At 47.2% G+C, this 71,943-nt stretch overlaps 1 protein-coding gene across 3 annotated transcripts; it reads right to left on the bottom strand.

Moving 5' to 3' along the window:
- Positions 1-42,643: 42,643 nt before the first annotated feature.
- On the bottom strand, positions 42,644-58,713 carry LOC138743922 (kazal-type serine protease inhibitor domain-containing protein 1-like). 3 transcript variants are annotated; one of them, XM_069899483.1, is made up of 5 exons: positions 58,563-58,713; positions 49,031-49,639; positions 44,789-44,949; positions 43,785-43,932; positions 42,644-42,797 (listed from the first exon to the last, which is right to left on the bottom strand). In XM_069899483.1, exons 2-5 carry the CDS (start codon positions 49,530-49,532, stop codon positions 42,715-42,717), a joined length of 894 nt encoding a protein of 297 aa, XP_069755584.1. In that variant the 5' UTR covers positions 49,533-49,639; positions 58,563-58,713; the 3' UTR covers positions 42,644-42,714. The 3 variants fall into 3 exon arrangements, with proteins under 3 accessions (XP_069755584.1, XP_069755585.1, XP_069755586.1); XM_069899484.1 differs by lacking the exon at positions 58,563-58,713 and adding an exon at positions 58,465-58,541; XM_069899485.1 differs by lacking the exon at positions 58,563-58,713 and adding an exon at positions 57,013-57,070.
- Positions 58,714-71,943: the final 13,230 nt, after the last annotated feature.

The following is a 71,943-nucleotide window of genomic DNA, read 5'->3' as shown; positions in this document are numbered from 1 at the left end:
GGAGCTTGACCCGTGGCTTCACAGTGCTGGGACGGGGCTGTGTCCTCATCATTCCTCAACACATCAGCAGAGGTTGGGGCAAGAAATGAGTGGTGTCATCTCCCCACTCCTCCCCCCTCTTCCACCCCCCTTTCCTCTTCACTCCTCCTCTCCCCTCCTCTTACCCCCTCACCTCATCTCTCCTCTCCTCTTCTCTCATCCCCTCCTCTCCTCTCCTCCCCTCCCCTCCCCTCCCCTCCCTTTCCCTACTCTTCCTTCCTCTCTCCTCCCCCTCGCTAACTCTCATGCTTTTTAAACTGACTAATTAAATTTCATCTAAATTGAAGAACTTTATTTCATCAGTGACGTTAATTATACCTAATTGTGAATCTAATGAGGGGTTTATTAACTTTCTTATGGACTGTTGACTCCATTAGCTGGTTATGTCAGAAACACGCTGATGGCACTTATTTCATTAATCATAATGAATTAAGCAGCCATGGCAGAGAAAACAGGTCCAGGTCCCAGATACAATTCCAAACACAGACCCAGACCCCAGATTCAGATCCAAACCCAGGCTGAGGGCCCGGATTCAGATCCAAATACAGGCCCAGGTCCCTGATACAGAACCAAATCCAGGCCCAAGGCCCAAATACAGATCCAAATGCAGGCCCAGACTCCAGGTCATTTAAGCAGGTGGTGCAATAATTGAACAAAAATGCAGGGTGCAGAGTTACTGTATGTCAGAATGAAGGATGTAGTTGTCCAGGGTGTTGAGAAAGGTCCTATTAGGCAATGCAGGGGCACCCTCCTTTCCCAGACATCCATTTGAGTCTAATCACGGCAGGAATAAAATAGCCTATTGATCCATTTTCTACATTGTTTCGCCCACCACCAGCAGCAAGGGTCCAGTGAGAACCTGGGAAAGGACCTCCTCCCTCTCCCCTCCAGTGGGGAACAATCATCACCCACCTCCACAACAGATGGTAAGAGACATCCCCTCCTCTCTTTGGCTGAGAAGGGCTATTCCCTATCTGTCGGGAGAGGACATACCCTTTCCTCAACAGCTGGGGAAGAGCAGTGAAAGCAGCGCTGCCGGAACAAAGACTGCAGCCAGAAGACCCAGGTGAGAACAGGTACATAGAACATTTCAGCACAGTACAGGCATTTCGGCCCACGATGTAGTGCCGACCGATATATACCTACTCGACAATCTAAACCTTCCTATTTCACATGCATAATCCTCTATTTTTCTTGCATCCATGTGGTTGTCTAAGAGTCTTTTAAATATCCCCATTGTAACAGCCTCCATCATCATCCCTGGCAATGCATTGCAGGCATCTACATCTCTGTGTAAAAAACGTACCCCTGACATCTCCACTAAACTTTCCTTCCCTCACCTTGTGAAGATGTCCTTTGGAATTTGCTACTGTTGCCCTAGGGAAAAGGAGTTGACTGTCAACCTTATCTATGCCTCTCATAATCTTGCAGACCTCTATTAAGTCACTTCTCATCCTTCTTCGCTCCAGTCAGAGAGGCCCTAGCTCTGTTAGCCTTGTCTCACAAGACACGTTCTCCAATTCAGGCATCATCTTGTTAAATCTTGTCTGCACCCTCTCCATAGCTTCCATATCCTGAGGGGACCAGAACTGAACACAATATTCCAAGTGTGGTCTAACCGAATTTTATAGAGCTGCACATCATCTCACGAATTGAACTCAATCCCCCGACTAATGAAGGCCAGCATACCAGTGGCCTTCTTAACTGTCCTATTAACCTGCACAGTTACCTTGAGAGATCTATGGATTTGGACTCCAGGGTCTCTCTGTTTTTCCACACTGTTAAGGCTCCTGCCATTAACTATGTATTCTACCTTCAAGGTCAACCTTCCAAAATGCATCACTTCACATTTATCTGGATTGGACTCCATCTGCTGCTTTTCCATCACCTCTGCATTCTGTCCATATCTTGTTGTAACCAACGACAACCTTTAACAGTATCCACAACATCTTCAACCTTTGTGTTACCTGCCAACTTGCAGACCAATCCTTCCACTTCTTTGTCCAGGTCATTAATCAAAATCACAAAGAGCAGGGTTCCCAGAACAGATCCCTGCAGAACTCCACCAGTCACTCCCTTCCTTACCAGCAGCTCAGAATGGACCACTCCACTTTTAACAGCTAGTAAACGACATGACTACACATTAAACACCTGGCAAAGGAAATCACTTCACCTTTTCACAGCTGGACAAGGATATCATCCCCATCCAAAACATCCGGAAAAGATCATTGCCTCTCTCTCACTGGCCAAGGTCATTGCCACCACTAAGAACAGACAGCCAAGGTCATTGCTCCATTCCCTTGTCAGTGAATGGTGACTGATTACGTGTTGACAACATATGCACCAGCATGTTCGAGGATTGGCCACAAGACCACACAGACTCCTGCCCTCAACATCATTTGATGGACAGAGAGCCAGACTTTAATATCACTGCAGGAAACAAACTATCTCTGGCAAGGCAACATACCTGAAGTCCCACAAAGCAAATCACAGTGACACTGGAAATGTCAATTGGATGGCAGTGGAAAAGGGACCGAGTGGGACAAATTCCCTTTGTGCAAGGGCTGCCCGGCCTGTCCGGCCTGCAGGCTCACGTTCCATGTCTGACCCAATGGAGTGGCTGCAGCAAGGACACCAAGTATGTCTAACTCTAGGGGGGGAGTGGTGGTGTGTGTACTCTATGGGGGGAGTAGTGATGTGTGTGTGTGTGTGAGAGAGAGAGAGAGACTGAGCAATCACACATCCACATCACGTGGTGCTAAATTCATTGCACAGTCTGAGATAAGGAGATATTTGGGCTCCCGATTCCAAACCTTGCTGAGTGCTTCACCTCACCATTGGCTCTCTGAGCCTATCACTCCCCAAACTCCTGGCACAGTTGCTGTGGGCTCCTTGCGACAGGCCTTGTGCCCGAGGCAGGCAGATGAACTTATGGTTGAAGAGTAGGCCTGATGGAAATGAAAGTGCCCAGTGTGCGATCCCTCTCTCTGTTCAGTCAGTGTCTGTCTGCCTGACAGCTCAATGATTTATTACCAACCCCTGCTACGTTATAACCTGATCAGTCAAATTAATCTGTGACTGTAGGCCCATCTGATGTCGAGCATCACAAATTCAATTTAGAGGCACCAGGTTTTTATGTGGAGTTGTGGTTCAGGCTAGGAGACACACGCAGCTGACAAGACCCTCATCTACACAGGATCCGGGGGGAATAGTCGATCAGGTAATTTCGCTGCATAAAATGCTTAACGGACACTAAGTAAGACGTATTAATGTACTAAGGATTTAATGAAGTTCTGGTAAAAAGTGCTTACTTTATTAGTTTACCACAGATTAATGGAGATGATCATTAAATTGATGAAGATGGATGATGGTCTTCAAGCTGCTCATTTCTGAACTTCCTACTCCTCCCAATGTTAAGTATTATGTACTTAATTAGAAGTCTCGATAATATCCAATATAGGGTGAATGAATTGGGAAAATGAAATGACTTCAAGCAAAATGGTGGTGATGAAATTTTGCTCAATCTTTGACAGACTCTCGTTAATACAGGGAGCAGGACTGAGAGGTGGGGCAGAGGAAGGTCTCTTGTGCCAGCCCAGAGATTGGACTGGGTGGATGGCAGCCTGGGGGAGGGGAGAGGTGGAGTGGCTGTTGAGGAGGCTGGAGGAGGGCAGGAACAAGGTGGAGGGCTGGTGGAGAGTATAGGGTGGAGGTGGAGTGCTTATTGAGGAGGGTGAAGGGGAGGGGAGGTGGAGTGGCTGGTGAGGAGGCTAAGTAAGGGGGTGGTGGACAGGAGACTGGGGGAGGTGCAATCCCTGTGGAGGAGGATGGATGTGATGTGGGGGAGACAATGATGGGAGATGTTGTGGAGGTGTGTGTGAAGCTTTCACAAACTCATGGTTTAGCCTTCAGAAGGAAGGAGGGAAGAGGTTTGCATTTCCATCTTCTTGGAATTCCCACGCAAACACCACTGGAGTTCTTCCATCTCCTCTCCACCCTTAGCTGACTCACCCGCACAAATGGCCCTGTGGAGTGTATGAGGTGTGCCCCCTCTCACTCTCCCCACCCACAAATCTCATCACCCAAAGCTCTATGTATAAATCTCATCCATGAGAGAGGGTACAGAAAGAGAGAGATGGGTTAAATAGATGGGTAATGGATCTAGAGATAGAAGATAATATGGTACACAGAGAAACTGAATAAATTCATGAAACAGGATAATATGATCGAACCACTGAGGAACATCAGATGCAAGAATTTTAGAGATTTAGAGGATCTTCCAGCCCCTGAGCCCGTGCTGCCCCAAATACAACAATTTGACCGATTAACCTACAATCCCAGACATTTTGAAGGGTGGGAGGAAACTGGAGGACCCAGAGGAAACCCTCGCCGGCATGGGGAGAACGTGCAAACGACGCTAACTGTGTTCGCATAGTTGTAGAGGGATCTGGGTCTTGGGATTTTCTAAAGAGCAGTGTGCAAGCACAGCAGTTTAGTGGGAAAGGTTGCAGGATGTCATTGTCTTTTGCAAGGACTGAAGGCAAAATTAGTTTTTTAGGTGTCATAAACAACGACGTTGATCAACAGCAGAACAATGTTGAACAGTTTCTCTGATAGTGGAGCAACGACAACTGGAATTTAATCCTGATCAGTGTGAGGTTATGCATTTGGGGAAGGACTTTAAAGGTTGAATAAGACTATATGATATAGGAGCAAAAATAGGCCATTTGGCCCATCAACTCTGTTCTGCTATTCCATTATGAGGTGATCCATCTCCCACTCAGCTCCACCCCATAACCTTTAATAACCTCGCTACAGAGGAACACGAGTGTGCATGCCCAAGGATCGCTGGATGGCTGCAAAACAGAGAGGTAAGGTGGTGAAGATGGGATAGATATCTTCATGAATTGTCGAAGAAAGGTTCTGGTACAATAGGTATGACCAAAAGATCTGTCTGCACTATTTATACATCGCATTTTTGTACAAATTGCAATTGTGAAAAGAACCATAGAACATTACAGCACAGAAAACAGGCCCTTCAGCCCTTCTAGTCTGTGCCGAACTATTATTCTGCCTCGTCCCACTGACCTGCACCCAGTCCACATCCCTCCATACCCTTCCCATTCATGTATCTGTCCTAAATGTTCAGCTGCATTCACCACTTCATCTGGCGGCTCGTTCCACAACCCCAACACTCTCTGTGTGAAGAAATTCCCCCTAATGTTCCCTCTAAACGTTTCCCCTTTCATTCTTAACCCATGTCCTCTGATTTGTATCTCACCTACCCTCAGTGGAAAGGGCCTACTTGAGTTTATTCTGTCTGGACCCCTCATATTTATTTGTCCTTTTATAATCTTTTTTTTCTCATGGCAATTTAATGTACAATATTGTAGCTAGTGCAATAGTGGATACAACGTAAAATTTAAGTGCATCTGTCCACGGTACTTATGTGTATGTCAATAAACATAACTCATAGTTGTATTAATCCTTGGTTAGGCCACAGAGAGTATGGTGGAAGGCGAGGGCGAAAAGGAGGTCACCAGGATATTGCCTGGGATGGAACATGTCAGCAACGACAGGAGAGTGTTGAGGTGGGGCTTGCACACCCAGGAGTTGTGAGATGGAAGGGTGACCTTATTGAAGTACTCAAAATTCTAAGGAGCACTGAAGGAGTAGAGAGTGGTAAACATCTCTGCATAGCAGAGATGTCTTTGTCCACTGAGCGCAGGGTTAAGGTAAGGGGCGGGAGGCAAATACTCTCTAACTTTGTTGAGGCAGAGGCTGGATGGAATCTAGGACAAGAGTCTGCAAACGCTGGAATCTGGTGCAATGCACAGTCTGCTGGAGGAACTCAGCGAGTTGAGCAGCATCCGTGAGGGAAAAGGAATTTAGATATACAGGACGATAAAAGACCCTTCTAGCCAATGAGTCTATGCTTCCCGAATAACGTCCCACCACAGTACATTTTCAAGGGTGGGAGGAAACCAGAGCACCCAGAGGTAACCCATACAGACCCAGGGAGAACGTACAAACTCCTTATAGACAGCGCTGGAATAGAACCTGGGTTGCTGGTGGTATAATAGTGTTGCACTAACTGCTACACTAATTGTGCCGCCCCTACACGAACCATGCTGTGGTTAGTGTTTCAGAATGATTTGTCCCTATTATCTCTAACATCAACCAAAATTCTAATTTTCTGCAGGTACTCTGTAAAAAAAAACTATAAAAATGACAGTAATATAATTAATTGAATTAAAAAGTGGCAATAAATACAAAAAGGCAGATAATAAATATTCTAGTGCAAAAAAGTGATTTGCAATAGTGCCGACAGTCCATTGTGGTGTTGGGGCAGTCCCTGATTCGTGTAACAGGGGGAGGTTCAGGAGCCTGATATTTGTTGGAGGGAAACTGTTCTTGAACCTGAAGGTGCTGGTCTGCCTGAAGGAGACAGTGAGAAGAGATCGATGTGGAGAGAGGGAGGGAGACTCCAGACTCCCTCCAGGGAGGGAGATAACCAGGGTGATAGGGGTTCTTTGTGATGTTGGCTGCCTTCTTGAAGCAGTGCTTCACATGCAGAGACGTCCACAAGGGATGGGAAGTCAGAGCCCCTGATGTATCTCGGCTTGTTACTTTCTGGAGCCTTCTGGGTTCCTGGGCAGTTGAATTCCCAATCCCAGGTAAGATGCAACCAGTCAGTGTACTTTCCACACCTGCAAATGTTTGTTAGAGTTTTGGATGACATGCCAAATCTCCTCAGACTTCTTAGAAAGTAGTGTGCCTTCCTCACAGTTGCCTCAATGTGCTGCTCCCAGGAAAGGGCATGTGAAATATGGACTCTCAGAAACTTGAATGAGAGCTAACTCCCTCCATCTCGGTCCCATCAATGGGGACAGGTGTGTGGTCTATGGCCTCTCCTTCCTAAAAACAAGAAGCTCCCTGGTCTTGGTCATTCAAGAGGATGGAATTCATTGGATTGAAACAGTTCATAAACTGGAGTAACTCTTGGAAATCAGAAAATGTGTGGTTGAATAGGCCAGTTTAAATCCGCTGGAGTTCAGAGGCGACATGATTAAAACACATTGAATCCTGATGCGTCTTCAGAGGACACTGAGAGTTACCCATGGACACTAAGGGCCACTGGGAGAAGTTCATACCAGTGCCAATAATACAATCAAAGCAGGAAAAAGAATCTTAGGGTTGCATGCGATTTTATTAAAAATTTAGACATACAGCTCGGTAACAGGCCACTTTGGCCCACAAGCCCGTGCTGCCCATTTACACCCAATTAGCCTACTGCCCTCGGTATGTTTCAAACATAAAAATCAAAGCCTCTGGGGAAACCCCACATAGACACGGGAAGAATCTACAAACTCCTGACATACAGTGTAGAATTGGAACCCCAGTCCTGATCTCTGGTGCTGTAACAGCTTTGCACTATCCACTACACTAACTGTACCCCATCATTTATATACCCTGACAATAAATTTGAACTTTGAACTGCCTTGTTGAAGAGGTACAGATCGGGCCTTGCCAATGTTGCTGAACTTTTGAACACTTTTATATTTAACATCTCTTTCTGCATGGTAATTACTGTACTACTGGAACTTTTTTTATCTACAGTGTTCTTGTGCGGCTGCAGCAAGTAAGAATTTTGGTGCACATGTACATTGTAAAATGTGTATGATAATAAACTCCTTAGTATTACCACCGACTGTGAGAAGGTTCAAGTGACACAAATTTGAGGCAGATGCTCTCTGTCACGCCAGACTCCTGAGATGCTACTGACAATCCTAATCTCCAAACTCTTCACATCCTTTACTATCCAACGTGTAACAATCTCACTCTTCCCCACCTTTAAATATCTTACTTTCTATAATTACTGTCTCCATACCATTAAAATCATGCCTGGTCTAATCCTACTCTTCCCTCATTCCCTACACTTCACCCCGTCTAATCTCTGTTACTCCCTGCAACCTTCGATACCCCACCTGGTCTGATCTCACTTTGCCCTCACTCCCTGCACCCTTCGATACAACACCTTTTCTGATCTCGTTCTTCTATCACTTCCTGAACACTTAGTTCTAATCCAAGAACATGATAGGAGGAGGCCATTTGGCCCCTCGAGCTGGCTTTGTTCATCAAAATCATGGCTGATCTCTTACCTCATCCACATTTTCCAACACTATCCCCATATCTTTTGATTCCCTGAATGTCTTGAAATCAATTCACCTCTGTTTTAAATGAACTCAGTAACTGAAGCTCCAGAGTAGATAATTCCAAACATTCCCATCATCTGAGTGGAGATACTGTAGTTGATAGCTTTGTGTTCCCAGAGGTAAACATCTCCAGTGACCTGTCTAGGTCTGCCCTCGTCAATGCAATGGCCAATAAACTGCACGAGTACCTTTACTTCCTCAGATGCCTGAGTAAATGTGGCTGTCACCTGGATCCCTTAACAACTTCTGTGGATGTATGAATGAAAGCATTCTGCCATGGTGCGTCACTGCATGGGATGGGAACTGCTCCGCCCAAGACCCTAGGAAACTGCAAAGGGTTGTGAATGTGGCTTAGGCCATCACACACACCCTTCTCCTCCATCGACTCCGTCACATACACCCCCCCCCCCCCCCCCATCAGCTCCGTGTAAACACCTGCTGCCTTGGAAAAGCCCCCCCTCCTGTCAGGAAGAAGATTTGTGAGTGTGAGATCACACACCCCCAGATTCAAGAACAGTTTCTTTCCTGCCATTATAAGATTCTTGAATGAATTTCACATTTGTAAAATGATGTTGCCTTTGCTCTGTGCCAACTGTAACTCTATACTTCTGTACTATGTCCTACTTGCTGAACTATGTTTGAGATGTCTAACTGGACTGACTGCAAAACAAATTCTCTCACTGCAAGTTGGTACGTGTGAATATAACTTAAACTTAGAAATAGTTACCTGTCCAGTCAAGCGTTTCCTCTTCCAACACTGGCATCAATGATAATGTGGAAAATTGATAGCTATCTCTGGTTCACCAAAGCAGAGCAACCCCAATCCAGCTCCTATTGTCCAGTCAGCCAACACTCAGTCATGAACGGGCGGGGAGGCTGGAGCTGACAGTGCCAGTGTGACACTTGCTCACAATACCTCATTCATTGACGGCCATTTTGGGTTTCCCCAGGACTGTGGTTTGAGTCATACATCACAGAGTTCCAGGTTAGGACCACTGCCCTTAATGTCAGGCAGTGTTCTGCAAGTGTGGCATGAGCAAGCATCAAAAACACTCGCTGCTTCATCCCAAGAAAACACTTTGGTCAAGGAGACCACCAGACAGTGCTTCTCCTCTCTGCCTACAAACAGAAGTGAGGCGGGATCCAGTAATAATCCATGGTCTGAGGTAAGAGATGAGGGTATAGATGGAGTAAATGTAAGTAGGCTTTTTCCACTGAGGTTTGGTGAGACAAGAACTAGAGGACATGGGTTAAGGGTGAAGGGGGGGGAAATGTTTAAAGGGAACATTAGCAGCAACTTCTTCACACAGAGGGTGGTGGGAGTGTGGAACAAGCTGCCAGCTGAAATGGTGAATGTGGGATCAATTTTAACCTTTAAGAAAAATTTGGACAGGTACATGGATTGGAGGGGTATGGAGGGATATGGTCTGGGTGCAGATTGGTGGGACTAGGCAGAACAATAGTTTGGCATAGACTAGAAGGGCCAAAGAGCCTGTTTCTGTGCTGTAATGTTCTATGGTTCTGTGGTTCTATAACATCTTAAGTAACTGCTTTGATTCAGTAGACTGGTCCATAGTGAAGGTTTCTGCAACCTTACCTAAACAAAGCCACTGGTGCCACCCCTAACTTCATCAACAAGTGTGTAGAAGGCTGTGTGCCAAGGAGAACAATCCTTGTGTTGCCCATCTGGAACTTGTAGCTGAAGTTGTAATCCTCTCATTATCATGGGCCAGGTCTAATGTGTTCATGGCAGACGACCCAGCCAATAGGAAAGGGTTTGGTGTTACCTCTGCAAGCCCATTAAAGGTGCCAAAAGGCAATACTGAATGACATCAATCCATTCTATTTTTACTGCGATCAGAATTAGCTTTATTGTCAGGAACATTTGTCACAAAACGTTATGCATTACAGTTGCAAAACTGGTATAAATTACATTTAATAAATACACGATTTGACATAAATAATTAGTGCAAAAAGAAGAGACAATAATGAGGTAGTGTCTGTGATTTATTGTCCAATCAGAAATCTGATGGTGGAGGGGGAGAAGCTGTTTTTGTGCCATTGGGTGTTTGTCTTCAGGCACCTGTACCTCCTCCATGATGGTAGCAGAGAGAAGAGGGCATGGCCTGGGTGGTGAGGGTCCTTGAGGAAAGAGGCCGCTTTCTTGTGACACTGCCTCTTGTAGAGGTCTTCGATGGAATGAAAATGGTGTCTGTGATGACGCAGACCGAGTTAACAACCCTCTAGAGTTTATTCTTGTCCTGAGAGTTGGTGCCTCTATATCAGGCGATAATGGAACCCAGTCAGAATGCTCTCCACGGTACACCAGAAGAAGTTTACAAGAGTCTTCAGTGACATACTGAATCTCCTCAGACACCTCACAAAGTACAGCTGCTGGCTGTACTCTGAATCAGAATCAGAATTTATTGTCATGAATGTGTGTCACGAAATTCATTGCTTTGCGGCAGCATTGCAGATACAAAATTGCTGTGAATTTGACCTGATGCTATATCCCTGGTCCTATACAATTCTGGAACATTGGGATAACAATGACATGGAGGAGGTGGTGTCCCCAACCCTCACTGACTGGGATCTGCTGGGAAGGAAGTTGTGGATCCAACTGCAGAGGGCATTGATGGTTCTGGAGTTTTGGGATGGGTTTATTGAAGACAATGGTGTCAAAGGTAGAGCTACAGTCAATGAATTGAAGTATGACACACGTGTCCTTGAAAGTACATGTCTGGGAATTTGATATTTGGGGTTTGGAGATGAGCGTTTGTCTACTTTCTAAGGAATCTGAAGAGATTTGGCACGTCATTAAACATTCTATCAAACTTCTACGCACCGTGGGAAGTACACTGACTGGTTGCATCACAGCCTGGATTGGAAACACTAGTGCCCAGGAACACAGAAGGCTGTAGAAAGTGGCAAACCTAGCCAAGTTCATCACAGGCAATGACCTGCAGACATCCGCTGCAGACATCTACATGAGGTGCTGTCTCAAGAAGGCAGCCGACATCATAAAGAATACCCAATCACCCTGGTCACAACCTCTTCTAACTGCTCTCTTTCAGGCAGAAGGTACAGAACAGGCAGAAGGTACAGGTTGAAGAACAGTTTTTATCCAACAGCTCTTGAACCTTCTGTACCTCCCTAAGCCTGACCATAAACTTCTCCGGGACCAACAAGTGATCTGTCTGTACAATTGACCCAAAACATTACTGCACCACTGGCCAAATGCATGTATCTATCTGTCTATCCATCCATCCATCCCCTTTTATGTTTTTGCATTTTTTTAGGCTGTGTGTTAATTTTATTTAAGTTTCAACGTGTCTGCACTATCAACTCTCCTTATATCTGCATATTGTACTTATGTATAGACAATAAATCAACAGAGGGTTATGAGGTAGGGAGGGTTTAGGTTTTTTTTGGTAGGTATATATGTTCGGCACCACATCGTGGGACGAAGGGCCTGGAACTATTCTCTGGCGGAACTGAGTCCAGGCCTGAGCCAAACTGCGCACAGTAAGTTCCTGCAGACGATGGCCAAGGGTTTGTCCCCCCCTCAGTTCATCATCCTCCACCCCTTCCCCGGTTCTCCAACTCCCCCTGACCTCAGTTCAACCCCTCCCACCCTATCCTCATTACACTGCCAGCTCCCCTCTGAACTCTCAGTCCTGATGAAGGGTACCAGCCCAACACGTCGACCGCTCTCCTCTCCCCACGGACGCTGCTCGAACCGCTGCTTCCCCAGCCGGGAGCGTGTAGCTCCAGATCCCAGCCACTCTGGTGTCTGCAACGAGCGAGAGAGTCAGGCGACTGGGCACAGGAGGAGTGAAACTGCACGCCCCACCTCTTCCCCCTTTGGGAAGCTCCAGTGGAATCTGCTCACCCCACCTTTCCAGGGAATCCCTGCGGGGAACCTCCAATCCACACCCCCTTCCCGGCTCCTACCCCATGCTGGAATTGCGGAGATGTCACTGGGTCTGGGCGGCCGGGGTGGACTGGATCTGGAGGCAGGCAGCTGACAGGAATCCATCAGAGGGTGATTCGGGCCGCTGAAAGCAATAACCCCGTTGACAGCGCTGGATCTGCGCGCTGCTCACCCACCGCCCGCCTCTGCGCTTGGAGGTTAATTACTTCTTTCCTTCTCACCCCAGCAAGATGGATCTGGCTGTCAGGGTTACTGACAAATGAAGACAGAGAGCAGGGGGCTGTGTGCACGGCTCCCGGCCAGTCGCCCGCTCCCTCTCTCTCAGCTCCCCGGCCCCGCCACCTCGGGCGGGGGAACCCAGAGGTAGAGAGGACAGCTCCCTCTCCCCGCGGCCAAGGTCATACTAGACATCAAAGGCAGACGGGCGTACTGGAATGCTGAGTACAGCTCTGGTCTGGAAGGATGTCCATTCCTTGATGAAGGGCTCAAGCCCGAAACGTTGGTTATCTTTTCTACATAAAGTACATTGTTTGACCTGCTGAATTTCTCCAGCATTGGGTTTTTACTGCAACCACGTGTCTGCAGACTTTCGTGTTTTACTTGAGATAAGGTGTATTAGAGCCAGTGCAGAGGGGGTTCACCAGGTTGATTCCAGAGATGAGGGGTTAGACTCTGAGGAGAGATTGAGCCATCTAGGTCTGCACACATTAGAATCTTACAGAAATGTATAAAAGGCACAGATAAGATAGAGGTAGGTAACTTGTTTCCATCGGTCGGTGGGACTAGAACTAAGAGACATTGCCTCAAGATTCAGGGGAGTAGATATAAGACAGAAATAAGGAGGAACTGCTTTTCCAAGAGGGTGAGTAATCTGTGGAATTCGCTGCCCACTGAAGCAGTGGAGACGACCTCAGTAAATACAGTTAAAACAAGGTTAGATGGATTCATGCATAGTCGGGGCATTAAGGGATATGGGGAAAGGGCAGGTCGGTGGAGATGAGCCAATCATCAGATCAGCCATGATCTCATTAAATGGTGGGAACACTATAGCATAGTACACACCCTTCAGCCCTCGATGTTGTGCCAACCTATATATTTCTACCAAAAAAAATACTAAACCCTTCTTGCCTCATAACCCTCTATATTTTTCTTTCATTCATGTGCTTGTCTAAGAGTCTCTTCAATACCTCTAATGTTTCAGCTTCCACTACCACCCCTGGCAAGGCATTCCAGGCACCCAATATGTAAAAAACTTACCCCCAATGTCTCCACTAAACTTTCCTCCCTTCACTTTATATTCAGTGACGGTGCTCCGCAGCTGAACGAGGGGCTGAGAGAAACCCAGTGATTCACCAAACTCATAGAGAAGAAATTCCTCCTCATTTCCACTGGAAATGGGGCAGGTTCCTTAGGTACTGGGGGCCATCCTGTAGAATGATCCTGTCAGCACCCAACCTGTCACCCTCTTGGATGTCTCAATAATATTGTCTCCTCTTCCTCTGGGTAGCATGTTCAATAAGACTACCCCTTCACCCCATTGAGCCTTTCGCAGTGAAAGGATTTAATTCCTGAGATAAAAGGTCCAGATCTTGACAGAGAAGATCTAGGTCTGATCTCGGATGTCCCATGTAGAGTAATATCAAATTCCCCACCCTGTTACTGCCATACCCATGTGTGAACATTTTGCTTTTCATGATTGAAGACATCACACTCTCTCACGCACAACACATTGCACTCACTCCCCCTAAACAGGAGAACCCCAGTTTCAGAATTCTCTATCATGAACATGTCACGAAATTCATTGTTTTATGGTAGAATATTCCTATAAAATTACATCTAAAAATAAATACATTAGTGCAAAAGTAAGAGAAAATGAGGTCGTGTCTGTGGTTCATTGTCCTTCAGAAATCTGATGGCGGAGGGGAAGAAACTGTCCTTGTATCACTGGATGTTCATCTTCAGGCTCCTGTACCTCCTTCCTGATTGTAGCAGTGTGAAGAGGGCATGGTCTGGGTCCTTGTAAATGTCCTCGATAGAATGGAGACTGGTTGACTTCACAACTCTCTGTAGCCTGTTCCTGTCCTGTGCATCGGCACCTCCATACCAGTCAGAATGCTCTCCACGGTACACCTGTAGAAATTTGCAAGAGACTTTAGTGACCTACCAAATCTCCTCAAACTCCTCACAAGGTATAGCCACTGGTGAGCCTTCTTCATCATTGCTTCGACGTGGAGACTCTGGGACAGATCTTAGAGACGATGACACCCAGGAAAATATGAAGCTCTTGACCCTCTCCACTGCTGACCCTTTGATGAGGACTGAGTCAAGTTCTCCTGTTTTCCCCCCTCCTGAAGTACGCAACCAACTCCTTGGTTTTGCTAATGTTGAGTGCAAGGTTGTTGTTGTGACACCACTCAACTAGCTGATCTATCTCTCTCCTGTACACTTCCTCATGGCCATCTATGATTCTGGCGATGATCGGCAAATTTATAGATGGCATTACTCAGACTCCACTTTCCCTGCCATTCTCTTGCCCCCGCACTGAACCAGCCTGTGCAGACTCACCCAGCCTGAGAGCAAATTGTCACAGACTGAGATCCTTGCAAACTCCTTCAGCAATGTTAGGCAATCATTCGGCACAATCCCTTCTCTGGAGATTCGTTCCCTTGTCTTGTCAGTTTGTTTGTCCTGTAATCTCCATGTAGTCGGCAGACACTTCTTTTGCCTCACCGTTCCTCCTCCATCCTTTAGTTACCAAAGTTCCCAGCTCTCATGACCATTCACCTGAAACATTAACTCAGGTTAATTCCCAGTACTTTCTCTTTTCTTTGGATACGTGACTTATGTAAATTGCAAAATAGCCAATGGTCCCAGCAGAGATTCCCATCACACTTCGTGTTACTGGCTCTTCAAACTGTGAGAGAGCTAGAGACAGACAGACAGATAGACAGATGGGCTGGAGGGAAGAGGAAGTGTGCATGTTTCTGGGGGATAATGCATGTGTGTGAAAGTTGCATGAAAGTGAGTGTGTGTGTGAGAGAGAGGACAGAATTTATGCATGTGAGAGAGTGTGCATATGTGAGAAGGAGAGATTGTGTATGTGCAAATGTGTGTGTGAATGAGAGAGAGAGATAAAGGGAGAGAGGACAGCATGTGCATACATGAGACAGAAAGATAGGAGAATGAGCTCAGTCCAAGGAATGTGTAGAAACGTGATGCAGATGTGAAGGACATGCCCAGCAGGTCAGGCAGTGTGTGTACAGAAGGAACATCTGAGCCGACATTGTAGATGGATGGCTGATGGCAAGTTGATCAGTTCTGATACAAACAGATCATTTGGGTTTTTTTGTTGTTGAATATTTTATTTAAATCAATGCATATATGATAATTAAACAGATCATTTGTGTTGCTTTGGTGAATGGTCAGAGAGAATTCTCGCCAGCTCATTCAAAACAGTAACTGTGGGGACTTGAACCTCTCCTCCATGTCACATGGAACAGGGTTCATTCTGCTCCAGTTTTAGGTAATACTCTTCCTGTTTTCCCTCTCACTCTCTCATCCTCCCTCCAACCCTCCCTCCCTTTCTTTTCTCTCACTTTCTCTTTCTATTTCTCTCTCTATCTCTCACTCTTCCTTCTCTCTCTGTTCACTCTCTCTCTTACTCTCTCTTTCTCTCCCACTCCCACAATCTACCTCTGGTCCTCCCATTTTTGTCTCCTTCCCCATCACCCCTCTAGCTTCTCATCACCCTTCATCTCCCCTCTCCCACCAGGTTCCATTCACATACTTCCCACATCATCAACCCTCCCCATCTGGTTCCACGTGCTCTTCACCTCTTCCCAACACTTCTAATTATCAATCCCAATTCATCTTGGTAAAGTTGATCATAATTCGTGAGAAGATGAACCAAGCAGATTTGAGACCATGATGGACAAGTGTAACGTGTTAAGGATAGCTCAGGACAGGTACTAGCTGGTTTCTAATAGCAGAATAACTATCAATATTATTGATGAAAAATGAAAATATATAAATTCTTTAAAAAATCAACTCAGTAATTACTCCATGCTATTTTGGTCATTAGATTAATGATTTTGTTTATCCTAGTTGTCAAGGTTTCATAAAACATGAGAACTTCAAAAGTCAGACTAACAGAAAAGCATTCTTGAATTTCTGTGTGTAAAGCCATGCTAAAATTATACAGTTAAATTTTGCTCAGGGTTCTTATGTCACTGGTGTATAAACTAATGGAGAAGACTCTTAAGGATAGGATTTATGAGCATTTGGAGAAGTCCATTCTACTCAAGGATAGTCAGTGTGGCTTTGTGAGTAATTGAGTTTTTTGAGGAGGTAACAAAAGAAATTGATGAGGGTAGGGTGGTAGATGTGGTTTACATGGATTTTAGCAAGGCTTTTGAGAAGGTTCCCAATGAGAGACTCATCCAGAAAGTCAAGTCATGATATCAATGAAAAATTAGCTGTATGGATAAAAACATTGGCTTGTAGGAAGAAAGCAGAGAGAAGTAGTGGAAGAAAAGTATTCTGCCTGGAGGTCAGTGACTAGTGGAGTGCCACGGGATCTGTTCTGGGACCCTTGCTCTTTGTGATTTTTATAAATTACCTGGATGAAGAGCTGGATGGATTTCCAAATGACACTAAGGTTGGAGGAGTTGTAGATGGAGCTGAAGGTTGTCAAAGGTTACAAGATGATAAAGACAGGATTTAGAGTTGGGCAGAATAGTGGCAGATAGATTTCAATCTGGATAAGTGTGAGATGATGCATTTTGGAAAGACAAACCAGAAGGCTAAGTATAGGGTTAATGGTCGGTTATTTAAGAGTGTGCATGAACAGATGGACCTGGGGTCCAAATCCATACATCCCTCAAGGTTGCTGATCAGGTTGATAGGATAGTTAAGAAGGTCTATGGGATGCTGGGATTCATTAATAGGGGGATTGAGTTCAGGAGTAGAGAGGTCATGTTACAAATCTTTGTTAAGACCACATTGTATTGTGTTCATTTCTGGTCACCTCATTATAGGAAGGATGTGTAAGGTATGGAGAGGGTGCAGAGGAGATTTACCAGGATGTTGCTTGGATGAGAAAATATGTCTTATGAGGCAAGGTTAGCAGAGCTGGGACTTTTAACTTTGGAGCATAGAAGGATGAGAGGAGACTTGATGAGGTCTATAAGATTATGAGAGGCATAGATAGGGTGGGCAGCCAGCACCTGTTTCCTAGGGCAGAATCAGCAAACACCAGAGAACATGCGTACAAAGTTAAGGGAAGGAAGTTTAGGAGAGACATCAGGGGTAAGTTTTTTTTACAGAGAGTCGTGGGAGCCTGGAATGCCTTGCCAGGGATAGTGTGTGTGAAACTAAAACATTGGGGACATTTAAGAGACTCTCAGACAGACACATGGATGAAACAAAAATAGAGGGTTATGGGTAGGGAGGGTTTAGTACATTTTTTAGGAAGGAATATATGGGTTGGCACAACATTGAGGATCAAAGGGTCTGTACTGTGCTGTATTGTTCTATGTTCTAGGTTTTTAATGTATTGCAAGTTCTTGCAGTTGTTGTTGTATAATATGGAAGTACTCTCCTTCCAGGCAGTTCTTAAAGAGGCATGTAATCAATTAGAGTTGATGCCATCTCACAGAGGTACATTAATAGAGCTACTACCTCACAACCCCAGCAATCTGGCTTTGCCCTGAATCTGGCACTTTGCACATTCTCCCTGTGACCACGTGAGTTTCCTCTGGATGCTTCCATTTCCTCTCGAATCTCAAAGATGTGGGCAGGTCGATTATTGTGTAAGTGAATTGTAGAATCTGGGGGGGGGGGAAATGATAGAAATGTGGGAAAATGAAGAAAAAGGAATAGCATAGATTTGTAAAAATGGTTACGGGAAAGTCAGAGCAAACTTGATGGGCCAAAAGGGCATTTTCAATCTGCATTGTTCTTGTGGGAAGAAAACAGACACTGGAAGTTATATAGACTTAAATGGGTGTGAGGTAAAAGGTTTTAATACTGTGTTGCCCTTGGCAGAGGGATGCATTCTACCAAGTGCCCTTTAGTTCAAAATGATTTGTTTGCCAAAATATTTTCTTTTATATTTAAGATAATCTAAGATTGATGTATTACTTATTCTTGCAATTTACAATAAATTTAGCAGTTTCATGTTTTGTGTTTTTTAATTTTTCTACAAAATATCTGTTTTGAAAATTGAAGGTGGCAATTTTTTGAGGGAGGGGTGCAAGCAGTTGGCCTTGCCTAGAGCGCAAAATAGTTTGGTAGCAGCCCTGAAAGTACGTTGTGTGATCTGCTGAGTTTCTCCAGCATTGTGTTTTTACCGATCAACAGGGTAACTAGTAATTTGTTCCTGAAAGCTGGGATGGTGATGCCCTTGGGTTAGTGAGATCTAAAGAAATGCTGCAGCTCAAGATGTGAGAATTCAAATTCAGTTAAACAGTAAATGATGTTAAAAATCTCAGTTAATGTTATTACATTATCACACAGCTGTGGGATTCTTTTTTTGGAGAAACACCCAACTCTGACCCCATCTGGCTCTATATGTGACAGAAGCTGCAGAAGGTGGTGAATGCAGCTCAGAACATCACACAAACATCCCTCCCCTCCACGGACTTCACCTATATCTCCCGCTGCCTGACAAAGGCATTGAAGAACCCATCACACCCCGGAACACTCTCTTCTCCCTCTTCTCATTGGGGAGAGGGCTCAAAAGTGGGAAAACAACAAGCTGAAAGACAGTTTCTTCCCCACAGCCTTCAGGCTCCTGAATGAACCCTCTTATGCTGCCCTTGCTTGGTGCAAATTGATCTTCCTTTTTATTTTAACCCCACCCTCTGTAAATTATGCTCTTTGCATAGCTGTACAAAATCAGTGAACCGGTGTGGACTCGAAAGGCCAACATGGCCTGTTTCCGCTCTGTAAATGGTTATATGGTTATATGGTTATATGGTATGAATGTTAGAAATAACATGTTAGACTGCTCACAGAAGAGCCCTTCTCACTGCACTGGGTATTTTGTAAAATAAATGTAACTATATGTAACTCCAGTTCTACTTGAGTGTTTGACTCCTTCCCTCTGAAGTATTCCCCCCCCCCCCTAGTTCCACCAAGCTTGTTCTGGAGGTTCAGAACCTTAATGGCATTGTAGGCATTAGTCAATACCATCAATGCCCAGACCTTGAGCATGTTAGAAGCTAGTACCCAGCTCCCTTTTCACTCTGACTTTCCACCAAAATCTTTGTGCTCTTTCTCCCCCTTTCTCTCTCTCTCTCTCTCTCTCTCTCTCTCTCTCTCTCTCCCCCCTCTCTCCCCCCCCCCCCCCCCACAAGACCAGGGATCTTGCTGCTCTGCATTTCAGGAACAAATCCCATTGGTAGCTCCTTCAGCTAGCACAGACTTGATGGGCTGAAGGCATTGTATGATGAGTCCTGTGAAGGAGAGTAGGGGCAGTCTGGTGTGGGTGCATCTTGTGGGAGTATTCATGGGGTTGTGTTTGAGGTGATTGGTAGTTTCTGGAAAAGATCTAATCCAGCCCTGCCTGCTCTATTTCCATCAGCTCTGACCCATTTCCTGCTGCCAGTCTCAGCCCTTATCTCTCTCTGCCCCTCTTCCTTTTCCTCTCTCTCTCTTTCTCACTCACCCATCCCCCCCACCCCCCCCCTTTACCACCATCCTTCTCTCAGGCCTCTCCTCTCCTGTGCCTTTCTCTCCCTTCCTTTGCTCCTATCTCTTTAAAGGCCACATTGAATCTCATTCTCCCAGCTAAATGCCTTCCCTGTACTTGTGTCTCTCTGCTGGCTCTAGCACTTTGACAGTGCCTCACTTCCTCAGGGGATGGCCTTACAATAATTGTCATAAATCAGCTTTCTCTAGTTACCTGGCTTCCAAAGGGATACAATATTCGAGGATGAGATTGCTTGTTGTCCACCTGAACGATGAGGGAAATAAATCCTTTCTTTTTCTTCCCTTTATTGACCCCTCTCTCTCTACCCCATTTCTCACCCTCTCTCTTTGCTCTCCTCTTCTTGGTCCCCTTTCTCCCTGCCTTCCTCCTCTCTGTCCCCTCTCTCTCTGCCATCTCTCACCACTCTCTCCCTCTCCCTGCCCTCTTTCCCTCTGTTCCATCTCCCTCTCCCCTCTCTGCCACGTATCTCACCTCTTTCCTTCCCTCTGCCGTCTTTTTGTCTCTGCTCCCTCTCTCTCCCCTCATTCTCCCTCTCCCTGATCTTGCTCCCTCTCTCTCACTCTCTCTGTACCTGTCTCTCCCACTTCTCTTTCTCTCCTTTCCTTCTCTTCCTCCTTTCCCTTTCTCGCTGCCCTTTCTCCCTCCCTCTCCCTGTACTTTTGTCTCTCCCTTCCTCATTCCCCCTCTCTGCCCCTCTGTGCTCTCATTCTGCCCTCTTTTCCACCTTTCTGCCTCTCCCTGCTCTCTCTCTCACATTACCCCATCTCTTATTCTCTCTGTCCCCCTCTCACTTCCTCCTTCTCTCTGCCCTCTTTCACCTTCTCTCGTTGTTCCCACCTCTCTCAATGCATATACATTTTAGACCATAATTCTCAAAATTGTTGGGTTCTCTCTGTCTCACCTCCTTTCTGCTGCTTCACCTTTTGTTACTTTTCATTTTTCTGTTCCCATCTCTAAATCTCTCTGATCTCAATGTGTCCCTCAGTGAAGATAGAGGAAGAACCAGACACAAATATTGAAGGTGAAGGGATAGACAGAGGGAGTGGAGGGAGAGGGTGAGGGAGGAGAGTGTGAGGGAGGCTGTTGCCTTATCATTCAACAACACATCAGCAGAGGTTGGGGCAGGAGATGAGTGTTCAAGGAATAGGAATGTCAGGGATTGTCCCATCTTCAGTCACTTTGAAGAGGAAGATGTGTGTGTGTGTGAGTGTGTGTGTGCGTGCATGTGTGTATGTGTGTGTGTGTATGTGCACGCAGTTGCGTGCGTGTCTGTGTGTGTGTGTGCGTGCGTGTCTGTGTGTGTGTGTGTGCGTGTCTGTGTGTGTGTGCGTGTCTGTGTCTCTGTGTGTGTGTGCGTGTCTGTGTCTCTGTGTGTGTGTGCGTGCGCGTGTGTGTGTGTGTGTATGTGCACGCGCGTGCGTGCGTGTCTGTGTGTGTGCGCTTGTGTGTGTGTGTGTGTGTGTGTGTGTGTGTGTGTGTGTGTGTGTGTGTGTGTGTGTCTGTGTGTCTGTGTGTGTGTCTGTGTGTGTGTCTGTGTTTTTGTGGAGGGGGGTGCAGTTGGGCAGGGGAGGATCCTGAACTCAGCTGCTCCTTGGGCCATCCATTAATCAGTCAGGTCTGCAGCAGGAACCGGAGCGATTAGGTATCTGGTTTATATTGCGGACATTTCCGGAGCGACAGCACCATCAGTTCCTCTACTCCCCAAACCAGAGGGTCAGAAACCTTGGGGAAGTCCAAGCACATTGCACTGAGTACCCATCACAGGCTCATGAGGACAGTGGCTGGAGGATCCTTTCTCTCCCTCTCGCTGACTCTCGCTCTCTCTCTCTCTCTCTCTCTCTCTCTCTCTCTCTCCCCCTCTCTGTCTGTCTGTCTCTTTCTCAACCAGTAACAAGTACTCCAAGATACCACATCAGGGCTCCCCAATCTCAGAGGTGTTGGGCAGAGATGAAGGTGTATGAATTTCTCCTCTGAGTTATTGTCCCTGCTGTGAGACTTCACTCCTGGGGGAGGACCACACTGTGGGAGGGACAGAACTGAGAAAAAATGTACAAATCCCACAGAGGCTGAAAGAAAGTTTCATCAGTTGTTCAGGGGCTGAGGGATTAAATAAGACCATGACCATCAAAATGTAGGAGCAAAATTTGGCCATTCAGTCTAGTGAGTCTGATCACCAATTTGAATCATGGCTGATGTATTTGTCCTCTTGTAGCCACTTAAAAGTAGCCACACCACTTGATTGGGTGGTAAATAGAGTGTGTGGAATCTTGGGTGTGGCACTGGGTATAAGACCAAGGAGGGCATGTGGCAGATGTAGAAAACTTTGGAGGGTCCTGTCTGTTTGCCCCATTACAAGAAGGATTTCAAACTGGTATAGAAGAGGGTGTGACCTGGATTAGAGGGTATGAGTTATGGGGAGAGGTTGGACAAGCCTGGGTTGTTTTCTCTGGACCATTGAAGGCTATGGAAGACCTGATAGAAGTGGACAAAATTATGAGAAGCATTGATATGGTGGGCATTCAGAATCTTTTGCCCAGTGTAAATCGTGCCTCATCACAGGAAGGATGTGGAAGTTATGGAGAGGGTGCAGAGGAGATTTATGGGATTAATGAACATGTGCTATCAGGCAATTGTTTTTGTTGATGCTGGTGTTTTCATAGTCATTGTTTTTTTCAAATTTTCTGGTGTTTTAGCTAAAATATTGTGGTCATTAGTATTTGTGAACCTGTATCAATAACTTTTTGAGAATGAAGTAGTAATTAAAGGAAAAGAAGGAGAAAAATCAATAAAAGGCTTCCATTCAGTTACTAATAATGTTGTAACTAATAATGTAATTCAATGTAGAAAGATTTTACAAAACAATTTTATTGTTAGTATTCTATATAATCTAAGAAATATTACATTTATAATAGAATTACGATTTACAAGTAACATTAGTACAAAAGACATTACTAAGGATTCTGTATGGTCTGGTATGGGAGGAGGCCCATGGGTGGGGGGGGGGTGTGGAATTACACTATGAGTTACCGCACTGGGTGACACCAACACTAGTGACTCCACTGATAGGGTAGACAGCCAGCACCTTTTTCCCAGGGCAGGAGAAGTAAACACCAAAAGACATGTGCACAAAGTGAAGGGAGGAATGTTTAGGGGAGATGTCAGGGGTAGATTTTCCAGAGAGTAGTGGGTTCCTGGAATGCATTGCCAGGGGTGCTAGTGGAGGCTCATACAATAAGGGCATTTACAGGCTCTTAGACAGGCACATGGATACAAGAGAAATTGAGGGTTATGAATGGAGTTAGGGAAGGGTTAGTTTGTTGAGTAGGTTTATAGAGATCGGCACAACATTATGGCCCAAAAAGCTTGTACTGTGCTGGAATGTTCTATGTTGTACTGTATACTGCACTAGAGGACATGCATTTCAGGGATGAGGAGAATTTTTTTGCAGGAGATGTATGGGGGTTGTCCAGTGTCTGGGCTGTGCTGGCCCTGATCATAGGTTGACACTTATAAGACCAGGACTAAAAAGCAGAATGAGGCCATTCTATCAAGGCTGATTTAATAACTTTTTCAACCCCATATAGCAGCTTTCTCCCCATAATCATTGATTCCCTTCCTGATCAAGAACATATCAAACCTTCATCTTAAATATCCCCAATGACATCCTCCACAGCCGTCAGTGGCATTGAATTCCACAGATTCACCACGCCTCTGGGAAAAGGGGGGTGTGTGTGTGTGCGCACGCGTGCGTGTCTGTGTGTGTCTATGTGTGTAGTGTCTGTGTGTGTCTGTGTGTGTCTATGTGTGTAGTGTCTGTGTGTGTCTGTGTGTGTGCGTGCAACCCCAACTTCTATACCAGTCTGAAATCCTTCTTGTAATGGGGAAAACACACAGTACCCTCCTCATCTCTGTTCTAAAGGGATGTTTCTGCATCCTGACACTGTGCCCTCTGGTCCCAGATTCCCCCCCCACCCCCATCCATCCATCCTCACATCAGGAAAAAATAGGAAGAGAGTGACAAAGTGATCGGAGAATGAATGACTGGGTGGTAGAGCTGTTCCAAGGTACCAAGGCAGAATGTGAAAGGTGGAGAAGGGAAATGTGAAAAGAGGGAATTTCAGAAATTGAATGGTGACAGGAGAGAACCGGTGAGATGATGGATTGTCCTGCTCAACTCAGCAACAGTAGATCAGAGACACAGACAGGGTGATGTGAATGAGCTCAGGATCACAGTGTGGTCACTACAGACATGTCCTTTAGACATACCCAGTCTGTGCCAGGTCCTCATGGGATAATTCCATCAATCCCTGCTCTTTCCCCTAGACCCTCAAAGTATTCTCCCCCATCACCCACTATCTCTATGGACATTCTCCCCCATCATCCACTCTCTCCACAGACACACTTCCCCATCACCCACTATCCCTATGGACACTCTCCCCCATCACCCACTCTCTCCACAGACACACTCCCCCATCACCCACTCTCCCCATGGACACACCCCATAACCAAATCTCTGCACAGACACTCACCCCACCATCACCCCCTCTCCTCAGCCCCTGAATCCCCTCCCACAGCCCATAGACACTTCCTTTGAAGAGAATACTGCTGGTGAGCGTCACTGCAGGAGAGGGAACCTGTTGTAATGATTAATCATGAGAGAGGGTGTCAGAAGTGAAGAGTTTTTCTGGGACTCAGCCTCAACACCATCGTGACTGAGGCAGTTCGAAGCAGGCTGTTGTCTGATAGGTGAATTGTGTCCTGCGGATTTCAGATCAGTGGCGTCTGTGGCTTGTCGAGCGGCCGAGCTGGGCTGACACTCAGCAATGCTCTCCGCTACAGTGAGTGGGCAGCAGGAAGCCAAGCCGTCGGCACCAGAACTTATCAGCAACCTGGCTGCCATCAGCACACTCACGCTGGCAGATACTGTGCAGACCTGACTGTACCGTGCACCTTTAACCCTTCCTGTACCATCGTTACCCTGCCCACTCTGTGCGCCATTAACCCTTCCCGTACCCCGTTACCTTGGTCACTCCATGTACCTTAACCCTTCCTGTACTACTGTTACCCTGCCTGCTCTTTTCACCATCAACCCTTCATGTATCACTGTTACCCTGCACCCTTAACCCTTCCTGTTCCACTGTTACCCCGCCTACACCGTGCATCATTAACCTTCCCTGTACCAGTTACTCTGCCTGCTCTGTGCATCATTAACCCTTCCTAGACCACCAATACCCTGTCTGCTCTTTTCACTATTAACCCCTCCTGCATCACTGTGAACCTACCTGCTCCCTGAACCATTAACCCTCCCTGTACCACTGTTACTCTGTGCATCATTAACCCTCTCTCTACCAATGTTACCCTGCCCACTCCATATACCATTACCCCTTCCTGTACCACTGCACCCCATTAATAGGGGACATAGTACTATATGGCATGGTTGGCGTGGCAGTTAGAGTAATGCCTATATAGCACCAGCAACTGGGACTAGACCAAGGTTCAAATCCTGCACTTCTGTAAGGAGCTTGTATGTTCTCTCCGTGTCTGCGTGGGTTTTCTCCAAGGGCTCCGGTTTCCTCCCACCATTCAAAAATGTACTGGCGGTGTAGGTTAATGAGGTATAAATTGGGTGTCATGGACTTCTGGGCTGAAATGGCCTGTTACCATGCTGTATGTCTATTTTTTTAATTAATTTTTTAAAATAAAAAATTTAAATTTAAATGTATACAACATGGAAACCGGTCCTTCACCTATCCATGCTCACCAAGGTCCAACCTGAGCTGGTGTCACTTTCCATCTCCTTCTGAACCTTTCCTACTCATGAACATATGCAAATGCCTTGCAAACATTGTGATTGTCCGCACCTCTGCCACTTCCTCGGCTGTCATTGTTCTTAATTCACAAGGTTGATTTGTGATCTGCTATAGTCTTGATCCCTTGCCTTACAGTCGCCAGTGTCACACAGCTGTCTATGGATCTTTTGTGCGTACCCCTGCTTTTCCTTCCAGATTGCATGGGAGAGTTCAGCCATGGCTGATCTTAGTGCCATCTTATCCCCTGTCCTGAAGGCAGCATCACAAGCTCTGAGAAGGGCCTGGCATCCACCCACGGTGTCTGGTTAGCCCTGGTTGTGAAGCATTTGATCTCAATGACATCCTCAATGCACTTGCTGATGTAGCCACTCACTGAGTTTGTGTACTCCTCTATGTTTAAATGACAGTTATAGATGGCCACCTTCCTAAAACAGCGTTGCTTTGCCCCCCACATCACCCACCTCCCCCACCCCCCCGGCCACGTCCTGATCTCTCTGCGAACTGACCTAGCTTGCTTTGCCAGTGTGCCATGCTTAGCAGGACAGATATGTGATCCGAGTAACCAATGTTATTGCGAGGTGCAGCCTTTTACGTACCAGGGACATTGGTGTACACTTGATTCAGATTGTCCTCTCCTCTGGTGGTGAAGTTCACATGCTGTTGAAACCGTGGTAAGACCATCTTCAGGTTGACATGATTGAAGAGATGCCAGCAACAACCATAGCATCATCAGGGTGGGAAGTCAGGGCTTTGAAGATGGCACCATAAAGTTCCTTCATGGCTTCACCCTCATTAGCCAAATGCGGAATGTTCCCTATGTGTGTCCTGTGTTTAATCACCCTGCCCTGTGTGTGTTCTGTGTGTAATCTTCCTGTCTCGTGTGTGTCCTGTGTGTAATCTCTTTGTCCCGTGTGTGTCCTGTGTGTAATCTCCCTGTCCTGTGTGTGTTCTGTGTATAATCTTCCTGTCTCGTGTGTGTCCTGTGTGTAATCTCTTTGTCCCGTGTGTGTCCTGCATGTAATCTCCCTGTCCTGTGTGTGTCTATAAAACCATAAAACCATAGAACTTTACAGCACAGAAACAGGCCTCTTCGACCCTTCTAGTCTGTGATGAACCATTTTTTTTGCCTAGTCCCACTGACCTGCACCTAGTCTATAGCCCTCCATACCCCTCCCATCAATGAACCTATCCAAATTCCTCTTTAATGTTAAAATTGAGCCCTCATGTTCCCCAAAACTTTTCCCCTTTCACTCTTAACCCATGTCTTCTGGTTTGTATCTCACCTCAGTGGAAAAAACCTACTAATATTTACTCTGTCTGTCCCCCTCATAATTTTAAAAACCTCTACCAAATCTTCCCTCATTCTTCTGCGCTCCAGGGAAAAAAGTCCTAATCTGTTTAACCTTTCACTGTAACTCAGTTCCTGAAGTCCACGTTGTAGAGCTTGTCGAAAGATCCAAAGACTTGTTGATCCAAATCAAGGCTTTTATTAGCAAAAGACGGGAGCTCTTCACAGGTGGCCAACCAGTTCAGAATGATCCGACCTGGCTAGGGACACAACCCTTTAAGGCCCAGACAGTAGGCGTGGCTTAGCTCTCAGCCAATCGCTGTAAGCACAGTCATTACACTCTAGATACTGTAACTATATACATTGGTGATAGGTCTGTACTGTCACACACGTAGCATCTTAGTAAATCTTCTCTGCATTCTTTCTACCTTATTGATATCTTTCCTGTAGTTAGGTGACCAGAACTGCACACAATACTCCAAATTTGGTCTCACCAATGACTTATACAACTTTAACGTAACATCCCATCTCCTGTACCAATACTTTGATTTATGAAGGCCAATATGCCAAAAGCTCTCTTTACAACCCTGTCTACCTGTGACGCCACTTTCAGGGAATTATGCATCAGTATTCCCAGATCCCTCTGTTCTACCACACTCCTCAGTGCCCTACCATTTACTATGTTCTTTCTTAGTTTGTCCTTCACACTTATTTGCATTAAATTCTATCTGCCATTTTTCACCCCATTTTACCAGCTGGTCCAGATCCCTCTGCAAGCTTTGAAAACATTTGTGAGAACCTTCTTGTCCTGTGTGTAATATCCATCCCATGTGTATCATGTGTGTAATGTCCCTGCCCTGTGTGTGACCTGTGTGTAATTTCCCCTGTCCTGTGTGTAATCTCCCTGTCCTAAGTATGTCCTGTGTGTAATCTCCTGGTCTCATGCATTTCTCATGTGTTTATACATACTGCCCACTCAGTTTCCAAAATTCAAAACTATATTCCAAAGATCGCATAAAAAGTCTATCCCTCATTCCTTATATTCTCTGAATGAGTTTTGGATCAGGATTTCCCACTTCATGCAACACTGGATCAACAAAATGGGGAAAAAAATCTGAAATATTTCTAAGAGCAGAAAAATCCTTCCAACTGCATCTTCAAGTAGCAGACAACTTTGCTGGAAGTTTGGTGCTGCCGTGGATCAGTTCTGGCCAAGGCACATTGACCTTTTCTAGCTGTAACTCCCAAAAGGGCACATCGAAAATCTCCAATACTTTTAAAAATCAGTGGTGGAAGGGACAAGGATGGGAGAGAAGAGAGGGAAGAAGAAAATAATATACTTTTTTTGTGCCATTGTTATGAGCTGTTTTATATTTCCCAAAATATAATAATTTATCTGTGAAGCTGTTGAAATCCTAGATTGGACATGAGGGCAATATCACAATCAGCTCCAACACGCTGTAAATGGTAGGTTTGTTCAGTAATACTCCAGCATGTTCAGCAAATACAATAAAAGAGAAGTTTGGGAGTTAATAAGAAAATCTAAGAATAAACCCCGAGCTTAAAGTAATAAAGCCGAACAATTGGCAAAGCATTATGTATCAGAAAATTGTGTTGTTCATATAACAATGAATAATTTATAGGGAACATTACATTATTTAGTAAACCTCGGACCCATAACTCAAAGTGTGACATAAGTTATTAAAACTGTATATTATTTATTTAAAATGAATAATTTTTCAAATGTGGAACATTTTTATTAAACTATTTACATTTTTTTTGAATAATGAATTGTGTGTCACATTAAGATGGTGTTTATTAAGATCTGAGTTTCTCTCCCAAGTAAAACAGGCAGAATATTTCACATTGCAATCAGCCCAGTCACGGGTGTCTCCAGAATGAGACCCTCAAACTCCTTTTCAGGGAAATGGTTCTTGTAACCTCTCCATCCGCTGGATGTCACCCACTCCCTTTTCTCTCCACGCCCACTTCATTAAAATGTTGCCCTTTGTCTCTGTTGCAAGGTGTTGATTGGTTACAAGAGCTGACCCTGTGTGAGCTGGTTCTTCCCTCAGTGAGCCAGCTTGCTCTGACCAGATCTGCTCTCTTCCTCGCAGTTTGGAGCACATTCAGGGCAATGTAGGTGATGATGATGGGAGTTTTATATATCTATATATTATATAAATACAGTGTACGGATGTACCAAAACTCTTACTTGCTGCAGCTACACAGGAACACATGATTCAAGATTATTTTATTGTCATGCAATAAAATGGGTGTAATATTACACAAAATTGTCTTTCGTCTGCTGTAAGGCAGACAAAGACTCGCCATCAGTAGAAATTCCCCAACGCACCTTGCAGAGAAAGAGAAGCAAAAGAGAGGTGTCCCCCGCTCCCCCTCCCCCCCCCAGTCACTGAGTGTCCATGGAGTCACCTCCCTTCTCTCTCTGCAGCAGTAGACTTCAGTTCCAACCATTGGCAACCCGAGCTCCAGATCCAAACTGCCGAGATGATCAGAAAGCCTTCAGCGCCCGAGGCCCCACAAAAGACCCTCCCCCCACCCCCCCCCACCTCGCCCTTGGATCCCGATTCCAATACCTGGTACTCTTTAGCCGCCTGGTGTGAGTCCTTTGACTGCAAGTCGCTAGGAGCCTACAGCCTGTGTGGGTTCCTTGCCTTGAGTCACCTTCAGCCTGCTGCCTGTGTGTTCTTTGGCCTCAGAGCCCTTCACTGGTCCACTGCCGTGATCATCATAGAATTATAGAACAAATGCAGCACAGAAACAGGCAATCTTGGCCCCTCTAGTCTATGCTGAACCTTTTTTTTACCTAGTCCCACTGACCTGCACTCAGGGGGGTGGTCTCCCTGCTTTCTGGTGCCTTGCGTCAGTCTTCTGCTTCCCCGGAGTCCATAATCTCTTGAGGCCTCTGCCAAACACAGGTGCTGCCATCTTGGGCCCACACCCTGCTGTTACAGGATTTAAAAATAAACCACTGTCAGCTATTTTAACAGCTGTTTAAAGCCTGTAGGCAGTCGATGGTAGTTGGACTGGCCGCAGATCCCTGGGCAAGGACACTGTTTCTCCTCTCCTCACTCTCCGCAGATTCACTGTTATTGTCTTATATACAAATATGGTGTACAGATGCATCAAAATTCTTCCTTGCAGCAGCCACACAGGAATGCAAGATTCACCAACTAGGAAAGAATAGGTCTCTGATGCGCTGTTGATTCTCCCGACTGAAGAGGATGGTGACTAGTGTGCGTGCATATGCAGCTGGTTGCTCTCTGCCTCAGGACCTTGCAGAGATACCTGTTCACTGAGCACCTCCACAATGGCATGCACTGGCGACAGTTGATCTTTTCCAAGGGCACGTAACTCCAAGCGATGAATATCAACCATGCCTCTTTCCAAGAGCTGCCTGCTTCCTATCGTGAGTTAATGTGCATCTGGGACACGGTTTCCCCGCATCCTGTCAGTGGGTATCCCGGGGTATGGAGTATGGAGAGGTCCCGGCTCTGTTGGAATTGCTCATTGTACCCAGAGCCCGAAATCTTTCTTGGGAGCTGGTCCCACACAACACGAGGTACCTTGTGGAGATGCCCACTGAGCTATTTCACAATGTGCCGAGATGTTTATTATTACATTTTCTTGCCCTCAACTTCTGTCTGGACACTCCCTAGCGGTCCGTTTTTCTACCCAGAGCTGAGGAAGGTCCCCAGTGGAGGAGGTCGCTTTATGAAGGAATCTTTCTCTGTTACATTGGAGACCTGGGGTGGAAAGTGCTGCACCGAGCTATACCGTGGAAGAGCTTTTTAAGTAAATTTACTGACATTTCTGCAGCCAGGAGGAGATGGTCCACCTTGTATTTACCGAGTGTGAGAGGTTGAAACATCTGTTTGAATATCTGAAGGGGCTGCTCCTCAGGTTTTAGCTACCTTTCAATCCTATGCTCCTGATCTTTGGTCATCTGGTGATGAGGGATGAGACACTCGGGGTGTGGGGAATCTCCTGGTCAGTTTGCTTCTGGGCTTTTTGGCCATTCATGGGTCCAGGCAATGGGGAGTCGAGGGTTCAGCCCAGGCTGACAGCCTGCCCATCTTCAGGGGTTACGATCATGCCCACGGGTCCCTGGAGAAGGAGCACGCGGTGTTCTCGGGTACGATGGGGGAGTTCCATGACCGGTGGGCTCCACAGGGGCTCAAATGTGTTCTGGATGGTGATGACCATGTTTTAATTTGAACAGTGTGCAATTCAAATACTGCATTAATGTGGTTTCCTCTAAACATTGAATAAACCACCTTTGTAAAAGGAAATAAAAATTAAGAAAGAATAAAATTAAATAACTGTAGCAGCCGTGTCGCGGGCCGAGTGGGTGCACAGTGCCATCGCCGGCACAGCTCTTTGGCAGACACATGGAGCTGTAGGCCGGACCGCTGGGTACTCACCTGGTTAATGGACTGTATGCGCACCGTGCTGTGTGCCGAGTAACAGCATGTTGGTTGGTTTGTTGTGCATCGTGCTAGAAGGTGCGGGGCCCCCACTGTGTTTAATTTAAACCTGCCAGCCCCGCGAATCGGCGGTAATCACATAGTGATTGTGTCGAGCCCAGGACAGAAGGGATATAAAAGAAGCATGTAAAACCCAAATGAACAGTCTTGTGTTGACTAACCCGCTGTATGAGTGTTGCTTTAGTAGCTCTACCGAAATAGTCACTACATAACAGCAAAATGCTATGAGACAAAAAGAGACAATAAATAATAGGAGAGAGAAAGAAATATTCATAGTTGCAGTTAGTCCAAAACAAAATAATAACACACAAAGCCGTAGAAACTCAGCGGGTCAAACAGTGTCCTTTAAACAGCAAAGATAAAGATACAGAACCAACGTTTTGGGCTTGAACCCTTCCTCAAGGGATGAGTAAAATGTAGGCAGAGAATTCCACAAATTCACTACTCTTTGGGAGAAGCAGTTCCTGGATCAAGGATTCCCCCACATATCAAACAAAGGAAGGTGTAGCCAGAACCGATGCCAGTTCCCTCTGCTACGCCTTTAATCTGGAGAAAGTGTGATATCACAGTGTATCACTGAAATGTCAGAGTGCAGTTCACATGTCAGAGTGTAACACTGCAATATCAGGGTAAGACTGTAACATAAGTGAGTCATGTCAGAGTGCAGCTCGCTGTGACAACAATCTCCAACATGCCGTAGTATCAATGTGAAACGGAGAGACAGGAACGGATCAGACAGTCACAGACCAGATGGCCCAGGGTAAACAGAGCTTTGCTCTTAATCAAATATTTATCTGCAGCATCAGATCGTGGTTTCCGAGAGATGCCTTTTGATATTTTGAAACTGCAGACCACACCAATAACAATAAATTAGAATTGGTTCAATGCCTGTGTCACCCCACCACGTTACTGAGAAGGGTGGGTGTGAGAGGATACAGGTTCACAGAATTTACAGCCCACAGTCATGGGTGGCTTTAGCCGTGTTGCACTGTGGGAGGGCAGCACTGTAGAAGGGGCAGTACTGAGGGAGGGGACGGGATGGATGGAGGGGCGGGACAGAGGGATGGGTGGTAATGAGGGAGGGATGGGACAGAGGGAGGGGACGGGACAGAGGGAGGGGGCTGGACGTAGGGAGGGGACAGTACTGAGGGATGGGTGGGATGTAGGGAAGGGGTGCGATGGATGGAGGGGGTAGTACTGAAGGAGGGGCAAATCTGAGGGAGGGGCAGTACTGAGCAACAGGTGGGACAGCGGGAGGGGGTGGGATGGAGGGAGGAGGCAGTAATGAGGGAGGGGCGGTAGAGTCTACCGATTGAAGGGAGTGAGGAGTCAGTGTGTGTGTGTGTGTGTGTGTGTGTGTGTGTGTGTGTGTGCGTACATGGTTAGCGGATCTCTGCCTTGGGGCCCTGCAGAGATTCCTGTACAGTGAGCACCCTCCCAGGTGGCATGTGCTGGCCATGCACTGTCTTCAAGAGGGCCAATGCCTTCATGAGGTCACATGGCTACTACCGCTGGGAGTCAGGGGTTGCCCAGCTCTTACAATGGCCTACTGAAAGTCTGGAACATGGTTGCCTCCAGCCAGGACCCCCCTCCACCTGCAGAGTTACATGTTGGACCCAGGCCCTGGGTTCTCACCCGGGAACCTGCCCCGCACAATCTGAGCCGTCTCTCATCCACATCCACTGTGCCGTTCCGAGGGGCGGGGAGGAAGTTCCTGTACAGGTTACTGCTCCACACCTTCCACTTCCTTGCCCTCGTATACATCCCGGACACGCCCTGATGCTCAGTGTGCCATCTCCAGTGGCAGTCACTTTATGTAGGGATCTGGCCGTTGTACATCAGGGACCTGGGTATTACACCAAGTGGTGCTCTGCAACAAGCTTCTGAGTCGGTACATGGATCTCTCAAGTGTGTGCCACTCTGTGGGGTGGAGGAGACTGTACCACATGTACACAGTGTGTGTGAGGTTGAAGCCCCTCCCTCTTTGCCTTTCTGAAGAGGGTGGGTGCATTCTGGTTACATTCAGTCCTATCCTCTTCATCTTTGGCCATCAAGTGAAGAAGGGGGGTGGGGGGCTGGAAGGGAGGGGAAGTCCTGGTCACCTTACTCCTAGGCCTGGCCAAACTCTCCATCTGTGGTTCCCGGAAGCGAGTGGTTCAGGGCTCCTCCTGCAATGACGCGCTGGACATCTTCCAGGGATGCATTTGTGCCCAGGTGACCTTAGAAAGGGACCATGTGCTGTCCTTGAGTTCCATGGAAGGGTTTCGGGACCGCTGGGCACTGTGGGGTGTGCACTTCCTCCTCAATGAGGGTGGTAACATTTTAATATAATTGTATAGTTGTTCTGTGCTTTGTGTCTAATAATTGTTTGATGACTCCAGTATATTTGTGCAATGATGTACATAAAGAATATTTTTGGGGAAAAAAAAGGATAGGACAGAGTGAGGGGAAGTACAGAGGGAGGGGGATGAGGGGGGTACTGAGGGTAGGGGTGGTACTGATTGAGGGGGAACTGAGGGAGGGGGTGGTTCTGAGGGAAGGTGGTACTGAAGGAGAGGGTGGTATTGAGGGGGGTTAGTACTATGGAAGGGGCTGTATTGAGAGCAGTCAGTACTGTGTGAGGCGCAGTATTGTGATATGAATTTGGAGCAGGAGTTGGCCACAGCTCAGAGCATCCTTTGTTTTTCAATAAGGTCACAGCTGATCCTGTTGTCAGCTTGCTCAGCCTTGTACCAGTCACTTTTCAATAATCTACTTCCTTCTGACATGATCACCCACGCCAAACGGCAAGGCAACTGAACTTCTTACTGCCTTAACAAAATAATCAAAAACACCACTTCCAACTCCCTGTGAGGATAATTCCACTGACTCTAAACCAGTGGTTCTCAACCACTTTTCTTTCCACTTACATGCCACTTTAAGAATTCCCTATGCCACGGGTGGTCTGTGATTAGTAAGGGATTGCTTAAGGTGGTATGTGAGTGGGAAGAAAAAGGTTGAGAATCACTGCAAACACTCAGAGAAAAAAAACCTGCCAGCTGAAGTGGTGAATGTGGGCTCAATTTTAACATTTAAAAAGAATTTGGACAGGTACGTGGATGGGAGGGGTATGGAGGACTATGCAGGCTAGAAAAATGGTTCGGCAAAGACTAGAAGGGCCAAACGGCCTTTTTCTGTACTGCAATGTTCTATAATTGTAAAACAGTCACACTCTTTTGGTATGGCGACTAGATCTGCACACCACTCCAGGTGTGGGACTCCCGGTGCCTGACTGGACTGCCACACGTTATCATTGACTGTGTATGCAGCCCAGCATCTGCAATCACTCGTGTCTCCAACAAATACTTTTTGTTCACCTTGAAACTCACTGTCTGTTCCTGCATGTGAATCTGTTGTGGATCAAGCACTGGGACTCCAGATCCCTTGACACCAGCCATTCTCAACCTTTTTTTGGCTATGCCCCCTACTAGGACTCTGCTCAACGTTTATGGGCCCCCTCCCCAGAGAAGCAGTCAAGTTTTGGTTTCTTTCAAACTTCTCTCCTACCAACTACATTAAAAAAATTAAAAATATTGATCTTGATAAAGGGCTCATCCGAAATGTTGGCTATGTATCTTTATCTTTTCTATATAAAGTACACTGTTTATCCTGCTGAGCTTCTCCAGCGTTGTGTTTTTACAAAAAGTATTTATGTAAATAAAAATCTCTGGTAAAACCCTCTGTTCAGTTCTGGGCACCTCATTATAGGAAGGATGTGGAAGCTATGGAGAGGGTGCAGAGGAGATTCACCAGGATGGATTGGAGAGTAAGTTTTATGAGGCTAGGTTAGCAGAGCTGGGATTTTTCTCTTTGGAACGTAGAGGGGTGAAAGGAGATTTGATAGAGGTCTACAAGGTTATGAGAGGCATTGATCAGGTGAGCAGCCAGCACCTGTTTCTCAGGGCAAGATCAGCAAACACCAAAGTTAAGGAGGAAGGTTTAGGGGAGACATCAGGGGTACATATTTTTTACAAAAAGAGTTGTGGGAGTCTGGAATGCCTTGCTGGAGATGGTGGTGAAAGCTGAAAAGTAGGGGGCATTTAAGAAACTCTTAGACACACGGATGAAAGAAAAATAGAGGGTTATGGGGTAGGGAGGGTTTAGTACTCTTTTTTAGGAACAAATACATGGGTCAGCACAACACCAAGGGCCAAAGGGCCTGTGCTGTGCTGTATTGTTCTATGCTGCATGGGATGAAAAGAAGACAAGGCTTCACTTATATGTACTATGGTCCCTGGTGGGCCAGGGGGGAGTATATACGGTCCCCCCATTGAGAATGGCTCTACACTCTTGGAACCAGAGTTACACAACACTAAATGAGACTGTTCGCCCCAACAGCCATGCTGAGTCTGTGCTCTGCCGACATTTGCATAAACTGCTTCTTTTTAAAAATTTCCAGTGCACAATTTCCACATCTCCTCCATTTTCTGGATCTTTGCCACTCCTGTATCACTCTGCAGCCTCTTTAAACACATTCCCTGAGTGGATGTTCTGAGGGCATCACAGCGTGGGACAGGAGCTGCTCTGCTCAAGCTCGGAAGAAGCTGCAAAGGTGGTGAATGTAGCTCAGAACATCATGCAAACCTCCCTTCCCTCTACGGACTCCATCTACATTTCCCACTGCCTGGGAAAGGCAGCTGAAGTGGGGGAGGGTGTGCTAAGGAGGAGATTTTAGAAGAAGAGCTGTCTTAAATTTAACTGGGTCTAGTTGTGTGAGTATGGTAGGGTGAAGATTCATCCATGCTTTAATTGTACGGGGGAAGAATGAATGACTGTCTTGGAAGATGGCACTACAAATTGGGTCACGTGCTCTCATCTGCTCCTATCAGGCTAAGGTTCGGCGTAGGGTTCGTCGTCTATATCAAGATGGCAGTTCAGCATTTTGGAAAGATCTTTTCTTTAATGAATCCAAGAGCTTTGTAACATTCGTTTTTCTTCCATATGTATTTATGACAAATCGGGCTGCCTGTCCCTGAACTCCTTCGATGGGAGTAGTGTTTTTGTTTGTGTATGCGTCCCATGCAGCTACTGTGTATTCCAAATGTGGTCTGACGAGGGTAAGGTATAACTTCTCCTTGACAGGTGTTGAATAATGGTGGAAGTTGCATCTCAGAAAATGTAGGACTCCTGTTGCCTTCATCATTGTATGATACGTCTGATATTTCCAACGCAGATCGTTCTGGAATTTGATGCCAAGGTGTTTGGTTTCATCAAGGGTGACACCCAGGATTTTGTAGGATGTTTTGCCTGGTTTTATCTTCCTGGTGACTCAGATGGTTTCACATTTGGAAGGATTGAACTGCATGCCTAATTTTTCTGACCATTCTACCAAGAAGAGCTGTCTTAAATTTAACTGGGTCTAGTTGTGTGAGTAGAGTAGGGTAAAGATTCTTCCATGCTTTAATTGTACGGGGGAAGAATGAATGACTGTCTTGGAAGATGGCACTACAAATTGGGTTGTGCACTCTCATCTGCTTCTATCAGGCTAAGGTTCGGCATAGGATTTGTCGTCTATATCAAGATGGCAGTTTAACATTTTGGAGAGATCTTCACTTTAATGAATCCAAGAGCTTTGTAACATTTGCTCCTCTTCCATATTGAGACTGCTATGATGCCTCATCAGGGAGCTGTCTATTATGTGCTCCAGGAGTTTGCAGCAGGTGCTTGTTAATGAAACACAACATTAATTTGCCAGGTTGGTGGTTGAGCCCTTCCTGAAGAGAGGAGTGATGTTTACCTTTCTCCAATCCAAGGGAAGGTTACCTGAGTCGAGCAACTGCTGGAAGATAAACTGCAGAACAGCAAAATTGAGGGCTTGATTCTGAATCTGGTCTGGCCTAATAGCTTTCACTGTATTGACCTTACATCCTGCTGGGGAATTCCAAATGAAAAGACCCATTTCTCATTCCTGGTAGCCTGCCATACTTCTATCCACACCAATATCTTACCTCTTTTACTGAATAACTTTCAATGCCGCACATTCCCCAGTGCTTTCTATAAATCTATACACTTCACCACTGGCTCCTCTTTCCCATAGCACATTTTACTTTTTCAAAAGAACTTCAATAAATTCTTCAAACTTAACTACCCTGTCATAATGTCTTTAATAATAGTTTCTAACCTTTTACTAGTAACAGATGTTTTGCTCACTGGCCTTAGTTTTCCTGCTTTTTTCTTTTCCTACGTTTTGAATAAATGAGTTTTGTTATGAACTGTTCCAATGGAACGTTGCCCCAGACTGGGGAGTTGTGAAAATGAAAGACTTGTTTTACAGCCTGAGGATGGTTCTATCAGGTCCCTGAGACCTTACAAATTTTAAATTTAGACACAGCACTGTAACAGGCCATTTCGGCCCACGAGCCCATGCTGCCCAATTAACCTACAACCCTGGCACATTTTGAATGGTGGGTGGAATCCAGAGCCCCCAGGGAAAAACCCACGTAGACATGAGGAGAATGTACAAATTCCTTACAGACAGCCCGGGATTCGAACCCCGGTCCCGATTGCTGGCACTGTTACAGCGTTGCACTCAGCGCTGCACTAACCATTGAGCTGGGGCCTGGCATTGCCTTGGTGACTGTCATTTTCCCCCCAGATCCTCCCATCTTTCAATTCCAAATTTATGGATGTTTCTAGAATGTTATTTGCAAATTTAGGCAAATGTAGGGGTGCAGATGAGGTAATGTCCCACTGTGTTTCCCTGGGCTGGGTAATCTCAGACCAGAGGGCAATGGTGTGAGGTGAGAGGGGAAAGTGATCTGAGGAGCAACCTTTGCATCCAGAGGGTGCTGAGTCTGTGGATCAAGCTGATAGAGGAAAGGACAGTGGCAGGGACAATTATAATATTTAAAAGACATTTAGACAGGAATGTGGATAAGAATGGTTTAGACATGGGCCAAAACACAGACAAATGGGTCTAGTTTGGGTAGGCCTTGGACAGTATAGACAAGTTGCGCTGAAGGGCCTTCTTCTGTACTGTAAAACTCTGCGGAGGATGCCATGGAAAGTTAAAAACTTGGTTCTGGTTAAAACTTCACATTAATAACCCAACTGTTAATACCATTTAAAAACCTCCCAACTCCATGAAGTTTGTCAAAGATTTAATTCAGCTGCTATCATCTTTCATTCTCTAAGCTCACTATCCATTAGATGAATGCTCACAGTATATTTTAAAAAATCAACAGAAACATTTACAAACAGTTTTTAATATTTTTTGTTGTATATCACAGCTTCTTGAATTTTCCTCCCTGTTGATTTTTTAGATGTTCTCTCCTCTTTCCTATATTTAGTACTGCGCTGTGGAGGAATGTTCAAAGAGAACTCCAGCTGTTGAAGAAGCTGTACTGAGGGTATGCTACATTAACAGAGGTGTGATCTTTTGAATGATACATAAACCTTCTCTCTGCAAGCTATCCCTCCATTGCTACTTACTCCTCCTTTTACTATTTCTCCCACTCTCTCTAGGTCTCTCCCACTCTCTCTGGGTCTCTTCCACCCTGTCTGGGTCTCTCCACTCTCTCTGGGCCTCTTCCATCCTGTCTGGGTCTCTCCACTCTCTCTGGGCCTCTTCCATCCTGTCTGGGTCTCTCCACTCTCTCTGGGCCTCTTCCATCCTCTTTGGGTCTCTCCCACCTTCTTTGAGTCTCTCCCACCTTCTCTCTCTGTCTCTCCCACCCTCTCTATGCCTCCCCCAATCTGTCTCCTCCACCCTGTCTCCCTCACCCTCTCTGTCACCTCCATCCTCTGTTGCCCCCACCCTCTGTGTCTCTCCCACCACCTTTCTCTCATTTACACCTACAAATAGCTTTGAATGCTGAAAATTTCTTGAATTTCTATCTGAAACATGACGAGAATTTTTATCACTGAAATATGACGAGAAATCCAATTTTGGTGCAAGTGTTAAAGTGCTACAGATTAGCCTTTGAACCCATGTTGCACTTTTCCTAAGTGTTCTGAAGGGGTTGGAATGTGTTGATTGCTGGTAATATAACGTTGTGTAAAAGCACTGGCTCAGAACAAGATTCCTTGCTGGCTTGTTATGACTTGAGCAGAAATTCCTGACAGTGGGAAGCAGAGTGAAAACCACGGAGGAAACCTGTCAATCAGGGACCTACTTACCATGAGCTATGAGTTGTTTGAAGGGAAATAAACAGCTCTCACTCCTGCTCTCTGCACTGAGGTAGAGAGGGCAATGCACGTTGTTTCTGCTGGATTAGAATTGCTGGGATCAGGATGCAGTTTGTAACAGAGAGAGCAAACCAGGATCAACCTAATATTCTCCAACGAGAAAGGAGGAAATTACCTTTCAAACCTGTGAACTATTTCCACCTTCTCCACTTCCTCAGAAGCCTCAGGATATTCGGGATGTCCTGAATGTTTCTCATCTGTCGGGCAGTTCCTAGAGTCTGCAATTAAGGACCAAGTGACAGACACTTTTAAGATCGGGGCTTGGAATGGACGGGTCACACCTGGCAGAGTTGAACACAGTTCTGAAGTGGGACAGGGTGGACTTTTACAGATTTGTTCAGACAGAATTCCAGGTGGCAGAGATTGTCTAATGTTGAAGAGTATGGAACCGATACAATTCACCAGGGGCCCAGGGAACTGGCTGAGTGGTTGGGAACAGACGCATCAGGCAGGGACTCGAATGGAGGACAGGCTGTGTGTCAGGGGCTGGGATTGGGCACAGCCCTGTGTGTTGCTGATCCAGTGTGCACTGTGCTGTGAGCAGTCAATGGGTCAGAGAATCCTGATCAATGTAGGCCGTTCCCACAAAACATCAGGAAATTCAGGACTCCTATGCAAATACACAAGCCCTGAACTTCAACATAACAATGATGACTTGATTGTCATACACATGAGACAATGTACAGATGCACCAAAATTCTTCCTTGCTGCAGCTGAACAGGTACTTGTAAAGAAAATCTAAAACAATAAACTAATGGAATGAGATGAAAAGAGATAATAAATGCACAAGATAGATAGATATTCATGGTCATCCTGGTGTGATAGTGCAGGGTCATGAGAGATGCTGGCAGATGATGTCTTGCCCCATACTCTGTACATCAATGCACAGCCACACAGTTGGGAGCAGGAGCAAATCAGACATTAAGTGAATTTAAATCAAGGAAATAATTTTGATCAATTGTCTATTATATGCATTTAACTTTCAAATAACACTAGGCATCAAAGATTTTGCTTCCTGAACACCTTTGGGTGCATTTTATAGATTTTGGGCAGCTGATCACGAAAATTACCTTAAAAATTTCCTGTCACGTACCATTTTTTAGATATAACTTATTTTTGTGATTTCCTGTCATATTTTAAGTCGATTTCAAGCAGACAAAACCGTGAAGTGCAACATGCCATTGAAAATTCACTTTCTGCATTCGCACGTGGACTTCTCCCCTGCTGATCTCGGTGCAGTCCGTGAAGAACATAGTGAAAGATTTCGCCAGGACATTGTGACCATGGAAAAGCGGTATCAAGGCAACTGGAATCCATCAGTGCTGGCCAAACTATTGTTGGATACTGACACGAGAAGCATCGGATATTGAGTACAAATGAAAATCAGCTGCAAAACATTTTTAGGTCAGTTGAACTAACGCAATGTGTCAGCACCATTATGCGATTAAACAGGCTAAATTCAATAAAAGTTAATTTAAAGATTCTCCAGCTTCCTATGTGAAAATAATTTGTTGTCCAGTGTACTTATTAAACTTTAAGTGGCACATTTAACGTGAATGTCAGAGGGAATGTCTTGACATAGAGAACACTTCAAACTATAATGATGACACCATAAATATCAGCAAACCTTTGCTCAAGTTTTAAATCTGGGGTTGGGAGATTTTTATTGACAATGTCTGGGGGAACATTGATAGAGGTTTACAAAATTATGAGGGGTGTAGACAGAGTAAATGTGAGTAGGCTCTTTCCACTTAGATTAGGAGATATAAATATAAGATGACATGGGTTTAGGGTTAAAGGGGAGGGGTTTAGGGGGAAATATTAGAAGGAACTGCTTCACTCAGAGAGTGGTGGGAGTGTGGAACGAGCTGCCATCTGACGTGGTAAATGCGGGATCACTCAAGTTTTAAGAATAAATTGGATAGATACATGGATGGGAGAGGTCTGGAGGGTTATGGACTGGGTACAGGTCAAATGGGACTAGCGTAAAAATGTTTTGACATAGACTAGAAGGGCTGAATGGCCTGTTTTCTGTGCTGTAGTGTTCTATGGAAAAAACACAAAGCTGGATAAACATAACAGGTCAGACAGTGCACTTTATGTAGCAAAGATAAAGATACATAACCAACGTTTCAGTCTTGAGCCCTTCATCAAGGTCTGAGCAAAGTGTAGACAGGCACCCGAACAAAACGAGCATTTTATTCGGGCCCCTGCCTACATTTTGAAATACCTTGATGAAAGGCTCAAGTCCAAAATGTCGGTTATGTTTCTTTATCTTTGCTCCTTCAAGTAGACTGTCTGACCTGCTGAGTTTCTCCAGCTTTGTGCTTTTACTTCAATCACAGCGTCTACAGACCTTTGAGTTTTACTAATGTCTCAGGAAAGGCAGGTACACGGAGATAGGTCAGGATCTGTCATTGACCAGCAGAACAGGCTGAGCATTTGTCACAAGATACCTAGTGCAGTCAGAAGGGTTCTTCTGCGAACAGTCTAACAGGTTATCTCTAACATTCATCCAGCTGTGCAAAGACCACAATTTACAGTGTAGGTTACAATGAAAAGAAAGATCAATTAGCACCAAGCAAGAGCAGCGTGAGAGCACTGTTGTGGGGTTCATTCAGGAACCAGATAGCTGAGGGGAAGAAACTACCTTTGAACCCGTTGTGGGTGCACTTTCACACTCCTGGGCTTTCTCTCTGATGGGAGGAGGAGAAGAGAGTGTTCCTGGGGTGTGATAGGTCCTTCAGTGTGTCGGCTGCCTTAAGACTGAGGGGTGAATGGGTGCTTCCTGTTACTTATCCTTCCCACCACCTCTCCCTCTCACTCACCAGCTCACTGGCAGCCACTCACCTGGACAGAAACCATCACCATTGGGTCAATGGAAAGCAAGAATACAGCTGAGTAATTATATATGAGTGATATCAACAGACTTTATTATTGCTGTATTCTAGATGATAACTGTTGTATCCTGGAGCCTCAGTAATAGTCATCGGTATCGGAATAATCATCCTCCAAGGGCTGGGCCTGCCTCCACCGCATCTCCGCCTCACCCAGCTGATCTGGAAGAGAAAGGGAGAGTGATGGCCGATGGGACTGAGGAACACTCTCCACTCCAGAGAAGCTGGGGTTGTGGCAGGATGTGGGGGAATGGAGCCCAAGTTAAAGAGCTGGTTGTGTTGGATTGAGCAGGGGTCTGTGTGGCTGCAGAGGCTGTGGGAGCGCTAGAGCTGAATCTACGGACACTCAGTCTCTGAAGTGACTTTCTTTTGCTTCTCTTTCTCCCTCACTGTAAGGGGCACTGGGCAACACTAATAGCAAGTCTTTGTCTGCATTACAACAGGCAGAAGGCAATTCATGTAATATTACATGTTTTGTACCAATACATGACAATATGGGGTGAAGATGGCACTTTAGCATGGGGATACAGACATAATCTGACTGATGGGGTAGCAGTTTGGAGGGATGAATAGCCCCTTGGTTTGATGCTGGGAGGGGTGGTGGGAGGAGTGTGCATAATTTACACTGGGTGGCCCAAAAGGAGCTCCAGATTTCCAGGGCAAGGGAGAGAGAAGGTAGCAGCCCTCCAAAGAACAGCCAGGAAGGGACAAGCTATCATTTAGTGTTGAAGCACAAAGAGAGGCTGTGGAATTACCCCTATGCCCCCCCCCCCCACCCCTCTCACCACCCTTACCTCAGAACAGAAACAATGTCCCACCTTCCTTTCCTGAGGTCCAGGGATATTGTCTTTGGACTTGAGGGAAGGGAGGTGGGACAATGTCACACTGTCTTTCCCTGAGGTCCAGAGTCAATATCCCACTAGCCTTCCCTGCATTTCAGAGACAATGACCTACAGCCCTTCCCTGTGGTTCACTGAGATAATATCCCACCACCCTTCCCTCCGGTCCAGAGACAGTCCCACTGCCCTCCCTGAGATCCACAGAGACAATGTCTCACTATATCTTTCGGTACAAGGGAGTGGACACGGATATGATGATCATGTGGTTCCATGGGGCTTGACGCACCATCGCTTGCAGACCCTCACTCACCTGGAGAGAGAACTGTGAGGCTGGCAGCCGCTGACACCTCCCCCAGCCTGTTCCGTGCATGGCAATGGTATGTTCCCGAATCCGAGCTGCGGATTCCCTGGATCTGCAGCCATCCCGTCACTTCATATCTTAATGGGCCTCCTCGAAACTGTGGCCAAACACAAAGATCCCCACACAAGAACATGAACTGGCTGGTGTTTCGTCTCAGGGAGGGTCAGCCACTCTCAGAACTGTATGGATGGCTCCTCTATGGGTCCCTTTCCATCCTCTACACCGTCCCAACAACTGTGCACCTCGCGCAAAAGCGGGCAACCATTTCCATAGCAGTCATTGCTGACAGCTGGTTTTCTGCATGTTTCCCAATCCCCACCTCCCACTGCCCTCTGCCATCATCCCCTACCCTTCCTCACAACTCTTCTTCCCCGCTGTAAATCTCCAGCTCACTATCTCCAACCCGCCCCGCATCCCCCACCCCACCAGTCCTGGAGGTGTGGTCGCAGGAAAGTGATTCTCTGCAAGTTCCCCAAGAGCAAGGAGGCCTGGGATCCACAGCTCTGGCCACAGAACCTAGATGGCCTGGAATCCTGAAACCCTGGGCCCAAAACCCTTACTGTGCAAGGTAAAGCTGAACTGGGAGATGAATCTATGGAATTTGCTGCCCATTGAAGCAGTGGAGGCAACCTCAGTAAATTATATTTAAGACAAGATTGGATAAATTTTTAAGTAATAAAGGAATTAAGGGATATGGGGAAAGTAGGTGGAGATGAGTCTATCATCAGATCAGATCAGCCATGATCTCATTGAATGGTGGAGCAGGCTTGACGGGCTGGATGGCCGATTCCTGCTCTTGTTTCTTATGTTCTTATGAACATGTGCAATAAATCCAGTGTCCTAGACATTGTCTATTAATGACAGGCAGACTTCCCTTTTCTGCTTGTTTTGGGTTGTCATCAACCTGCTGTGACAGTCTGAAGGCATTTCCTAGTGGTGTGGAGGAAAGGTACCTGCACGGAGATGTGAGGGTCATCTCCTGGCAGAAAGGCTTCCAGCTCATCCTTCCGCCACTCGATGACAGCCATCGGATAAGCGAAGATCTCACAGCCAAAGATGGCGTCCTTTCCGGTGGTGTTCCAAACACTGAATGGAGGGGAGATGATCTGTGGGACTGAGACAAGGAGAGCCACACAACGTCAAGGCTACTGGAGAAGATGCAAGGACTTATGCCTGTCAAAACCTATGGACGAAGGACTCACTGAACTATAAAAGCACAGAAACAAGCCCTTCAGTCCTTCTAGTCTGTGCCAAACTGTTATTCTGCCTAATCCCACAGACCTGCATCTAGTCCATATCCCTCCATACCCCTCCCATCCATGGACCTGTCCAAATTTTTATTAAATGTTAAACTTGAGCCCACATTCACCACATTCACTCTCTGTGTGAATAGTTTCCCCTAACTTTTCCCCTTTCACCTTAACCCATGTCCTTTGGTTTGTATCTCACCTACCCTCAGTGGAAAAGGCCTACCTACATTTACTCTGTCTATCCCTCAATTTTAAATACTTCAATCAAATCTCCCCTCATTCTTCTAGATTCCAGGGAATAAAGTCCTAGCCTGTTTAACCTTTTCCGTAACTCAGTTTCTGAAGTCTAGGCAACATTCTAGTAAATCTTCTCTGCCCTCTTTCTATTTTATTGATATCTTTCCTGTAGTTAGGTGACCAAAACTGCACACCATTCTCCAAATTTGGTCTCACCAACGTCTTATACAACTTTTCCATAACATCTCAAAACCTGTACCAAAAATTTTGATTTATGAAGGCTAATCTGCCAAAAGCATTGGACAGACCACATCAAAGTGATTGGTTCCTGATGCATGCCCAAACCTAAGGGGAATTAATCCTGCCCAGTCAAGTCACAGATCATGAGTTAACCATGTCTGAGAACAGGCTTAAAGACTGGATAGTTCCTTCTGTGTGGCAATATGGAACTCACTCCCACAGGGAACAGACAAGGTTGATGAAAAAAATTGATTCAAGGAGCAACTGAATAACTGGGCCAGGGAGGAAGGGATGGAGACAGATCAAGATGACGAGGGATGGCAGGAGGGAGAAGGATTGAAGTTCACTTCATTGTCAAGCAAACAATGAGCTCTGGGGGAACTCAGTGGGTCAGGCCGCACCCAAGGGTGGAAATGGTCTGTCCATGTTTCATGTTGAGGGCTTTCTTAAGACACTGACCAATGACCAAAACATTATCTGACCATCTCTCCCCGCAGATGCTGCCTGATCCACTGAGTCCCTCCAGCAGCTGATGGTTTGCTCAAGATTCTAGCCACTGCAGTTCTGTTGCTTCTCTAAATTGTAATAGCTGGTGGATAAATCTACCTTCTGGGTAATCATCGAAGGGGCAAAAGGAAAGGAGAGGTGAGGTGTTGACACAAACCCCAGCATTCATCCAATGAAATTGCACGTTGAGGGTAAGGCAACATTCCCCAGATTCTTGATCCCATCTGCTTTTCAGACAAGATAACGAAGTTTGTTACGAATGGCATTTCAAAGCTCAATCTGATGTTACAGTAAAAGTTCAAAAATCTGGATGCCAGAAATCCAGACCACCTGTGAATCCAGACTTCTCGAAAACTCTCGGCTTTTGCGAGCGTTTGCGCATGTTTACACGCCACAGATGCACAGCGGCAACAAACGTTCACGCAGAAGTCACAGAAATGTAAGAAAAAATATTTATTAGGTTTTTTGGTATTTTGTATTTCATGTGAAAAAATGTTTCATTAATAAACTATCAAAATGTAACTGTTTATTTTTCTTAAATTTGAATCTTAAAAGTATTGCCTGAGAATCTGGAAAATCTAGACTAACCCAATCTCCGAGCAGTCCGGATTTTAGGACTTTTATTACATTTTATTGTTGGGACATCAAGAGCAAAGGTAAAGATAGTTTAAACTCAAGGGGTTGGGGATTTCCTGAATCTGAAATCCAGAGAGGAGGGGGGTGAGGAAGAGTAATTTATCCCCTTCATTGACTGCCAGGAGGCAGCAGCTCGGAGATCGGAAGGGTGGTTCTGGAGGGTGGGGGTACTAGTCCCTCAGATTTACCTTCTCCCACTCCTCTTCCTCCATCCTGAGAACTCATTGGAAAGTTTACTTTTCTTTCACCTCACCCATTCCAAATTCCTGGAACGCTGCCCAAACTCCTGGAAAATAGTGTTGGAATCTGGCACTCTGCAGGCTGGGTTCTGTTAAGATGATTTTGAGCCATGGGAGGCCATATACTGGGACTCTGCCATTTCCCTCCATTACACACATTTGTCAAACTGTTGAACTCTTGAAAAAATATCATTAAAACCTCATTACAGACAGAAAGGCAACAGCTGGGAAATCACTTTGGAAAGGGAGCTGGGAGGATAAGGTTCTGTGTCTGAAGTGCATTGACCATTCATTCCCACTGCCCCTTCCATCTTACGCAAAATGCTGGTAGATCTGTATCCAACCACACCTTCTTGCCTCGAGTCTATATTGAGTGACACTCTGTTTGTCTTAGCCTTGTAGGTCTAACCCCACTCCCAGCATCAGTGGCTTATTGGGAGGGGAAGGGGGAGTGGAAGTTTGCCAAATCCCCAAGAACGGTGTCTCTGCTGTCTCTTGTTCAAGACTGGAACTGCCAGGGGCAAGGGGGTTCTCTCTCCTTTCACCCGATCAACCCCACAACACTTCACCAGGTTGCCTTGAAACCTCTTCCTCTCACAGGTATGGGCCCGTTCATGGTACCACATAGTACACAGAACAGTACACCCTTCGGCCCTCGAGTCTGTGCTAAACTTGATGTCCAAATCAAACTAAAACTCTGTTACTTCACCTAATTCACCTCCATCCCCTGCATGTCTATCTAGAAACCTCTGAAACACCACTATATCTATTTCTTCCCTGGCAGCTGTAAGGTAAAACATCATGAGATGGGAATGTGTAAGGAGTTACCCTGTACAGGGCTGTAACAAGATGTGAATGCATCCTTGTACTTACAAGATAAGAGAGACATTGATGGATTGAGAGGCAGGAAGCTAGCAGGGAAAGGATAGCAACAGTTTTAGTCATTGGACAAGTAATGATATGATGATGTTCTAAGCATGTATCCAAGGGTATAAAAAATCACCATTTTGCTGATAACGGCAGAATGCATTCTCCGACTAACATGGTTAGTTGCAAGTGTTACAATCCGGTAATAAAGAACAAAGAACCCTGATTTCGACTCAGTCTGGTGTTTGTCTCACTCATTCATGAACAAAGCAGACCTAACACAGCCCATTCAAGGCACCCACCCTTCTCTGTGTAAACTAACCCATAAGTAAAATCTTTCCAACCCTGGGGTGAATCTGTGCTGAGCTGCCCCTATGGATGAGCTTGAGAACGGAAGATGGTAAACACTTGAGACTGATCAGAGTTGATCTCTTCACGTTGGTCACAGTGCAGGAGGCTATTCAGCCCATCGAGCCTTTACTACCTTCCTGCACTGCAAGCCAGAAAATCATGTTCCTTGCTCCTCCCCAGGTTGTACATTTCTGGCCCAGCCTTCCAAAAGTCCTGCCTGACTGCGATGATCTCTTCACAGATTATCCTTCTGTAACTTTTAACAGAATTTTAAATCAATGCAGATTCCAATGTATTCCACTCATTGGGGGTAAAAACTGACATTATTTTATGTATGTTAAATATTTTTTTCTACTGCCTCACAAGTTTTTAATGACAGAGTCCCCACCTCACAAAAAACATTATGAAAAATAGATAAGATAGAAGCAGCCAGGGGAGACTAGAACTAAGGGACATAGCCTCAAGATTCAGGGGAGTAGATTTAGGATGGAGATGAGGAAAAACTGCTTCTCCCAGAGGGTGGCGAATTTGTGGAATTCTCTGCCCATTGAAGCAGTAGAGGCTGCCTCATTGAATGTATTTAAAACATAGAGGGGTATATTTTTGCTGTAGGAGATGTAAGGGTAATGGGGAATGGACAGGGAGATGGAACTGAGTTCATGGCCAGATCAACCAGGATCTTAGTGAATGTGGAGCAGGCTCGACATGCTGGGGATAATGGATTCCTACTCCTAGATCTCCTTTAAGAGATGAGGCCCAGTGTGGATCAGCATTGAATGGTGGGGCATGGAGGGGCTGTGGTTTACTCCCAGAGGGGCACTGGGATGCCCATGACTCAACTCTCCACACCCTCGCCCACCCCTCCTACCTGCCTCGCAGGGGCCCTGGTGAGCCAGGGTGAGGTTGACAGTCTCATTGGCACTGGCTGCCTCTTGGAACTGGCAGATGTGAAGGTATGTCTGGCCGTTGGAGCCACACACAGCCTCGCTGGAACGACACATGCACTGGGGCTCAGGAATCTCCCCCTCTCCCAGGGAGGCCAGCTCCAGCTGGCACTCCAGGTTCTTGCCACACTGCCCGTAGAAGTGGTTGGTGTGGTCCAGATCGCAGAGCTGCCCTTCAATGTTGGCACACTCCCAGCAACAGCCGCACGGATCCCTCACCATCCCGGCAGCGCAGCCCTGTGGAAGGGCACACAGTTCTGCATCGCAGCCTGGTGGGCAACCATTGGCTTGGTCCAGCAGGCTTTGCCACTCTGGAAGCACATCACCCAAGGATTCTGTTCCCACCTTCTGGGACCCGAGAGGCGTTCCACTTACAGCAAGGAGAAGGATCAGACCAACGAGAGTGGGGAGATCTGACCTCATCATCTCCACAAGGTCATGCCCCACAAAGCAGACATTCCCTGCAATCTCACCGCTGTTTCCAGGAATAACAGCTGATTCAGACCTGTCTCATTGTCCCCACAGCTCGGCACCTGTAACAAAGGAATTTACACAGCCATCAGGAGTGGAACAATCGCCCCTTCTCCCGTCAACCCCTCCCTTTCATTAACCCTCTCAAATACAACAGTTATTCCCCAAATCATTCATGCAGCCATAGAACCATAGTCACACGGCACAGAACAGGCCCTTTGGCCCCACTGTTCCTGCTGACCAATTTGACATTCTGGACAGGTCCCATTTGCTTTCATTTAGAACATAGAGCACTACAGCACTACAGCATAGAACAGTACAGGCTCTTTGGCCTTCAATCTTGTGCCACCTACATATTCCTTAAAAAAAAGTACTAAACTCTCCGTATCCTGTAACCCTCTATTTTTCTTTCATCCATGCAAATGCCAGGCAATTGCATTGCAGGTACTTCCTATTAAAGGTAGAACAGACCAAACACTGGGGATAAACCCTTGCATGTGTGAAAGCATTCAGTGTCCCAGTTAGGAGTGGTCTAGTGTGAAAGGCCAAATCCCCATTCCTATCCCGGGACACTGAACGGTCGATTTACTGGGATGTAAGTGTGAAAAGGGCTTTAAATGTCTCTTATTATACCAGCCTCCACCACCATTCCTGGCAAGGCATTCCAGGCATCCACAACTCTCTGTGTAAAAAAACGTACCCCTGACGTCTCCACTAAACTTCCCTCCCTTCACTTGGTTCATATCCTTTTAAGCCCCTCCTGTCTATATAACTGACTGAAGGTATCTTGCACACCTCTTCTACTGTTCTCTCTGGCAGCTTGTTCCAGAGGTGGACCACCCTCTGAGTGAGGAACTTGCTCTTCATGTTGCTCTTAAACCTCTCCCCCTCACCTTAAACCTCTGTCCTCTAGTTCTAGAATCATCTTCTATGCTCAGCCTCTCCATTCTTTCCAGGTAATCAAACCCCTCCAGCCCCAGAAACTGGCCATCATTGCCACTGGGAAGGTGGGGGGAGCTGCCTTCTATGGCCGCAGTCCTGGTGAAGAGGCTCCTGTGGTGCTGGAGTTGGTGGGGGGCGCGGGAGGTGATGAAGGACTAGGGATTAAGGAGGACAAGGGATGCAGAGCAGGCCACATGTTTCCGAGTCAGGGTGGGGTGTGACATCCCCTGCTCCTGGTCCTTGTAGCTGATGCTCTGGGGTTTCATTCAGAGTACCCAGTGAGCCCTGTAACAGCTCGGGACCCCTTGCTATACGGAAAATATCCTTGTAGTGGGTCAAAACACAATGCTGGAGAAACTCAGCAGGGCAAACAGTAATTTATGTAGCAAAGATAAAGATACATAACCAACGTTTCAGATTTGAGCCCTTCATCAAGGTATGATATGTGGCTGTGAAAATGAGTTTGGGTGAGTACATGGTTGTCGAGCTTGAGAGCAGCAGGGATTTCAGATGGGGAGCAGTGAGAGAGAATCCTACAGAACTCCCTTCAGAGAACAAAAGAGAATTTCTTCAGGGTAGGCAACCCTTGAAGAGATTTCACAGTTTTATAGTTGATTGCAGTAAAACTTGAAAGTCCACAGACACAGTGATTGAAGTAAAAACACAATGCTGGAGGAAGTCAGCAGGTTAAACAGTGTCCTTTATGTAGCAAAGATAAACATACATAACCAACTTTTCGGGCTTGATCCCTTCATCAAGGTATGGGAGATCCTTATAGTGGGTGTGCGTTGGGGACTGGCTTCAAAAGGACCCATCTCCTGGGGGGCGGGGGAAGAATACAGTTGCCTGCGGTCCCCCACTGTGGAGGAGGCACTCTGACTACCTGGGAAGCTGATGGATAAAGGGACAGACAGGATGGGGAGAGCTGTGTGCTGGGGCTCATGGCTGAAACCTCTTGCAGGCCTGTCACAGTGGGTGCCTGGAGGGCTCGGGTGTGTGTGGGCATCACACTGACTATGCACCATCACTACTAAACTGTCCAGAGTAATCAACTCGGCCCTCACTTGCATATCCTCCATTACCTGCACATCTGCTCTGGCCCCCTCCATCCCCACACGAAACAAGATTAATCTTGTCCTCACCCACCACCCCACTCCCTCCGCATCCAACACATCCTCCTCCTCCCCCACTTCCGCCACCTACCACGTGATCCTACCACCAAACACATATTCCCTTTACCTCCTCTCCCCTCTCTGCCTTCAGCAGGGATCACTCATTCCATGACTTCCTTGTCCACTCCTCTCTCTCTCCACCAATCATGCCCTTGGTACCTACCCCTGCAACTGCAGGAGATGCTCCACTTGCACCCACACCTCTTCCCTCACCACCATTCGGGGCCCCAAACAGTCCTTCCAAGTGATGCAACACTTCACTTGTGAATCTACAGGGGACATCTACTGCATCCGGTGCTCCTGTTGTGGTCTTCTCTACATTGGAGAGACTAGACGCAGACTGGGAGATCACTTTGTTGAGCACCTCAGCCTTGTTCACTCCAGTAGCCCCCCATTTCAATTCCCCATCCCATTCCCTTGCTAACCTGTCTGTCCATGGTATCATGCTCTTCCAGACTGAGAACACCCGCAAACTGGAACAATAACACCTTACCTTCTGACTGGGCACCCTCCAACTGGATGGCATTAATATTCTCTGGCTTTCTTTAAACCCTCCCTCCCCCCCAACTTCTTCCCCTGTCACCATTCCACACCTGTCTCTTCCCCTTTTCCCTGTCTCCTTTCGCTCAGACATTATCAATTCTCACCCCTCCCCTTATCATATCCAATTAACACCTTCTGTTGGTCTGGATTCCTCCGCCAGCCAGTACCGTCTGTATTCTGAGATTTCAAGCTTCTGGGTCATTCTGTTTATTCCTTGAAGAAGGGCTTAGGCCTGAAATGTTGGGAATATATCTGTCTCCTATGGACATTGAAAGACCAGCTTTCCTCCTCCATAATTTCAGTGTTTTTACTGCAGTCTGCAGACTTTCATGTTTCACTCTAATTTCCAGCCCCCGCCGTACACCACACTTTGCCTGCACTAAGGAAAATTAATATTTACTACGTTTCAATCTGTCTCTTGTATTTATTATCTCTTTGTCATTTAATTAATGTATACTATTGTAGTTTCTTCTTTTTGAAGTACCTGTTTGTGAGGACTTCAGAGCAATTGTACACTGTTTATGACAATAAACCTGTTATCCCAGCTGGGTCGGTACTGTGCATTAGACCCACATGCCAAAACACTCCTCAGGAGCTGGTCCCACAGATCACGAGGCCTTCCATGGGAATGCTGCCCTGCCACGTTGCTCCTGTACACTCTCCACACCCTCGCCCTCACTCTCACTTGCCTTCTGAACAGTCGACAAAAACAAATGCTACAAAGGCTGGATCCTCAAGCAAACATGGCGCTACTGGAGAAAGTCAGCAGGTCAGCCAGCATCTGTGGGTAGCAGTGATCAGTCAACAGCTCCAGTCGGGACAATTCATCATGACTTGGGTCGATAAAGAGGCCAGACTGATAAGGCTGACTGACCACCTACCCATGGGTTTGCTGAGATCCTCCAGCCAGTTCTTGTCTGCTGTTGGGACACGCTGTGGTGGTCTGTCCTACCACTATTTGCAATTGGCGGCCTTCCCCCTTTACACTAGGATCCTGGGGCGGAGGATGATCTATGGAACAATGGTCATGTGCCAGCTGTCATTCCTGTGGACACAGTGTGTGAGATTGCTGCCCCTGTCCGAATGTTTGTAAGGGCCAGTCCCCAACCTGTTGACCTTTGGGCACCAGGTGCAGAGGGGGACCATGAGTTGGTTGGGGATCTCCTTGGTGGTCTGATCCCTTGGTGGTCTGCTCCTGGGTCAAGGTAGTTGACAGGTCCAAGCAGCGAACTGTTGGGGGTTCTGCCTGAGTCGACTACCTGCCTGCTCCTCTTCCATGGATATGTCTGAGACTGGGTGTACTGTAGAAGGAGCATACAATGGTCATGGCTTTATTGTAGACAGCCAAGACAGCAGGGGATGGAGGTTATTCTGGACACCATAGTAGTGGTGTAGTTTGATCCTTGTTCATGTCCTGATAGAAGGGATAAATATACAGTGTACATGCAAATGAACCTGTTTAAAAAATCTACATTCTGTACAGGTGCTGAAGGTGATGAAGGGCACAGGCCAGAAAGTTCCTGTGGACGCTATGTGACCTGCTGAGTTTCTCCAGCATGTTGGAGCATTGCACCTGAAATGCATTCTCCAGAACTTGTATCAAGTCCCTGGGGAAGGTGTAGGAATGCAGTGTTCAGGATGGGGAGGGAGGATGGAGTTCTCCAGCACAGGGAGCCATTGGAAAAATCTGCAAAATTCTTTGACGGAGAGTTCTTGTCAAAATAATGGAGACTTGAAAGACATTGTTAGAAAGAATGATGTCAGTGTTGGTCTCCAGGGAGGAACCAATTAAAAGGAATGCAGGTCACCACCCCATACCAGGGGCTGTCCGTGCCCCTTGCAAAAACAATGCCCACGGGAGGGGTGGAGGGGAGGGGGAGAGGGGTAGGTGGAAGTGGAGTGCGAAGGGGAGAGGGAAGGGAGAGAGGGAGATGGAGAGAGGGAGATGGAGAGAGGGAGATGGAGAGAGGGAGATGGAGGGAGGGAGATGGAGGGAGGGAGATGGAGAGAGGGAGATGGAGAGAGGGAGATGGAGAGAGGGAGATGGAGAGAGGGAGAGGGAGGGAGAGAGGAGTGAGAGGGAGGGAGGGAGATGGAGGAAGGGAAAGTGAGGGAGAGAGAGAAAGAGGAAGAGTGGACAGAGAGGGAGGAGGTGAGGGAGTCAGAAAAAGGTAAGGAGAGGTGGAGTAAGTGAAAATAGGAACAGAGAGAAGGGGGGGGGGAGAGATGAAGATGGGGAAGGACCAGAGAGTGGAGGGGATGCAGAGAATCAAAGTTTTTGAGGCACAGGACTTGGAAGTATGATTGAAAGGTCATCATGCTGAGATCCAGTAGAGGTGAGTGCAAGGTCAGGAGAGTTCCTGAGAGGCTGGTAGGAGCAGGCACAGTAATTGGGAGATGGGCTGGAGAGTATTTTTGAAATGAGTGTGTGGTGGGAGATGTGAAATGGAGGGATCGGTACCTGAAGAGGAGGGAGAGCAATATCAGGTAATGTGATCGATGGGTGGGCTGGAGGCCACTTCATGTTGTCAGCAGTTGATGCCCCATGAGTTGAATTTCCAGCCATTGGCACCTGAAGCAGGCAAGAATGTTACCCTGTCCTGGACAACTCTTCCACAATGAGACCATGGCAGTGTTTCATATTGGCACACTGCTGTCATTTCAGTGGAGTCCATCTCCTCTTCTCCTCTCCTCTCCCCTTCCCTCTTTTCCACTCACCTCCTTTCCCATCCTTTCCTCTCCCCTCCCCTCCTCCCCTCCCCTCCCATCCTCTCCCCTCACCTCCTATCCCCTCCTCTCTCCTCCACCCTTAGTCCTGCTCCCTTCTGCTCTTCTCTCAGTCCGTTTCCAGTTCACTGAAATTGTCCACTTCTATCAGTCACTATCCCTCTATCCACCAGCCCATCACTCTCCCCTCCCTCATTCTCCCAATTCTCCCTCCCCCACCTCTCACTCTACCTCACTGACTCACTCACCTACCCTCCCCCACACTCCCTCCCTCTCCACTCTCCCTCCTTCCACCTCCTCTCCCCTCCCTCTACTCTCCCCTCTCTCCCCACACTCTGAAGAACTAAAGAACACTTCAGCACAGAAAACAGGCCATTCAACCCTTCTAATCTGTTCTGAAATATCATTCCGCCAGTCCCATTGACCTGCACCCAGTCCATAACCCTCCAGACCTCTCCCACACACTTATCTTTCCAATTTATTCTTAAAACTTAAAGTGAGCTGACATTTACCACGTCAGATGGCAGCTCATTCCACACTACCACTGCTCTCTGAGTGAAGAGGTGCCCCTAACATTCCCCTTTCAACCTAAAGCCACGTACTCTCGCATTATCTCTCCTAATCTAAGTGGAAAGAGCTTATTTGCATTTACTCTGTTTGTATTCCTCATAATTTTGTAAACCTCTATCAAATCTCCCCTCATTCTTCTAGGTTCCAAGGAATAAAGACCTAACCTGTAACTCAACTCCTGAAGACCTTGCAACATCCACGTAAATCTTCTATGCACTCTTTCAATCTTACTGATATCCTACCAGCCATTTGGTGATGAGAACCTGCACACTATACTCCAAATTTGGCCTCACCAATGTCTTATACAATCTCATTGAAACATCACAACTCCTGTACTCAATACTTTGTTTTAAGGCCAAGATGTCAAAAGCTTTCTTTACAATCTTATATACCTATGACACTCAGGGAATTATGTATCTGTATTCCTAGATCCCTTTGTTCCTGTGCATTCCTCAGTGCCCTACCATTTTCTGTGTATGTCCTTCCAAAATGCAACACCACACACTTGTCTGCATTAAATTCCATCTGCCATATTCTGGCCCAGTTTTCCAGTTGGTCTAGATCCCTCTCCAAGCTTTGAAAACCTTGCTCACTGTCCACAATGCCTCCAATCTTTGTTTTTTGAATATTTTATATATTTTCCAAAATTATAGATAGTAACATTTTAAATATACAATATATTAAATTTTTTCTCACATACAAAAACAAAACAGTCTCTCCTTCCTCCCTTCCAAACATACAGATCCATTCACGGTCAGAGCTTACATATATTTTAAGTATATAAGAGTACAGTTGGGGAAACTACCAATGCCTCCAATCTTTAGTGTCATCAGTATACTTGCTGATCCAATTTACCACATTATCATCCAGATTGTTATATAGACAACAAACAACAGTGGTTCCAGGACTGATCCCTGTGAGACACACCACAACTCACAGACCTCAAGTCTGAGAAGCAAATCATCCACTATCACTCTCTGTCTTTTCAAATTCAGCCAACTCAAAATCCAATTTACAGCCTCTCCATGAATTCCTAGTGTCTGAACTAGCCTCCCATGTTGAACTTAGTCAAAGACCTTACTAAAGTCCATGTAGACAACATCCTCTCCCCACACCCTCTCTCCACCTCTCTCACCACCCTCTCCCTCCCCTTCCTCCTCCTCTCCCCTCCACATTCCCCCTCTCCTCCACACCTCCCTGCTCCTCTCCTTCTACCTCCCCCTCTCCCCTCCCCTTGCTTCTTCCCCTCCCCTCTCGCTTCTTCCCCTCCCCTCTCCCTCCACCTCCTGTCTCCTCCTCCTCTCTTCCTCACTCCCCCTCCACACGCTCCCTCCCCTCCCCACTCCCTCCCGTATCCCCCCTGGAGTATCCTCAGTGGGTCCCTGGACACCCCACCCCTCCCACCGCAGCCGCAGCCTCAGCCTCAGCCTCCGCGTGCCCACTCCACACGATGAGGCCAAGAAATCAGCGTGAACACGAACCCTCTCCTTCCACGCGTGACCAAACGCGGCGCTCCCGGCTCTCGCGACTTCCTGGTATTCCTGTTTGTACCAAGGTTATTGGGCTGTACACGGTCCCGCGGTGAGAAACAGAGAGAGGAGGAAAGAAAGAGTGAATGAAAGAGAATGGAGGAGGGAGAAATGGATGAGAGAATAACCATGGAGAGAGAGAGAGAGAGAGAGAGAGAGAGAGAATGGGAGAGGGAACGAGGCAGAGAGACACGAGTGGACAAGTTCGGGTTGGGAGCAAGAGAACTGTCGGGGAACAGGTGAATAAATGCTTCCCGACCCGATCTGCCCTCCTCCGTCTCGCCCCTGCTCTGTCTCCGAACCTCCCTTCTCCCCCCGTCTGACTGCCGCGCTCTTCCCCTCTCTGTCATTTCCAGTCTCCGTCCCACTCTCTCCTCTATTTCTCTTTCTTCCTTATCTCCCCTTTCTCTGCACTCTTCTATTCTCCCCTTCTCTCTCTTCTTTCCTTCCACCCCCTTCTCGCATCCCCTCTCCTTTCTTCTCCCCCTCTTTCCCCTATCTCTCTCTCACCCCCCTCCTCTCTCTCCCCACCTCTCGCCTTCCTCTCTCCCCATCTTTCTCTCTCCTCCCCCTCTCCTCTCTCCCCCTCTCCTCTCTCCCCCTCTCCTCTCTCCCCCTCTCCTCTCTCCCCCTCTCCTCTCTCCCCCTCTCCTCTCTCCCCCTCTCCTCTCTCCCCCTCTCCTCTCTCCCCCTCTCCTCTCTCCCCTCTCCTCTCTCCCCCTCTCCTCTCTCCCCCTCTCCTCTCTCCCCCTCTCCTCTCTCCCCCTCTCCTCTCTCCCCCTCTCCTCTCTCCCCCTCTCCTCTCTCCCCCTCTCCTCTCTCCCCCTCTCCTCTCTCCCCCTCTCCTCTCTCCCCCTCTCCTCTCTCCCCCTCTCCTCTCTCCCCCTCTCCTCTCTCCCCCTCTCCTCTCTCCCCCTCTCCTCTCTCCCCCTCTCCTCTCTCCCCCTCTCCTCTCTCCCCCTCTCCTCTCTCCCCCTCTCCTCTCTCCCCCTCTCCTCTCTCCCCCTCTCCTCTCTCCCCCTCTCCTCTCTCCCCCTCTCCTCTCTCCCCCTCTCCTCTCTCCCCCTCTCCTCTCTCCCCCTCTCCTCTCTCCCCCTCTCCTCTCTCCCCCTCTCCTCTCTCCCCCCTCTCCTCTCTCCCCCTCTCCTCTCTCCCCCTCTCCTCTCTCCCCCTCTCCCTTCTGTTCCACCTCTCCTCTCTCCCCTCTCTTTCCCCTCTCTCCCCGGCTCCTCTCTCCCGCGCTCCCTCTCTCTTACCCCTCTCTCCACTCCCCCTCTCCTCTCCCCCTCCCCCTCTCTCCCTCTCCTCCTCCCCCTCCCCCTCCCCCTCTCCCTCTCCTCTCCTCTCCTCTCTCCCCAACTCTCTCTGTCCCCGAACCTTCGCTCGGATTCACTCTGCACTCACTGAGCGGCGCGTGTGATTTTGACAGCCGGTGCCCGCCTCTGAATGCGGGGATCTCGGGTTGGGACTGGACGCACTCGGCGCCCGGATCTGCTCCTTACCTTGGCCGGATCCGCACTGAGGGATCGGCGGCCCCACAGCCTGTTCCACTCAGACTGTCTCCGGCGCGGCACCCGACCCGACCCCCAACTCCCAGCGGCACTTAAAGAAGAAACCACATGTCCCCTAAATCACTGCCCCGGACGGCGGCGTTCCGGAGCTTCTCCCTCTCCTCCCCTCTTTCCCGTCCCCTCCCCTCTCCACTCCTCCCCTCCCCTCTCCTCTCCTCTCCTCCCCTCCATTCCCTAACCTCCCCTCTTCTCCCTCCTATATCCTCCCCTCTTTCCATCCCTCCTCTCCCCCTCCCCTTCTTTCCCTTCCTCTTTCCTCTCAGCTCTTCCTCTCTCTTCTCCCCTTCACCCATCCTCTCCCATTCCACTCCTTTCTCTCCCCTCTCCACCTCCCTTCCCCTCCTCTCTCTTCCCTCCCCTTCTCTCCCTCTCTTTCCCTCTCCTCTCTTCCCCCTCCATCTCCTTCCCTCCCCTTTACTCCCCTCCCACCCACTCCCTTTCTTTCCCTTAGTTCTCCCCTCCCTCCTTTCCTCTTACTCCTCCCACCCTCCTCTCCCTTCTCCAACCTCCCTTCCCCCAAATTCTCTCCCCTCCTTCCGTCTCCTCTCACCTACTCTCTCTCCACTCCTGCCCCACTCCCCCCTCCCTTCCACTAACCAACGCACTCCCAATGCCTCTCCTCCCTTCCTCACCACTCTCATTCTCCCCTTTCCTCCATCACTCCCTCTCCCCCTCACTCACCCTCTCCCTCTCCCCCTCACTCACCTTCTCCCTCCTTCATCCTCCACTTTCCCTCACTCCTTGCCCTCTCCCTCCCCTCCTCATGCTTGCCTTCCCCTCTCTGCCACTCTTTGTTCTTTCCCACTCCCTCTCTCCCTCTCCTCCCATGTTCCTCAGCTGCACAGGGGATTTAAATCTAGGTGATTGAGGAGAGAGGCAGGCCTGCTGAAACCCTTGCAGTGCGGAGTGCTGACTTCTGGTCTCCATGTTACAAAAGGGATACAGGGACATGGGAGAGGGGCAGAATCTCTGTCAAGGATTGTGGAGACATTGAAGTGGCAAAGGGTATTCTGCTGAGGTTCTGTGAGGTTGACCTGGTGATCATAGAGATCAGGCCTGCAACTCTGGAGAGGAAGCAATGGATCCAGGTCGGGAATGTAACTGATTCATGTGTGGTGTGCACTCCTATGGGGTCTGGGGTGAACATCGGCGTGGCAGTCGGTGGGTGGGGGTGCTCATGGGAGGAAGGAGGGAGAAGGTAGGGAGGGGAACACACATGTGGAGGGAGAGGCACACATGGAGGGAGGGAATGTGTGGAAGGAGGATTCACGTGTGGAAGGAGGGTTCACGTGTGGAGGGAGGGGGCACGTGTAGAGGGAGAACACACGTGGAGGGAGAGCACACATGGAGGATGCACAGAGAGAGAGAGAACACGCGTGGAGGGAGGGGAAATGTGTGGAGGGAGGGGGATATGTGTGGAGCGAGGGAACACGTGTGAAGGGAAGATGTGTGGAGGGAGAACACACATGGAGTCTACACACAAATGGAGGGAGAACACAGACTAACATCAGAAACAGGGAAGTTCTTGGAGCAGCTGCTGTGGGACAGGGTTAATGATCACTGGGACAACAGGGTCTGATCGGAGATGGCCAGCGTGACTGAAAGTTTTGGAAGAATAATATAATGTAGTCATAGTCACAGAGTCACACAGTGTGGAAACAGGCTCTTCAGCCCATCCTGCCCATGTCAGGCAAAATGTCCCAGTCACACTAGTCCCACCTGCCTGGGTTTGGCCCATATCCCTTGAAACCCATCCTATCCATGGATCTATCCAAATGTTTCTTAGCATTACAATATCACCTGGATCAGTCACTTCCAAGAATGAGCACTACGGTTAGCAGTTAACGCAATGCTATTACAGCACCGGCAACTTGGATTCGAATCCCGCTCTCTCTGTAAAGACTTTGTATGTTCCCCCGTGTCTGCATGGATTTCATCCAGTGCTCCTGTTTCCTCCCATCCTTCAAAATGTATGGGGCTTTAGGTTAATTAGAGTATTTGGGTGATACTGACTCGAGGGTCGGAAGGGCCTGTTACCATGCTATGTGTTTAAAAGTAAAATATGGGGAGATCTCATTGAAATCTATTGAATACTGAAAAGCCTGGATAGAGTGGACGTGGAGACGATATTTTCTGTGGTGGGGGAGTCAGGGACCAGAGGGCACAACCTCAGCATATAAAAATGTCCCTTCATAACAAAGATGAGGAGGAATTTCTTTACCCAGAGGGTGGTGAATCTGTGGAATTCATTGCCATGGACGGTTGTGGAAGCCAGATCACTGAGGATATTTAAGGCAGAGGTAGATATGTTCTTGATCAGGAAGGAATCAAGGGTCATAGGATAAGGCAGGAGAATGGGGCTGCAAAGGACAGTACATCAGCCACGATGGAATGGCAGGGCAGATTTGATGGGCTGAATGGTCTAATTCCATTTCCATCTCTTGTGGTCTCCAGGAGTCCATTCTATACCCCCACCACCCTCTGTGTAAAAAAGTGAAATGGACCTCAGTGAGGCCTTTGACAGAAGTTCCAGATGGGAGAGTGGTTCAAAGGGGTGTGGCCCATGGGATTCAGGGAAAGTTGACAAACCGGATGCAAACCCAGCCTGGCAAGTGGAAGTCATGGTCAAGGGTTGTTTTATGTGATTGGATGCCAATGTCTCATGTTGATCGTTAGGATTAGCGCTGGGTCCTCTGCCGTTGGTAACGTCAGTGAATGATTTGGATGTGGATCAAAGTGGCATGGCCCGTGACTGTATAGATGACACACAGATTGGTGGGGTCATTAGTGTGGAGGGTACATCAAGGCTACAGGAAGATATTGTCGTGTTGGTGAAATGGCTGAGAAATGGCAGATAGAATTCAATCCAGATAAATGTACTGTAATTATGTATTTTTGGAACATCAATGAATAGAGGAAGCTTAGAGTATGATCCAAAGTTGGTTGAAGGTGTCAGCACAGATGACAACATGGTTACAAAGAAAAACTGGCAGCACTAGTGGAGGTGCTGTAACAGCAGAGGCCAGGAAGAGCAGGGAGCGGAAATGCAGCTCCTCCGTGGGCTCCAAATGCCCAGTCCTTCTGCCATTGGCTCCATACAGGCTTTAACCAGACTGTTAATGGAGCCAATGGTGTTTTATTTAAAATCCTGTGACCGTGGGGTCTGTGCCCAAGATGGCATCGCCTGTGTTTGGGAATGGCCTCGAGGGTTTGTAGACTCTGGGGAGCAGCAAAGGCACCAGAAACGGGGAAACAACCCATACCCCCTCCTCTTCCCACTGACAAGGAGAAGCAGAGGAGATGACCCTAAGGCAACAAATTCCACAGACTGAAGAAATTCCTCTGCATCTCTGATCTGAGCAAAATGTCATCTATCTTTTACTTCCTCTGTATACTGCGTGACCTGTTGAGTTTCTCCAGCACTTCTGTGTACTGCACCCCATTTCCATTGGAGCTTGGGGTGGGGAGGGAGCTCGTTTGCTCAATTTTTTTCCTCCAAAAAATAGACTTTATCAGAATAAACTATTTACAAAACAAAATATTCAAACTCCTTTCACATCCCTAGTGTCAGTCATATTCCCATTAATATACATTTTTACTTTTGCTCTCTCAATGCCCTGTTATCACCACTGCCCTTCTCCCCCCTCTGGGGTGGTTGAGGGGCTTCCCCTCGGTCTCAACCCTGAAGTTATGCCCTCTTGTCCTCACCTCTCCCACATTGGAAAACAACTTTTCTACATAATCATCCTCACTCTATCCTCACATAATTATCTAATCCCCTTACCCCTCTGAGCATTCACTGAGAGGACAAAGTAAGAGAAAGACACAAGGTTCCATCACCTTGGTGAAGCCAAGAGATGCTAAGCTTCTTGAGGGGGAATTCTGGAAATATGTTTACACTCATTCTGGGACAGAGCTGGTGTTCAGCCTGTGTTCACAGTGCTCTCAGGTCTTGTTAACTTTTACATGGTTGGCTCTTGTGCTCACTGCACAGCTGCTCCGCAGATGTTGCCCGCCTCTCTGTGCTGCCTGGCTGCAGGGTCTGTGTGTTCTGGTGTTCAGATGATGGCAGAGGTTAATATTTCTGGTGTACATTCTTTTCTTGCTCATTGCTGGAGACACTGAACATCCCCAGCCCCAATGGGAGCTGAAGACGTTCGGAAGCAACTGTAACATGTTCACCCAGGAGGGCTGGGCAGGAGGTCGATCCTGAGAGCCCAGAAAATAGGCTGCAGCCAACTAGAATCATTCCATCAGATGTCAAGGAAGGGCCAAATGTACCAGATACGGGAAAGATCACAGGACCAGACAAATAGGAGGGCTTTCATTTTGGGAGGTCAATGCAAAGGGAACATAAACAGTTAATGGCAGGACTCTTATAACATTGATGTGTGAGGGAACTGAGTGTCCAGGTCCAAACTGGTCATGCAAATAGATCGAGTGGAGAAGAAGGAGTATGGGATGCTTGGCTTCATAGGACAGGGCATTAAGAATAAAAGTAAAGAAGACACATTACAACTACATAAAACTTTGGTTTGGCTTCATGTGGAGTGCTGTGTGCAATTCTATTCACCCCATTACAGGAAGGATATAGAGGCTTTGGAACGGGTAAAGAGGTTTTCCTAGATGCTGTGTGGATTAGAGAGTATGAATTATGGGGAAAGGTTAGACAAACCAGGGTTGTTTTCTCTGGAGCATTGGTGGCTCTGCGGGGATCTGAGAGAAGTTTATAAATTGTGAGAGGTATTGCCCTTCTAGCCTCTTGCTCTACTCAACATTGCAGAATTTGTTGTTATTGTGTTTATTATGTTGGTTGCTCGGATGTATCCCTCCAATACACATTCCTCAAACAACACTTGAAGTGATTTATCCTCTCATTATCATTTTCCTGCTTGGTGGGAATAATACTGGGTGGAAATTGGTTGCAGAGCTCCCTACACCAGCGCACTAAGCATCCATGTGCCCTCTCCTGCTTTGGCATCAAGTCTGCTTCTGTACCCATGGGCAGTGAGAATGCTGAACGACCAAAGGAAGTGCTCACACTAACCATCCAAGACTCTCATATTCATGAAACAACATTTCTTTCTTTAATTGTATCAATGAAATACTTGTCTTGCATATGTATTGCTTGACTGTGTGTGTGTGTTATGTCTGACTGTGTGTCTGCGTGTTTTGCACTGAGGACCAGAGAACGCTATCTTGTTGGGTTCTACTTGTGCAATCAGATGACAATGACTTGACTTGGCTTGATGTTTCCTTTCACAGACCTTCCAACCTGATGGGATTAACATCGACTTCTCTGATTTTTATTAAAACCCACCACTATCTTTGTCCCCTTGTCTCCTTTCCTCTAGTTCTGTCTCTGTCTCTGTCTGTCTGTTTCTCTTCCCATTTCCCCCTGTCTCCTTTCACAGAGCCAAAATCAATTCTCACCTCTCTTAAATCCAATCAACACCTTTTGTTGGTCTGGACTCCTCAGCCTTCCATCTCCCTTTCTCTCCCAGTCTTTATTCACACACCTGCCTGCTTTTTGTTTATTCCTTGAAGAAGGGCTCAGGCCCGAAATGTTGGTAACATATCTTTACTTCCTATGGACGCTGCGAGACAGGCTCAGTTTCTCTAGCATTTAGGTGTGTTTTTTCTGAACAAGTGTGCAGGGACTGAATGGGTGATAGTGCTTCAAGCTGTGGTGCTGGGAAAGAAAGGGTCGTTCCTCAGACTCATTTTCTGGGGAAGGGCTTGCAAATCCAGAAGATTCCTCATACTCTACTATTCTCCCTGACTTCACAGAACCATCCGGGTGGGGCTGTTTCCCATTAGCCCCTGGAGAGGCAGCAACGAGCTGTAAACGATCCGTGTGTGCGGTTATTAGTGGAGGCCAAGTGCCGAGGTGATTACTTGCTGCCTCTCATCCCCTACACCTTCCATCTGTGCAGTCTAACTACACAGTCTGGCCTGCAGGCAGGTATTTCAGGAATGCAGCGGAGACAGAAGAGGTGCAAGTGTGGAGGGAAAAGGGCAGGGAAGTGCTCGGAGCATTGCACAGGGTTGGGTCCGTTTTAAAGTTGTGGGGGAACATGGAGGCAGCAGGAGACTCGATCCCTCAGAACTGTACCCCCATTCCAGTTACACCAGAAAGTCTGCCGAAGCTGGGGTCAAGTGCAGTACACAGAAGTGCTGGAGAGACACAGCAGGTCACGCAGCATCCAGAGGAAGTAAGAGGCAATCAATCAGGATCCTGACCAAGGGCTCAGGCCCAAAATGTCACCTGTCTTTTACTTCCTCTGGATACTGTGACCTGTTGAGTTTCTCCAGTACTTCTGTGTACTGCACCCCATTCCATTGGAGCTTGGGGTGGGGAGGGAGCTCGTTTGCTCAATTTTTTTCCTCCAAAAAATAGTCTTTATCAGAATAAACTATTTACAAAACAAAATATTCAAACTCTTTCACATCCCTAGTGTCAGACATATTCCCATTAATATACATTGTTACTTTTGCTCTCTCAATGCCCTGTTATCACCACTGCCCTTCTCCCCCTTCTGGGGTGGTTGAGGGGCTTCCCCTTGGTCTCAGCCCCTCAGTGCCTGGTAATGGGAGGACTCTGTTCTTTCCCCACAGTGCCCTCACATTGGCTGCACCAAGTCTCAGTGCGTCCCTCAGTGCGTACTCCTGCAGCCTGAAATGTGCCAGTCGGCAGTATACCCGCATCGACATCTCCTTGTGCTGGAAAACCAACAGGTTTTGGGCAGACCAAAGTGCTCCTTTCGCCGAATTGATGGTCTTCCAGCAGTTCTGGATGTCTGTTCCTGTGCGTGTGTCCCAGGATCAGCCAGTAGATCAGAGAGTCCTCTGTCACACTGCTGCTAGGGATGAACCGTGACAAGGACTCTTTCATCCTTTTCCACACAAATTCAGCAAAGTGGGTAACTGTCTCCTCTCCACTATAGTCGTCTGGAGGACACATCACATGATGTGTGATGTTTGGTCTCTCTGTATGTTTGATTTTCAATCCCCATACCCAGCTAAATCCAAATCAATATCCTGCATCCTGAGTTCCCAATGTGGCGTCCTCTATGTTGGGGAGACAATGCAGATTGGGAGAGTGCTTTGTTGAACACCCTCACTGCCCTGTGCCCGCCCAGTGTGAACGGGGAGGGTCGGTCAGACAAATCTCCCACTCTGTATGCCCGTGGGCCTGGCCCAAGAGGTGGCAAACAGATCTGGGCAGATGAGGGGTTCAACCCAAGTTTGCCCCCTCAAAGGATGTCTCCAGGTGTCCAGAGATGAGTGTTGGTGGTCAGCACAGACTCAATGAAACGAAGGACCTTGACCTTGATCAGTGACAGTCTTTGTTTGTTTTATGTTACATTTAATTTGAACTCAGTGTGAACTTTGTGATTATTTAAATAGAAAGGATGTAAATTAACTTTTTTTCAGGAAAAATTGTTAGACACAAACTTTCCCTCCTCATTGCATCTCACTCCCTAACCTCCCCTCCTCCATTGGCCCCTGCTCTCCCCTCCTTCCCTCTCCGCTCACACCCTCTCCCTTTCTCTTACTCTCTTTTCCCACATCCCTTCCTCCTCTCCACCTTCCCCCACCCCCTTTCTCCCCTTCCATCCTTCCTCCTTCCCTCTCTGCTCACACCCTCTCCCTTTCCCTTATCCTCTTTCCCCACATCCCTTCCTCCCCTCCACCTTTCCCCCACCCGTTTCTCCCCTTCCATCCTTCCTCCTTCCCTCTCTACCTATGCCCCTTTTTCCTCCTCCCCTCCCTCCTTTCCCCCTCCCACCACTCATTCCCTTCCTTTCCCCCTCTCTTTCCTCCCTCCTTTCTATTCCGCTCCCCTTCCCTGGCAGAAGCCCTGTGTGAACTAATGGCTCTCCCACCTGCACAATCCACCTCTGAAGATGGGAGAGAAGGAAAGGAGGCTGGGATTCTGTGATTGGCTTGGAATGGTTCCACTCTCCAAATACATCCCTCTCTGTTTTTCCCTGAGCCTCTCCTGTGATCATTGACAGTGGTGTTTTGGACTCTCTGTCGGAACCAGCAAATGAACCCTTTGTGTTTCAGAACATCCTCCTGGCCTGGAGGATAGAGCCAGGTATAGTTTGCACAAGCCAAGAGTTTGAATTCAGAGGATTCAGGTGAGACTCTGCAGTCTGAAGTCCTGATCTCTGGGTCCCAATATGGGGGAGGGGGGCCGCACTGAGGGGGCAGGGGGGTACTGAGGGAATACTGCTTAAACAAATTGTTGTAATGGATCATGGGCTCAATGCTGCTGGAGCTCAACGGATCGCGACTCTGGCACCTCATTGGGCCGCTCCGCTCTGCTCCAGGCCCAGCCCCCCTGCGCTCCCCGGCTCCCTCTGCTGAGCACTATTCTGGTCGTACAAGAAACCTGTTTCTTCCACGACTGGTAGTCGTCCTCTTTCCTCGTCTTACTATTCACTCTCAATTATACAATGCCCAATTCAACATGGTGCCACCAAGGCCAGGTCTCGTGAGACCTCCTTGTCACCATTTTTGGTGAGTTCCGGCCCCTAAAACATTAGCACTGCACCCCTGATTATGGTGCCCTACTGGAATATTCATTGGATGACTAGACCACTGGTTATCCTCCCCCTGCCTTCCTTCCTGCAGCCAAAAAAACCTCTCAAAATGGAGGTGCTCGTAGTGGCAGTGTTGCCATTGGTGCAGACCCGTGGAGAGCAGGGGGCGGTGACAGCATACCACTGTGGGGTCCAACCACCCAGTCCAACAGCATTTGGACTCATAAACAGCCTGTTAATGGAGCCGATGGTGCTTCTATGTAAAAATCCCATGACTACGGGGTCTGGGCTGAAAATGGCGGTGCCTATGATCGGCAGTAGCTACAAGGGGGGGAGACGCAGAGGATATGACCCATGGGATAGTGACCAGTGCTGTAGACCAGTAGGGATTCTGAGGCTGAAGAACATCTAGGCAGTGGGCTGTCAGTGACTTGAGGTGAGGCTGTGGGCTGCTGGCCACTGTAGTCAAAGGACTCACATCAGGCAGACTACTGGAGGCTGGCTTGAGACTAGCTGAAGGGGCTCTATGCACCGGAACTGTGATAAGAGAGGGTGCTGGACACTTCCTGATTGTGTCAGGTGTATATCTTGGGCTGTCGATGGATCGGACTGAAGGCTGTGGGGCTGTGGAGGTTGCAGGAGCACTGGAGGCAAATCCATGGACCCACAATGACTCTGGAGGGACTCTCTTTTGCTTCTCTTTCTCTCGTACCGTTAAGAGGCACAGGGCAATTTCTGCTGATGACGAATCTTTGTTTGCTTAACAGCAGAATAAAGGAAATTTTGTGTAATATTAGATTTTCTGTTTTAAAACATGAGAATAAAAGAATCTTCAATCTTGAACCTCCTGGCCAGGTCTGATGGGTGGGTGTCCTGCTGTGTCTGGGACCCCAGCTCCCTGCTGACCACACACTGAGTTGAGGAGCTCCGGGATCTTTGGGAAGCCTTCCCTCCCTGCCAGATGGTTAACAACTCCGCACCGCCCCTGGCAGACGGATTAATGACAGCACTTCCCTCCCCACCAGACAGATTATCAACACTGCTCCCTCCCTTCTGGACAGTGAACGGCACCGCTCCCTCCCCACTGGACGGTTAACAACACTGGTCCCTCTCTGCCGGATGGGTTAACAATACTACATCATCCCTGCCGGATGGGTTAATGGCACCACACCTGATCAGTGTAACAAGGGGAAATTCAAGAGCCTGATAGCTGTTGGATAAAAACTGTTCTTGAACTTAAAGGTGCTGTTCAAGTACCTTCCTGCTTTTACTCATACCTCAAGGAAGGGTTCAGGCTTGAAATGTTGGTTATCTATACCTCTCATGGACACTGCAAGACCAGCTGAATTCCTTCAACATTTCTGTGTTTTTACTACAATCATAGCATCTGCAGACGTTTGTGTTTCACTTGAACCTAGAGGTGCTGGTCTTCAGGCTTCTGTACCTTCTGCCTAAAGATAGGAGGTTGTGATGAGGGTGATGGGAGTCCTTGGTGGTGATGGCTGACTTTTTGAGGCAGTACATCATGTTGATGTCCTCAGTAGATTGGAGATTGGAGCCTGTGATGTCTTGGCTGTGCAGCCATCTGCATTCATCCTTCACCCCAGCTTGGTTAACATACCACCTACCAGCCCCAGTCTCATCCTCCCTCTTTCCCTCCTTCCACCGGCTATCTTCCCTCTTCAGTAAGTCCTGATGCATGTTTTCGATTCGAAAGACTGGCATTTCATCTCCGCCCTGCAGATGCCGTTTGACCTGTCGAGCTCCCCAGCAGTTTGTTCTTTACTCAGCTGAAAGATCTGGGATTTTCCAAAGTGTTGCCAGCTGCACAAGTGGACAGGAGAGGTCACATTGTCCTGTCCCAGCACAAGCTGTAACAGCCAGGATGGATGACCTATGCATTTGTTGCACTGACTGACGCAGACAATTTTAATTTAAATTTAGTCCAGCCCATGAGCTCATGGCGCCCGAACACCCCAATTAACCTACAACACCCCGTACACTTTTGAACAGTGGGAAGAAACCCACACAGACACAGGAAGAATGTATAAATTCCTATGGACGTCATCGGATTCCAACCTGGGTAGCTGGTGTTATAATAGCATCGCGCTAATTTAAATTTAGACATACAGCAGGGTAACAGGATCTTCCACCCCATGAGCCCACGCTGCCCAATTCTATCTGGTTAACCAAAGGATGGGAGGATACCGGAGCCCCTGGAGGAAATCCACACAGACATGGGGAGAACATACAACTCCTTACAGACAGCGCCGGATTCGAACTCTCCTCACTCATGCTGTAACATCATTGCGCTAACTGCTACACTAACCATGCCATCAGTGGGTCCAGTATTCTGGGCCCAATGTTCCTTCTCCAACACAGGCAGAAGGTTGAGAACTCATCAGGTTACAGATCACGTACTTGGGCTTATACATACCAGCTGTGGCTGGGCCCATTCCACAAACAGCATTCATCAAAGAATAACAGTGATTGACCCAAACCTTTCATCTCCAGGCAAGGCTTTGAACAGAGGACCAACTCTAAATTTAGACTAATCAGGACCATTTAAACCAACAGTTTGTTATTCCAGTAAAAACACAATGCTGGAGGAGCTCAACAGGTCAATCAGCATACTTTATATAGCAAAGATAAAGATGTATTCCAATACACCATCTACAAATCCGCTGATGATGCCACGGTAGTGGGCTTTATAAAAAAGGGATGATGAGTCAGCGTACAGGAGGGAGATTGAAAACTTGGCTGAATGGTGTATTAACCACAACCTCTCAAGCAATGTCACCAAAACCAAGGAGCTAATTGTTGATGTCAGAAATAGAAAACCAGAGGTGTATGATCCAGGCATCATTGGGAATCAGACGTAGAGAGGGTGAGCAATTTTAAGTTCTTGGAAGTCACTATCTTGGAGGATATGACATCAGAGGTTTGCTATGAGATCAGAAACCCTGGCAAATTTTTACAGATGAGTGGTGAAAAGGGTGCTGACTGGCTGTGGGGTCATCAATACCCCTGAGTGTCAGGCCCTGCAAAAGTTAGTGGACACAGCCCAGGACATCACAGAACATCTACAGGGAATGTACTTAAAGGCGCAGCAGCAATCATCGAGGATCCACACTTCCCAGGGCACCCTCTGTTCTCTCTGCTACCATCAGGAAAGAGGTCTAGGTGCCACAAAACTTGCACCAGCAGGTTCAGGAACAGCTGTTACCCCTCCACCATCAGACTCCTCAATGACAAACTCAATCAAGGACTCATTTAAGGACTCTTGTGCACTTTCTTAATTTTTTTTCCTCTCTGCATTGCACAGTCAGTTTGCTTACATGTTGTTATTTGTTTACATGTGTACGTTGTGTACAGTTTTTTTTTGCACTGCCAATAAGTGGTAAATTCTAACTCTCCTGCAGGATAAAGAATCACCGTCAGATAACTGTCAGATAAAGAAGGGTTGTGTGGGATGTCATGTATGGACACTGATAATAACTATGAAATCTGAAATCAACATAACTAATGTTTCAGGCTTGATCCTGAACAAAATGTCCATATGAAGGACTCAGGCCCAAAACGTTGGTGATGTATCTTCATCTTTGCTATATAAGGACACTGTTTGACCTGCTGAGTTTCTCCTGTGTTGTGTTTTGCCTTCTACAGACCTGTGTTTTACTTTAGTTTGTTATTCCTGCTCACCCCAGCCTCTGGGTCAGGTCCTGCTCCTGATGTTCCTCTCTCTGACTGAAGGCACCCAACCCCAACCAACCATTTTTCCCCTGCAGCCGCTGCAACCGTGTCTGCCTGTCCCGCATCGGACTGGTCAGCCACAAACGAGCCCGCAGCTGACGTGGACTTTTACCCCCTCCATAAATCTTCGTCCGCGAAGCCAAGCCAAAGAAAGAAGGTGAAGGTAGGGTAGGCTTTGGGGAAGGAGCGTGGGGCAGCAAATGGGGTAGCGGTGGGGGGAAGGGCAGGGGTTACCAGCAGGAGCAATCCTGCACAAATAACCGAGGCAAAGTGAGAAAATGGATATCGAAAATAAATCAGAGTTCAGATTACAGATTTATTCTCAGAGTACATATTTTTTCTGCGGGCGAGGCAGAATTACCACTGCAAAAAACTACATAATATGCACATGTAAACAAATAAACAAATATAAATGATTGAATTTGCAATAAAGAGAAGAAAAAAAGCCATAAAATACAAATGTGAGAGACCCTGATTGAGTTTGTCGTTGAGGAGTGTGACGGTGGAGGGGTAGCAGCTGTTCCTGAACCTGGTCATGCGAGTCTTATGGCATCTACACCTCTTTCCTGATGATAGCAGCAAGAACAGAGCATGTGCTGGGTGGCAAATACTTCTGTCCATCCGATGGACATCTCAGAAAGGTGTCTGCCTTCTGATTTCCTCCAGCAAAACACTTTGTCTGCTACAGAGAGGTGGAAGTAAGGAGACCAAGTGCAGGGAGTACTCAGGGCAATTCAAGATTCCTTCATGATCACGGACACAAAATACACCAACTTGTTTCCCTCTGTTTGCCCTGTAAAGACACACACAGACACCACCAGCCAATACCATCATCAAGACGAGATAGAGCAGAAGAGAGCCCCGTTCAGAGACACCAAGTGTCCTTGAATCTTGCCACCTCCCCCGATGGTGATGCCTCCTGTGCCCCATGACCTCCCTAGCCCTATGACCTCCTACCTGGTCCAGCAGTGAACATGAGCTTCAGGCATCCAATTCTCCCTTCTCAG

Source organism: Narcine bancroftii, chromosome 10 (genome assembly GCF_036971445.1).
Source record: "Narcine bancroftii isolate sNarBan1 chromosome 10, sNarBan1.hap1, whole genome shotgun sequence".
Taxonomy (NCBI): domain Eukaryota; kingdom Metazoa; phylum Chordata; class Chondrichthyes; order Torpediniformes; family Narcinidae; genus Narcine; species Narcine bancroftii.
The sequence above is the reverse complement of the archived record's forward strand: the minus strand, read 5'-3'. Positions and strand labels throughout refer to the sequence as shown.

Bases quoted from the DNA above. Each gene is read 5' to 3' on its own strand.
- LOC138743922 (XM_069899483.1), bottom strand. From the start codon at position 49,532: ATGATGAGGTCAGATCTCCCCACTCTCGTTGGTCTGATCCTTCTCCTT. The intron at 44,950-49,030 runs GTAGGAGGGGTG...TCCTTGTCTCAG, and splicing joins CCAGGGCCCCTGCGAGGCAG to TCCCACAGATCATCTCCCCT. The intron at 42,798-43,784 runs GTGAGTGAGGGT...TTTCTCTTCCAG, and splicing joins CCTCACAGTTCTCTCTCCAG to ATCAGCTGGGTGAGGCGGAG.